The sequence below is a fragment of the Pogoniulus pusillus genome, chromosome 8 (genome assembly GCF_015220805.1).
Source record: "Pogoniulus pusillus isolate bPogPus1 chromosome 8, bPogPus1.pri, whole genome shotgun sequence".
Taxonomy (NCBI): domain Eukaryota; kingdom Metazoa; phylum Chordata; class Aves; order Piciformes; family Lybiidae; genus Pogoniulus; species Pogoniulus pusillus.
In genome coordinates, this window is record NC_087271.1 from 31,367,800 (window position 1) to 31,437,461 (window position 69,662).

The 69,662-nt window shown below is 42.6% G+C and overlaps 1 protein-coding gene across 1 annotated transcript; it reads left to right on the forward strand.

Annotated features, from left to right (window-relative positions):
* The first annotated feature begins 43,873 nt into the window (after positions 1-43,873).
* On the forward strand, positions 43,874-60,096 carry LMO4 (LIM domain only 4). Its single transcript, XM_064147953.1, has 6 exons — positions 43,874-43,977; positions 45,081-45,235; positions 47,518-47,756; positions 54,637-54,733; positions 55,089-55,244; positions 59,341-60,096. Exons 3-6 carry the CDS (start codon positions 47,521-47,523, stop codon positions 59,347-59,349), a joined length of 498 nt encoding a protein of 165 aa, XP_064004023.1. The 5' UTR covers positions 43,874-43,977; positions 45,081-45,235; positions 47,518-47,520; the 3' UTR covers positions 59,350-60,096.
* Positions 60,097-69,662: the final 9,566 nt, after the last annotated feature.

Sequence of the window (69,662 nt, forward strand, 5' to 3'; positions counted from 1 at the left end):
TTCTTGGTTGGGATCTTTTTTTTTCTTAATTACTATTTGTTTAGTTTATACTTTCCTTTCATTCTAAAGGTTTGGGTTTTGTGGCTGTTACTGTGTTTGTTCATCGGTGCTGCAGGTATCAACAACATGATTAAATTCCAGCTCTGACTATTTCAACATAAGCACTCTGCCTTCATTATCCACCGTGCCTAAAACTATTTGATCTCTAATAAGTTCACCTGCAAGTGTGCCTCATTTGCATGATGAGGCTAACTGGTGCAGCCTGGTTGCATATTGGTCTGTGATTTCAGCTTCTCTTCGATCAGATGAATCAAACAGAAGGAAATATTAGAATTCCTAGCAACTGTCTTTTTTTCCTGTTAATCATGCCAGAACACTAGGAGTTCCAAGCAGCCTTACCAGGCTGAAGAAATCCACCAATAAAAGGCATGGGAGAGCTTCTCATGTCAGGTCACATATAAACCAGCATTGAACTAGGGATAATTGGTCTGGTTTGGTGGCACAAGGTGTTAAGATCACATCCAGCTCCTGAGCTGGCTGTTCAAGAGCCTTCTTTGGTGAGCTGCACTTCCCATTGCCACCAGCCCTTAGCCTATTAGGGAGTTGTGCTATGGAGCAAGGACCTCTTCCCTGGCCCAGAGCTGGAAATATCTTTCAGCATTTCTGAGGGTCTTTGCTTGACTGCCTCTAGCTCACATCCATCCTCACTTAGACCCAGTTGACATTTATTTGGCACTAGTGCCTCCTTGGGCTTTACTGTCCAAAGTGGGCAGGGAGAGAAAGAGTGTTTTCTTGCTCCAAGCTTTTAGGAACCTGAACCTTTCTTTGTGTCTGGAAATGGAAGCAGCAGACTTCAAAGATAAATGTAAGCAGACAACAGTAGCTCAATAATTGCAAGATTCATAGCAATTAATACCCTAATCTAGGATAGGGTGTCCCTGCCCATGGCAGGGGGCTTGGAACTATCACAGTATCACAGTATCATCAGGGTTGGAAGAGACCTCACAGATCATCAAGTCCAACTCTTTACCACAGTGATCCTTGTGGTCCCTTCCAACCCTGACTCATTCTATGATTCAATGAATAGTGCTGAAAATGTGTCAAGCTGACTATTTTCTTGCTGGGTGAAACTCAGGATAGACCTGTGAGTTTTCCTGCATCCAGTCTAAGAAACATGATTTGCCCCATTGCAGAATTCCTTACATGCCTAATTATGGGCTGCCCAGGGAGGTGGTAGAGTCACTGTCCCTGGAGGTGTTCAAGAAAAGACTGGATGAGGCATTAAGTGCCATGGTCTAGTTGACTGGATAGGGCTGGGTGATAGGTTGCACTGGATGATTTTGGAGTTCTCTTCCAACCTGGTTGATTCTATGATTCTTACATTTGTAACATGTCCCAAACACCTGCATTATCATTGGAGGCTTTTGCAAACTCACCTGAATGACCTTTGAGAAGATAGAAATGCCTCTTGTTGATCCAAATAGGTCTTTGACTGAGTCCTTATTCCCCGCAGGAAACCAACTGTTTTCCTTGGTTCTGCGGCTCAGACAGAAACGGAGAAATGAAACCAAGCAGAACCAAACAAAAGAACTCTGAGGATCTCAGCAGCAGCGTTTTGCTTTTGCACATGAACAGTAATTTTCCCCTAGCACATACTTCCAAGAATTTTTTTAAATGTCATTCATACATCATCTGCCCTAGCAGACAATAGTTGTTCCAGAGAAGCTGTTGCTCCCTATTAGGTCAATGATCAGTGAACTAAACATTTTCTACTTAGGCCTTCCTATGATAAAAGCGTAAGAGCTTTGAAGGAGCCATTACAGACTATTGCCTAGAAGAAATATCCATTTGAAAATTCAGCAATTATGTACTTCTATAATAGCGTGTAAAAGGAGCTCTGGACCCATTATGGGTTATTGAGTAAATAATGTATTTTTAAAAGTGTCTAAGTAATTTATATGATAGCCTGTATTGGCAGCAGAGAGTGATTGTAGACTAAACATTCTGTCTTGCCTTCTTTTAAAAAAAATCTCATTTAAATCCCTACATAGCAATTAAAAAAAAAGAAATCCCTGATGCAGTTTCAGTGTTTCTATAGTAGTCAATAGCTAATGGCTCTGACTTTGCTCCACTGAGGCTGCCATTTTGTGCTGAGCCAGTTTCCTCTAGTCTGACTTGCCTTTTTTTTGTGTGCCTTGATTGGATAAGACAGGAGGCTTCATTATCAAATATAATATAGAAGTGTCCAGAGGCCTCCTGGAGGTCAGACTCACAGTCATCAGACCTACCCATACTCAGGAGCAGCCACTAGCCAAAAAAGACAAGAGTCTGGAGAGGGAAGACAGGAAGCTGTCAGTCACTATTTCAGGGAAAAACTGAGGCTTGGAGAGAGAAAATACATCGTCTGAGGTCATGCAGGGGGCAAAGAACCTCTGCCTCCCAAAAGCAATTTCCCTGCTTTGTGTTCAGACCTTCTATGGAAAGGCATAGTCTGAGATCTTGGTGCTGTGGCTCCTGGGTGCTAACGCAAACAGCTCCTTTATCAGATGCCCACAGTAGTCTTGCTTCAGACCACTGCAGTCAGCCATTTCAGATGCAGATCCTAGTCAGTGTAGGTGAGAAGATGCTGCAGTTCAAAACATTTATACTGCAACAACAATGCACTGTGGAATAGGTGTGCTGGAAATCAAGCTTAGTTTCTACTCTCAAGAGTGGAGTAAGCCTTCCTTGGTCCTCCTTTTTATTTACCATACTGATCCCTGCCATGGCAATAGTCACCTCTTTGATAATGTTATGCCAAAAAGTGAAAGGATAAATGGAAACACTAATGTTTGAGCTGCATGGAATTTTGGAGATGATCTTGATATCCCCAAATACCTGTTAAGCCAAGCAGCCTGTAGTGCCATGGGGACATTACTGTACTTATGTGTACATGGAAGTCACGCAATGGAAGTTCTTCAGCATGAGACTGGTGAGAGGCTGGAATGGGTTGCCCAGGCAGGTGGTTGAGGCCTCATGCCTGGAGGTGTTTAAGGCCAGGCTGGATGGGGCTCTGGCCAGCCTGATCTAGGGTAGGGTGTCCCTAGGCATGGCAGGGGGGTTGGAACTAGATGATCCTTGTGGTCCCTTCCAACCCTGACTGATTCTATGTTTCTATGACTTGACTTGAGGTGACAAAAATAAAACATCTCTCTGCCTATGGTGATGTTCCACCTTAACTCTTTTTGATGGTACTTTATCTGGCATAAATTAGAAACAAGCTCATTTAATCTGGTGTTCTTGAATCTGTGTTACAACACAGACCTGTTTTGTAAGTAATTTTGCACACGAAATGCCCTAACAGTCTGCAGGAAGCAGATATCTTTTAATATGACTGGTGTCAGGAGTTCTGATTTCCTCTTTTTTTTTTTGAGGCTGTGTAATGCCTACCCCTGCATATGCATGTCCAGAGCAGATTGTGTGCTTCCCATAGCTAACTTCAGTGTGTTTCAGTCACACCTCAAGAACGTTGCCTTTAGGTCAAAATTTTAATACATCTCTATCATTTCTCTTATTTTTAGAAAAGTGGTTTTGGTGCAGTGAATGAAAATGAGGCATTTTGGCTTCTCTCTGGGGAGATGATGAGAGACAAGTCTCTGTAGCAAGGCCACTGGCATGTGTGAATCTGTTTTTCTTGTCTTTGGAAAGACACAAGAAATACGGGGGTGCCAATGAGCACGTGGTTCAAAAGAGAAAAAAGAAAGGGAGTGACTTTAAAAAATAAATGGTAAAGTAGTAGGGGGAAAGATGAAGTAGGAAAAATAAGGTGAAGGTGAGGTAATAGAGGCACAAATAAATGTGGAAGCAACAAGTCATAGACACCTTTGTGTTTGAGCAAAACATATAATGACTAAAGAACATAATCAGTCTTCCTCACTGCTAGGCTGTATTTGGCGCTTAGGTAAAGACAGTTACTTGCTGAGATTGACTGGAGTGGTGATGAAATCTCCATCATTGGAGGAATCAATGTCAGAGTAGTAAAAATCTTAAGAATACTGTCAGGTATTGGACAATCTCTTCCAGCTCTATTTTCTACAATCTCAGCATCCCAAAGTGAGTGGAAGCAGTACCTCAGCTGCATGATTATGGGAAACCTGTCACCTCGCTGAAATTCTGTAAGATCTCCCAGAGTACACAAGATACTACATGGAGATGAAGACTTTGAGGAAGATGAACATACAGGGAGAAAAAAAAACCAACCAAATGAAACGGTTGACCTGCAGACAACATTTTCTTCTTGAGCTGTGGACCCTATGCCACAACTCCTACATTTCCCTCCTCATACCGAAGGGCCCCATTCTGCAACAAACATTTTGGCTTAGATACAAAACCAAAGCTCTTACAACTGGAGAGAAAATATTCTGGGGTCTTTCTTCTAAGAACAGATTTGTTAATTGCTCTACTCTTCAACTATAAATAATTGTATCCTCTCTTTCAAAGAAAATTCCCCCTAAGTTCAGCTAAAATAATTCTTCTCTTGCTATCCTGGCTTCTCTTGAATAGTGGGTGATGAGAGGACACATGTGTAAAGCAGTCTAGGATTATTCCAGACTGATGATTACTCCTATGCAAATGACCAGTAACCACTGCAGTACAAAACAATGTGTAAACCCAGCTTTGAAAAGAAATCCCTGTGTCATAATGTCAGTGGTCCTCCCCTGAAGGTAGGGGGCTTGGAATGCTCTAGTACTGCCATAGGAAAGGCACAGGCGTTTAAAGTGATCACTCCTTCCCGTGCAATTCTTCTGTGTCTTCTTTTTTCCACTCTGGGCCATCAAGTATGATGCTAGTAAATGGAGGAAGCTGCCTTTTTCCCCCTTCATTATTTTTTTTTACCTTGACATTACTTTAGAGACATTAGATTCATTATTTGAGGGTGTGTATGAGATTCTGGAAGTACAATTTATGTCTGCTATGCTGTGAGATCTTTGGTATGATATTGACTCATTCATTGGCACCTGAGAGAGGTTTGGGGAATTCAGCAAGCTTTCAGCAATCCAGTTTGAGAGATTAAACAGAATTATGTCTTACTCAGGTTTGTCCTAATTTTATTAGATTTTCACCATTTCTAATTGCATAAACATATGCAGCCAAGTATACAGATGGGGACTGGGAAGACGTACAAGGACACTCAGGCTCCACAGTCAGCTAATTGGTGGAATAAGTAATAGGGCACTTGGAAAGATTGATATTTTTTTCCAGAACATTTCAGGGTAAAATCATGTCCCCATTAAAACTGAAGCAATCAAGAGAGGATAGATTTTAGCCATAGATTTTGTTGGAATTGGAGAAAAAGATGAGAGAAACTATGTGATGCAGAAAATATCTAGGATGAAGTATGTTGTTTTGGGCAAGATTCACTACTCACTTGTCTTAGCCATTGGAAAAAGATAGAAGGTCTCAAAAACATAGAGCAACTGGATTGATCCATATGGTGACACCAGAAGACTTTGATCAGGACTAAGCACAAGATTAACAAAGGTTAACAATTTCAGATGCTGCCAGGGCAAATGAGAAGTCATTTTGGGTGGATGTTGTTATTGGTAGTGAATGCCAGGCTGTGATGTCTTCAGAAATACTTTGATATTTTTTTGAGGGGAAAATAAATGTACTTTTGCTATGACTAGGAAAGCTCTTGGGCCACAAGTCAAAATATGATACAGCTATTCCTGGTCAAGTGATACCAGCTGAGGTACTGGCATGGCTGTTTATGTGAGAGTACTTTCACATAAAATAATACTGCTGTGCATATTTTTGAAGGAAATGCTGGGGCTGACTTATTTGCTGCAATCAAGACAGAAGGGAGCAGGAGGGGAAAAGTCTATACTCTAGTTTTTGCTGTTGGACATAATTCATGCATCCCAGATATGGCCTCCGCACAATGCAATTCAGCCTGAATGAATGGGCATTCGAGTGTCTCCACCTCAAGGGGACAGGACAGGACAGAATTCTCAGGCTGAGTTAGCCCCAGATGAATGGTGTTTTCTAAAATCTGCATGGCTAACAGACCTGGAAGACTTTGCCTTACACTGGCCTGGGCTGTTGTGTAAGCAAAGATTTTGTTGTTGTTTCTTCCTTATTAAAAGTACAAAAAACAAGTTGAGCACGTATTTGGACCTGGTCTTCTCAGCAAAATTTTGCCATGTCCTTTAGAAAGTCACAATATTTACTAAAATACATTTTAAAAAAATTCTGTTGGAGGAAAAAAAAAAACAGATATTTAATAATATTGGGGGGCAGTTTTCTGTTAGTTACATTATTTTTTCTTGCTCTGGTTCAGGCTGTAACATGTGAACTCCGACCACATCACCAGTGTGAAATTGGTGATTAACCTTTTGACTCTGACAATCGGGACTTCTCTCAACACCAACTAGTAATGCAAAAGACCATTAGTAGTTAATATTGGGACATCCCAGCTCCAGATGTCAAAAGGTTAATGAAAAATCAAGTATCCTGCTTTTTTCTGAGCGACTTGGAGACCTTCTCCCCAAGCATTTCAATTTTTTGGTGATAAATAAGCCAGACTGCTTGAGCTGAGAAAGATGGGTGTTTTGCTAATCTGTACAGCTGTTAATTGAAAAAGATTTTGTTATGCTTATTCTTCTGGGAATAGATGAAAAAGAGACTTGTTGGCAAACTTTAGTTAGTTTTGAACACCCCTTTGTCCAAATGCACTACTTAATAATAGCGCTTTGTTCTTTCTATACAGCCATGGAGGGATTTTGAGTGGAATACTCATTTGCTTTAAGTCATATCTGCCAGTAATCATTCCTGGCTTAAGACCAGCTGCCATTTATGTGCTTTATGAAAACATAACACCAGTTTTACTTCCCAAACTCTTCTCTTTTAGGTAAAAGCTTCAGCATGAGCTAGTTCCCCATAGCTACCATAAAGGCTATTTATCACGGATTTTGGTCTTTAAAACAGAAAGATAATGTTAAAACATTTTGATTAGCCTTTCCTTACCACTATCATTCACAAACCATCTTTTCTAATTATGGTATTAGGACATTTACATAACCGGGAAAAGGGTCCTTTAACTACATTTCTATTATGTTTGGCACTTGTGTGAAAGGATATTATATTCATGTGCATTAGAGATTGCTTATAAAAGATCAAGACAATAATAGCAGATCAGACGATAAAGGTTCCCTTTTCTCCTCCCAGACAGGCTGTCTCTGACAGAAGAATACAGTTCATCAAAAGTGTCTGCAGGTTGTCAAACTCGGTGAGATTTGGGGACACTCGGAGGCTGTCATGGCCAACAAGAAGATTTTCTGTAGGGTTCTGCCATCATTCACCCTGAGGAAATAATCACTCACTACATTCTGCATGCTCTCATGATAGAGCTCTATTTGAGAGAAAAGAGCCATTTTATCAAAGGACAATATATCCCTTCTCTTGGTCCATGCAACTTCCATTATCAGACCATAATAAATCATATTTATGTTCTCAGTTAATAAGACTGATTACAATGCAGGTTACAGGCATGGGAAAAGCAAAGCAGGTGAAAAGATGTTTTAATGAAAATATGATAAGCAAACAGCTTCTTGTGAACATTTCAGGCTGTTATTTGTAATGATCACAGGCAATTTTTGATACATCTTCTTTAGCAATGGTTTAAGCTGCGTAAATTGGCTTGCCACTTTATGTGCTGAAATAGGAAGAATCCCAGTGTCCTTCTTATGTTGTCTAGAATCATTATATACATTATAAGCATAAAATGAGTTTAATGTATGTGCTTTGAAAATAAGGGGAAAACAGAAAATCAGGGAAGACTGATTTTAATGCTGCTCAAAATGATTTGGAAATTTTCTACTGATCTTTGGTACTAACGGTGCATTTTCCATGAAATTTAGGGATGACATGTACTGCTTTCATCTCCTTTAAATTAATATACTGCACTCTCTGTTTTTCTCAATTTCTTCAAAGTTCTTTTTAGAGCACTGTGCAAAGAGACAGAGAGAAATTCTCCACTCAATGTGTGAGCATATCTGCTATTAATGCTGAGGGGAGTTAAGTGTGTGCTTATATAGAGTGCATCCCAGCGCTCAGTACCGAGAGGTACCTTGTTGAGAAGGTGCGAGCATGTTTAGCTCCAGCATATGCATTCAAAGGCCACCTTCCTTAAGTGATTAAGACTTCTTTTTGGTAGAGTCCTGATATCATTTCAGCATATAACTGTATGAAGGGAAATGGCTGAGGGAGTTTCCTGCTCTCATCCTGTGAAAAGTCTTTTGATAATGTTCAGCATCAGGAATAATTTCCTCCTGCTGATACATAATTGTGACCATACCCCAAGTCCTGCAGCACCTGCAGAACACAGGTGACAAAGACTCCTTAGTGTTTGGGACCTGTAGGACCTATCCTAGTCACTGATAATTTCCCAAAAAATCACTCCTAAACAAATTTTTAAGCTTTATAATTGGACAATTACCATGAAACTTCCTTAACCCTTTTAGGGCATTTCAGCAAGAGACACAAAACCTGGCAAACTACTCTTCAAAGGCGATGTCCTGATGTGACAACAGACACAGACAGTGTACTTCATGATGAAACTGCTTGATCTAGAGAAAAACATGCTGTAACTGCCTCCACCATGAAAGGGGTTTAAAAATGCTGCCTGCCAACTCCACAAAAAACAGAGCTGCTATTTTAGTTAAAGGCCAGTGAATTGTATTTTTCACGTCAGTTTTCACTAACCTCAAACATCGCTGTTATGACAGACTGTCATCCAACCAAACCGGCACTCTGGTGCCATTCAAACAGGCAGGAGGGGGAAAAAAAGCAAACGCAAAGGAAACTTAAAAGTCCAATTAGTAACTGTGTGTGTGGGGGAGTGCACGTGAGCAAACTACTTTTGTGTAATGATACTGATTACTGAAAAGGAAACACTCAAAAGAAAACAAACAAAAAGCAGTGCTCTCTGAGCCAGTGGTGTTTTCTTGGCTGGCAGCTTCTCTTTGTTCTGTTTCATGACACCATCCTCAATGGTTGAAGGGGTGTTCTGGGCCAGATGTCAATCACAATGTCTGACATAAACAAAAATAGCTAAAAAGGCATGCCAGCATCTTCCTTTTGTTTTCCCATTAGCTCCATTTTTCTTTTCATAGGCTGACAAAAAATTACTGCCTCCAAGTGAATTCAGTAATGTCACTATATATCTAATATCTAGGAGACCTTTTGTTTTAGCTTTACTGGGCTTAACCACAAAAGACACTTGACATTGACAAAGAATCTATCAAATATACAATGATCAGTGCAGCGAAATCTCTCATGACAGGGGGGCACTATTCTGCCTCCCTCCTGCCTCCAGCAGCAGCCTGTCTGAGCAAAATACACTGGAGCACATGTAGCAGCTGAACCATTACAGAAGAGGCCAGAAGCTGATATGTGTCTTGTTTAAATTGTCATAGCATATTAGTATAATTAAAACCGCCAAAAGAGTAGAGAAGATAGATGGAAATGTTACATTACTTGTTTCTAGAGATTAACCTCGAGCCAGAATTGAAACAGAGAGACACATTTCCGATTTCTTAGAGCTCCAGTGTGGAAGAAAACAAGGCTAAGAGTGTGTCTCTTCAAGTGTAAGACACAAAGTCATAGTTTCTCTATTTACAAAACAGAGTAGAAATAATGTTCCATGCAGACACTGTTTTCTCTGTGAGTACAGCTCCTGTCGTTGTTGTGCTCTGTGAAGCAGTTGCTTCATCTCTCAGCTACCTTCTTTTTCACTATCCTTTGCCTTCATGCCTGCAAGGTCTTGACAACCCCTGGGCCTGCTAATGAGAGCATGTCACCAGTTTCTGCTCCTTCTCCATCGGTGAGTTTGGCTGCTGCTTCAGGCGCCCCGCCCCAAAGTGGTGCATGATGTCCTCGCTGGTGGCTGCAGAGGCCATAGCTGTGGCTCCTGAGCTCAGCAATGCCTATATGGTCAGGAAGTCCTACTGCACAAGCTTCATCCTCTAAGCATGCCCATGCCTGGGGAAGAGAAACAAGCATCTACTGAAGGTAGGCACTTGCAGATCAGCCCTGAAACTGCTCTTGAATTGCGCAGGGAGGCCAGACAGGGAGCTGAGAGTCAGACTAAGATTGTCTTTGCCTGAGCTATTTCTGTTTGTTATTGGAAAGGAAGATGTTTGACCAATGGCTTCAATTTAAAATCTGACCTTTCAAATGCCAAGCTCCACATTTGCTTCTGTTGAATGTACAGTTAGAAACATATGGCATTCTTAAACTTGACTCTGAAAATTATGTTCTTTTCATCAGATGAGATGGGTTCCTTCCCATGCATGATTACCTCTCATAACTGTTCAGAACTAACTAGTAATGATCCCAGTCTCTAATTGTGTTCTGGGCTATATGTAGTGCTGGGAAACCCATGGAGAACCTTCTCTTCAGTTGTAGAGGTTTGAACCTGATGCTTTGGGTACTGTGTCCAGTTCTGGGCTCCTCAATTCAAGAGAGATGGTGAGATGCTGGAACATGTCCAGAGAAGGGCAACAAAGCTGGTGAGCCTGGAACACAGCCCTATGAGGAGAGGCTGAGGGAGCTGGGGTTTAGCCTGGAGAAGAGGAGGCTCAGGGGTGACCTCATTGCTGTCTACAACTACCTGAAGGGAGGGTGTAGCCAGGTGGGGGTTTGTCTCTTCTGCCAGGCAACCAGCAACAGAACAAGGGGACACAGTCTCAAGTTGTGCTGGGGGAGGTCTAGGCTGGATGTTAGGAGGAAGTTCTTGCCAGAGAGAGTGATTGGCATTGGAATGGGCTGCCCAGGGAGGTGTTCAAGAAAAGACTGGATGAGGCACTTAGTGCCATGGTCTAGTTGATTGGCTAGGGCTGTGTGTTAGGTTGGCCTGGCTGATCTTGGAGGTCTCTTCCAACCTGTTTGATTCTGTGATTCTTTGATTCTATGACCTGACCCAGCTCCAGCAGTTCTGAAAGACAGCAAAAGTGGTACGGCTTTCCTCTGACAGAACTAGAACATTCAAGAAGAAAATGTAGGAATCAGGTAGGTTTCATATTATTTCTTCCAGTATAAATGGACTTCACAGGCATGCCCTATTTCCTGATTTGCTTGAAGTAGAACAATGTTAAATATGGGCCTTAAATTTTAGGTTTACCCACATTTCCTGTATTCCCCAAATTTAAATCTCAGTTAATGATTTCTCCATATCATGCATCTCTTAAAGTTCTGTCAGGGCCTGTAAATGTGCATAACTAGTCAAAAATATGTTATCTGCATTTACTGTTGGCTTTTTGGAACCCTCACCATCAAGTCACCTCACTGCTGTGTCTAACCTCGCATGCGTTTCTGTGTAGTGCCAGGAGGAGAATGGAAAATAGCTATGAAGTAAAAGCAGATTCTGCTCCCATTAAAGGTAATGAAAACTATGCTTTTACTTCTACTCACTCATAATAGCAGAGAAAATGAAGTGGAAACAAGCACAACAAAACACCTCTGCCAGCTATCTACGAGCTAACCAAGGCTTCCACTAATGAGGTGCTCTGGCATTTTGAGAAAGACAGGTTCTTCCAGAAATGGAAAACAAATACACAGAGCTTTTCCCTCAGCTCTGAAAGGCTAGCGAGAGAATAACAAATTGTATTGCAAAAATTGGATACAGTCAAATGCTGTCTGTGCTATTAAGTACCTACAGATGCCAGCAACAGGGTTTGTGGAAAAGATAATAGCCCAGATCACCAGATAGCACCAGATTTTGCATTGTGATCTTCAGCTCAGATGTCTTTGAGAACTTCATATATCCAGCACTAGTTAAAATCTAAACTGCATGGTAGAAATGCAAGTTGCTCCAACTTTCTCTTCTCTGGGGCTGTGTGGAGAAGCTCCCCAAGGGTTGCAAAGGACAGGCTGAGGTGATTTGCCCATGCTTTGGTAAGAATATTCACCATATTGCACCCAGTAGTATCCCATACAGAAAACATCTCATCTTTGCTTACTGGTACAGCACGGTGCCCAGGTTTTTCTGTTACGTGACCATGAGAGCTGGCTTTATAATTTGGCCATGCAGGCAACTATTTAGGCCCAGCAAAGTGATTTGTGGTCTCACTGCCAGCTTCATCTCTGCTTCCAGAGTGCTGAAAAGGCAGGCAGGCATTGTGCTGCTGCGTTGGAGAGAAGAGTTTGCCTAAGGGACACGGGAAAGTCCCAACTAACAGTGCCCACGCTCCCATCTGGCTGTAGAAAGCTGGTGAGTCTGCCTCTGACTGTCAGCTTTCCATCTCAGCCCCCCTTCCCTGCACACTTGCCTCGACATGGATGGAACAAGTTACCTTGTCCTGTCCCCATCCCCAGCCATTAGAAAGGCCGACATTCCCTTTTGCTTACAATGTCAAAAAGCCCTGAATTATAGCAGCCTGTCACAACTGTCAAGCTTCTTTGATTGCCTTGTATTATTCTAAGCTATGTCTGTTGATTCATTAGAGAAAGAGCAGACTTTGTCAAACTGAGGCATCATTTACTTGCTCAGAAGCTCCTGAAGTGAGTGTGAGGGAAATGGGAAGGCAGCTCCTCTGCTGTTTTCAGGGTGCAACTTTGGAGTTCAGTGTGTTGCCCTGAGTGTTTACTATAAAACAATGTATTGCATGTGACATGACCCAACAGTGTGCATTTGCAGCCCAGAAAGTCATGGCATTCTGGGCTGAATCAAAAGCGTGGCCAGCAGATCTGCCACTATTCTCTGGTGAGACCTCACCTGGAGTACTGTGTCCACCCAGCTCTGGAACCCCCAGCACAAGAAAGACACTAACCTGTTGGAGTGGGTCCAGAGGAGGGCTACAAAAATAATGCAAAAGCTGGAGCACCTCTTCTGTGAGGGCAAGCTGAGGGAGTTAGGGGTTGTTCAGCCTCGAGATGAGAAGGCTGGAGAGGGGACTGCAGCCTTTTCCCTACATAAAGGGAGCCCATAAGAAAGATGGGGACAAACTTTTCAGCAGAGACTGTTGCAACAGACAAGGGACAATGGCTTTAAACTAAAAGGAGGGTAGGCTTAGACTAGATAAAAGGAAGACTTTTTCTACAATAAAGGTGGTGAAATGTTGGAACAGGTTGCCTAGAGAGATGACAGAAGCCCCACGCCTGGAAACATTCGATATCAGCTTGGACAGGACTCTGAGCAATCTGATCTAGTTAAAGATGTCCCTGATTACTATGGGGATGTTGGACTAGATAATCTTTAAAGGTCCTTTCCAACCTAAAACATTCTATGATTCTATAAGTTCCCTGAACTAGGGACTCAGTGTAAGTCCATATCACAGTGGTGTTGAGTGATAGATGAAATTCACCCTCCTGGCAGCCCAGGGCATTTACAGAGCTTTGCAGGGCAGCCCAGTATCCTGCAGTGCCCACAGACACATGTCCAGGAGTTTCTGATGGGCTGCATAAACACGATACTATGTTTGCTGCACTGCATTCCTGGTGAAGAGCATTTTGTACTGGTGCAGGTAGAGGGTGGTCAATAACAATGCAAGGATCTGCCAGTGCATTGGCTTTTCAATTTCAGGACCATAGACCTGGGAAGTAAAAACGAGTCCCCCAGACCAAACAAGTGTCTGATATAACACTACAATGCAAAATGAAAAGCTCATGGCTACTTTTCCTCCACGGAATTTTCCTCCACGGTATTAAAACTGTCCATTTGGGACTTTGTGAGTTAAGAAATTGGTGTGAGTGCACAAAAGAGTGTGAGGAGGGAGTATTTTGGCTTCTTTAAACCTGTGCACAAAACCTTCCAGGGTTTCAGGGAGGATTTTAGCATTTCTTCCAGTCTTCGAATGCTGTGCTGTGCAAAGATGTGCTCATACATAATTTTGTAATTGAAATGGCATGTTTACTGTTCTATTTCATGCTTGATTGTGTTTTTTAAACACCTTTACTCACGCTGTTAGAAGTGGAATTGTAATTAAAATGTCCTGTTGAACACCTTGTTCAGTTCAATGAAGGCATAATAGAAGTATAAATACTTGTTGACTCTCTGATGTCAGCACAACAAATGCAGAAAATGTCATAACCCAAATGTCTCTTTTGCCAAAGCATCTGGCAGAAGGGAAGAGGAAATAGAATCTGTGGCTGGGCAAAGGACACCTCTTTATTTTTTGGTAGAAGAAACCGTTTTGAGATTATAGTCTCTGTGATACAGATGTGTTAAGTAAGGCATGGAATGACTGACTGATTTAGCCAGTTATGAGAAAAAAAACAGAGTGGAACTTGTCTCTCTGCTCACAGTCCCTTGGCCTAAGGACTAGGCAGTGCTTTCTCCTTCTACAGTCACCATTAGGAAATGCCAAGTCTGGTTGTAAAATGTGAGGGAGTAACATATATTTCTTACTATTCCTATTCCTGAAAGTGTGTACAGATAAGCAGACTTCATCTCTCTATGGTGAGGTTGAACTACAACACAGAGTCCAAATGTTTCTAAATCAACATCCAGTGGTCACAGCATTTTTGCATAGCAATAGTGGTTTCATTTTCTTGATGTTTTCTCTTGTACTCTAAGTTATCTGCAACGATAAAATGCCTACCCATCCTGGTAGGTAATTATTCAGTCTTAAGGAGCTTTAAATTACTTCACAGCTTGAAATTCAGGTAAATAGGGATGCTCAAAAATTTAGCATAATGTTTGATGCTTACTTGGGCAATTTACTTGGATACCTTGGCTCACTTTCCTCTGGAAGAACAGTGGCTGTGTTCTTTGTGCTTTTTGACTGATGTAATGGTATTTTTAATATACTAAGTACTAGGCTCTACACTTAAATCACAAGGTTTTAGGTTTGTGCCCTTGCACTGGCTGAAAGAGGTCCCTCAAAACTAATCCCAGGATGTGTACTATTTCTGTGCCAGAGCAGGCAGGACTTGCCAGTCATTTGCTGCCTTGTAGGGTAAGCCCATATGACCTTTATGAAGCAGGCAAGCAAGCAGACCAAAAGGGATGTGCAAGTTGCCTTCTATGCTCAATTTCAGTTCCAGTAACTTTAAGCTCAGCAGAAGTCATGCAGGCAGACGGTTCACAGAATTTGATCCTTAGAATGAAAGCACTGAGGAAGTGACAAAATCAATGCTGGGTTTGCTTTTAGTTGGTTTGTTGTTGTTGTGTTTGTTTGTTTTGGTGGGGGGGTTGTTTGTATTTTGGTGGTGGTGGTTTGTTGAGGTTTTTTGGTTTTTTTATGGAAGTGACAAAATCAATGCTGGGTTTGCTTTTAGTTGGTTTGTTGTTGTTGTGTTTGTTTGTTTTGGTGGGGGGGTTGTTTGTATTTTGGTGGTGGTGGTGGTGGTTTGTTGAGGTTTTTTGGTTTTTTTTTATGGGATGACAGAGGAATATGGTACATAGGGCAGTCCATCCCAGCCCACAGAAAGATTCAGCAGCAGGCATAAGACTCCTGAGCATGCAGGATAAAATGTACAAGAGTGTTGTTAAGTGGGGTTGCAAGAAAACTTAGTGGATTTCTTTGAATGTCTCATTATAAGTACAGGTGCAGCTCTACCCACCCACACACACTGTGTTTATTTCAGTGTGTGATCATATAAATACCTGCAGGTGTGAAACTGAAGAGATACTCGTGCTGAGACATGAATATGGAGTTCCACATCTGTATTTACTGCCTGGTTCACACAATGAACTAGTGCAGTCAATGGGTTCTCTTTCCACCTCCCACATGCACTTTGAAAGTAACACTGAAGAAAATTTCATCCTGGTAACTACATTTAACAGGATATCAAGGCACAGAAATGCAGGGATGGGAAAGGAGTATGGAACAGCCACCATTACTTCATGTTGTGGAAGGCCTATTAGATGTCTTGGCTTGCCCCACCCTTCTGCTAATGGGGGAAGCAAGAGCAGGAGGAAAACAAAGGCTTGGACCATTATGTCCCTTCCCCAAAAGACAAACAGGTACTCACAGGTGTTTAGGTATTTGTTAGTGTCTTGCCCAAATAAGGGTAAGCAAGCCCTGGTTTCACCTAATATGGTCATGTTGTAAATGCCATTTTGATTGGTGAATTTCTGTGTCCAAAAGGAGCCTTTGCACTCAGGCAAATAATATAAACTGAGCTCAGCTGCAAGCAGATGAGCTGCTTCTGCCTCACTGCTCTTGGCTTGGACAATGTGTTCTACTCTGCCTTGTGCATCAGACTAGCTTAGCCCTGATGTTTTGGGCTTGAACTACCTAGAAACTTAAGTGCCTCAAGTTTCCCAGGAGAAGGCATTAAGTACCTCACGACATGGCAACAAGTGCCACCGACATCCTGCTCTCTGCACATCTGCAAGAGATCCTGCCTGCACCTCTTCAAACCTCCATGCCAAGAGGAACCAGGATCAGGTCAGAGATCATCTGCCTCTTTCCCAGCACCCTGCTAGAGCCTGGGAAGATCTAGAAGCCTCTCAACAGCTATCAAGATGCCAAACAGTTCCAACACTGCTGCAAAGGAGCCAGGGACTACCTTGAAATTCCTACTCTACCACTGTGAGTAGAACAGACTTTCCTAGGGCTCCAGGATGCCTTTCATTTGTAAGTGGGGCAGGAGTGGGGCACTTAGGAGTGATTCTCTTAAATTAATGAATTGTCCATAAGCATCCTTGTGAAGATCTTCCCAACCCAATTAGAACCCAAATTTAACTAGCTCACATATAGTTGGTGAGCAGGGCTTTTTGGAAATAAAATAACTACTACTAATTGCCCCAACTAAATTACTTCACTATACTATGTATTCAAAATTTGGAAGAAACTAATTTCAGATAAAGATGGCCACAATAGTTTAGTATATGATAATAAATCCATGAAGGTGGGATTTACTGTGCCTTTTGAAGCACTAATCTCTAATTGGCCTCCAGTACAGTGACTGGTTTCTCTCTTCCACCACACATGGAGATGGCTTTTTGTCTATAATACTGTCAGACAGACCATAACACATGGGGTGCAAATCATGGCTGCTGCAGAAACCATGGGTTTCAATTCACTGAGCTGCATGCATGTGAAAATCTTCGTTACAACACTGCACTCATGCAACTGGTTGTATTAAATAATAATAATAATAATCCAGTGCTAACTGCCTGGCTAGAAATGCCTTCCTCCTGGTATAAAAAATGTAGAACAACTAAAGGCTTTACACTGGGCTTCACATTTTGCATGTAATTGCTGCCTGTAAATACTCTAGGTTGTGGAACTTTCTTACTCTTTATAAGACCTTTAGAGGTGACTTTTGTTTTCCAAAGAGAAAAATAAACCTACCAAAGTTCCTCTGAACATTTCAGCAGCCTATGGTAGTGAGAGCTGTGAAAGTAATGGTGTCACATTCCTAATAAGGATGCACAGGAACTGTGTTAGGAGTCCCTGCTGTGCTTTCTTTGTGGAAGCTATCTCAGATGCTTTGGGATTATTTTGCAGTAACTTCTTTTTTGCACCATGTTTTCACAGGGATCTTCTCTATTATCTTCTGTTCAGCATATTCCTTTGAAGATCTAGGAAGAACGTGTGGAACATAAGAGCATTCAGTGAAACCTTGTTTGCACTTCCCTCAGACAATGAGTAAGTTCTCCTGTGACAGAAAATGTGGAGGAACCATAGTGTCCAAAATTCAGCAACAGTTTTAGGTAGTGCCTTGCTTTGTCCAGGAAAAAGAATAATGAGAATATGATCAGTGGAGATTTCATAAAAAGTAAAGGAGTAAGAAAGCACAAATGTTTGCTTCCTATCTGAATGTCACTGCTTCGTCCAGAGGGACCGCAGCTGTCATCCGTGGCTCATGGTAGCGGATGCACTCAGTGCAGTGCCAAAAAGAGACCAGAAGTGGCTGGAGCAGTGAAAGAAGTAACAGTGTGTTAATGAAGAGTTTCATCTAGACAAATATACCTCCCTCAGAATTAGCCAGGGTATCTCTCTGTGACACATTTGGTTTAGAATCACAGCATGTTGCAATTATTAGTCTCTGGCAGGCTTCTGAGTAGGAACCGTGTCCAAGAGTCTTTATTTCATCTGCTCCAATTGAGAAGAGTGTCTCAGTGTCTTTTGGTTAAGATTTTGTTATAACGATCTGAGCTTTAGTCACTGTGAGGCTGGCCCACTGCAAAGCATTCAGTTGGTGTTACAACCAGAGACAACTGAGCTCCAAAAGTGAGTGTAGATTGTGTCCACTTATTAAGTAAATGGGCATGTGGAGAGCCTATTACTCAGTAATTGGTGCAAGCTGCCAGTTAGCATTCAGCAGGACTTGCAGCATTTGCATAGACCTTAGAGTCCAGAATGGCCTGGGATTGTTCTTGCCTTATTTGCTGCTGCTATAATCAGACAGTGGCTCTCTGCTTTGCAGACCTACCAAATGCAGCTTTATCAGGCTGAAAAGCAAATGGAAGTACATGATGTCCCCAAGGAATTCAGCCACAGGGATGCACAGATCCAAGAGACTCTGTGGATAAGGTTGTGTTTCAGTCACTGCTACAAGCCTTGGATGTTTCTCCCTACACCACAGGAGAAGAAAATAATGCCTGGAATTTGTGGTTGGTGATAAAAACGACACCCTAAACTGGTCTTTAAAGAGGAGTCCCTCAAATGTTGTGTGACTCTATGGATTGCACAAAGAGTGCTTATAGGTAGGGGCTGGCTGGAGAGACAGTGTGGCAAGACTGCACAGACATTTAAACAAAAATATAGCTATGTGTGGTATGTGCTACTTGCAGCTTTGATCTGAGGAAACCTTCTGTTCGCTTGGTACCAGCTGCTGCTGTTATTCACAAGGATGCACAATCACAAAAAGGCAGCTCTGTGGAGTTTTAGACCTTCAGAGCTGTGGAGCTGGTGGACCCAAGCAGCGGTGGCAGCCCACTCTTAAGGGTCCACTCCCTAGCCCAGGGAGCCGGTCAGACTTGATGTTTATAGGGTAGACAGTAGGTCTCTCACAGGATTCCTCCCTGCGATATTATTTTAACATATTGACAGCATAGAGAAGCCTGACAAGGCAGTTAAATGTATGCAGAGAAGGTGCTCTCTCCAAGCAAGCGAGCACCGTTAGCACTTGTACAGCTGAAAACCTGTCTTTACGCTGTATTTGCGAACGCAAGTGACACAGGATAAGGCGGCGAAACTAACACCGCAGTCTTCCAGCCTGCATTGTCAGTGGGACCGTGACAGGCACGCCACGGCCCTCGGGCTCGGGCAAGGACCTCAGCCCCCGGGCTCGGGCAGAACCCGCAGCCAAGAAGCGGCCGGCAGCAGCCACGCCAGCCAGCAGCTCTGCGCCAAGCGCGGCAGGCGCGGTGCATAGCGGCGGCCGGCAGGTGGCGCCCTAGATCGCCGAGTGGCTGGCGGCGCGGACGGGCGCGAGAAACACAGCGTGTCCCCCCTGCCCTTTAATTGGGGAAGCATTACAACCCAAGTGTTTTCAACTTCTTATCATGCAGGAGTCAAAATTCCATGAATGTGTAGCTTTTTCGCCTGTATTTCTCTCTTTTATAACATCGTTCCTCATTAATAATTTAGGAGCGTTCTGGATTTTAATCACTTTTCTCATCACGACGCTGTCTACCCGCGGGAGAGCTCTCCGCCCTTACCTGAAGGTAAGGACACGCCAGACGAAGGGCAGAGGAAAGGGTGGGTGCTGCCCTGCCGCAGGGTATTTCCTTCATTAATTCAATAGTCCAAGTTTTGAGCAGGTCACTGGTAATAAAAATGTTACTTTTTTTCCCCCTTTCTTTTTCTTTTTTTTTTTTTTTTCTTTTTTTATACATGTGAATTTAATTACGGTGGTATTTGTTTGATAGCTTGTTACTGTAAATAAAAGAGATAAAAGCAGCCCTTCACTCGAGTAGCTCTAGAGCTGTGAAATATGTACCTAATTAAAACTATTGGTGTAAGAGGCTAATAAAGTACATGTGCCTACTAGATGTCTTATTCTAATGAATCTCGGCTAATTTGCTTTGAGTGATGAATTTCGGTGTTGGTAGTAAGGGCTGAATAATTATGAAATCTATCACGAAGTGCAGGGACTGGTGATGGACCACGGGGGCTTGGCGGGGCAGACGGGCGGGAAGTGGGCCTCAGGCGTACGGCCGGGCCCGGGCCCTGTCCCGGGCGGGGCGGGAGCAGCGCAAGGCAGGCGCCGCCCAGAGCACCAGGATCTGGCCAAGGAGCCCCCGTGCCAGGCCCAGCTGGCAGGTGTGCGGGTCTGAAGCAGCCTGGAGGACGCGGTGTGAGATGTTTGCAAGCAGGTGTGGGCATAAAGGTGAGCGTACTCCTCCTGAGAGCGTGCTCCTCCTCGCCCAGCTCCCCACCGCCTGCTTTCCCCCTTGATTTCCCTGGCACCGGTGAGCATCGGGCCACGGCGTGCACTCCTCAGACTCCCAAATTGAGCGCAGATGGGTTGTCTAAGGCATTTCAGATGGAGTTTTGGTCTAGCGCCAGCAGCTAATCAAAGTCTTAATTCTGGAGAATAAAAAGGCTGGGCTTTCCAAGCTCCCTCCAGCTGGTTTCTGCTGGGGACACGGACAGCCAGCACTCTTGAACACCTTTTTGCTCCAGCACTACGGCTGGACGGAGAGCTAGCTGACAGGGTGGGGTAGCTCCCACAGTGTGCTGCCGGTCTGTGCAGGAGAGTTACCGGGCCCAGCTAAAGGGGTCAGCTTTTACAGGCCTGTGGGTGGACGCCCTCAAATTCACCCTGAACCCTACTCACAGTATCACAGTATCATCAGGGTTGGAAGAGACCTCACAGATCATCAAGTCCAACCCTTTACCACAGAGCTCAAGGCCAGACCATGGCACCAAGTGCCACGTCCAATCCTGCCTTGAACAGCTCCAGGGACGGCGACTCCACCACCTCCCCGGGCAGCCCATTCCAGTGTCCAATGACTCTCTCAGTGAAGAACTTTCTCCTCACCTCAAGCCTAAATCTCCCCTGGTGCAGCCTGAGGCTGTGTCCCCTTGTTCTGGTGCTGGCCACCTGAGAGAAGAGAGCAACCTCCCCCTGGCCACAACCACCCCTCAGGTAGTTGTAGACAGCAATAAGGTCTCCCCTGAGCCTCCTCTTCTCCAGGCTAAACAATCCCAGCTCCCTCAGCCTCTCCTCATAGGGCTGTGCTCAAGGCCTCTCCCCAGCCTCGTCACCCTTCTCTGGACACGCTCAAGCATCTCAATGTCCCTCCTAAACATGGGGGCCCAGAAATGAACACAATACTCAAGGTGTGGTCTAACCAGTGCAGAGTACAGGGGCAGAATGACCTCCCTGCTCCTGCTGACCACACCATTCCTGATGCAGGCCAGGATGCCACTGGCTCTCTTGGCCACTTGGGCACACTGCTGGCTCATGTTCAGGTGGGTATTGATCAGTACCCCCAGATCCTTTTATGTTTGGCTGCTCTCCAGCCACTCTGACCCCAGCCTGTATCTCTGCATGGGGTTGTTGTGGCCAAAGTGCAGCACCCTGCACTTGGAGCTATTGAACCCCATCCCATTGGACTCTGCCCATCTGTCCAGGCGGTCAAGGTCCCGCTGCAGAGCCCTTCTGCCTTCCAACTCAGTCACATCTGCCCCCAGCTTGGTGTCATCTGCAAATTTGCTGATGACTGACTCGATGCCCTCATCCAGATCATCTATGAAGATGTTAAAGAGGATGGGGCCCAGCACAGATCCCTGAGGGACACCACTAGTGACTCTTTGCCTTTTGGGGCAGTACAGGCTTGTTGGGAGAAAGGAAAGAGAGAAGCTGCATCATGATAAAGCAGCTGGTTAGGCAGAGGAAGAGCCCTTGGAGTAGTACATATTTTTATTCTTTTGTGTGTGTGTGTGCTAGTTTGAAGCTAGCTGGAATGTTTTGGTGAGAAGAATTAGATTATAGGCTGTGCAGAGGAAACAGTGGTGATGTCTACTTCACTCATAGGCTTGCTGAGATGGGTAAAAACAAGAACACAAACACAGGTAACACAGTGACTTTGTGTCTCTGGCTGCCTGCCCTTCTCTCCCTCACGTGCTGTCTGTGTAACTAATCTGTCTGCTTTCTAACCTCCCCTGGCCAATTCTCCAAACTCACCTTGAATGTAAGGCAAAGTCTGGGATAAGGTAGAGGGGTGGAAAGGAGCTAGAAGGGTGGTTGGGAGCTCCGCCTGGGGACTCTGGTTTCTGGGAGGGCTGTTGTGTTTCTGTATTACTTGTTTATTTCTGTCTATAGCTGTATATATTGTAAATACCTGCTTGTATATTGTGCTAAGCTGTAAATATAGCTTCATTCCTTAATTTCCAGCTTGGCTGAGTCTAGTCTGGGTGACTTCATAAGGGGGGGGGGGGCGGGGGGTGGGCAGGTAATACCCAAACCATCACATTTTGCAGTAAACATCCTAAAGTGAAATGTCTATTGAAGGCTTTCCTGTAGTCAACAGCAACTATTTAAATGCATGGCTTTATGTCACAGTATCACAGTATCACCAAGGTTGGAAGAGACCTCACGGATCATCAAGTCCAACTCTTTACCACAGAGCTCAAGGCTAGACCATGGCACCAAGTGCCACGTCCAACCTTGCCTTGAACTGCGCCAGGGACGGCAACTCCCCGTCAGTGTCCTCCATTTGCCGGCACTCTGGGAGTGCTGATGGGACTGCACACTGGTCTGCCCCATTTTAACTGGAGGCCTGTGAAAATTTGCAGAGCCCCAACCTCATGTCACCTCACCCCATATGAAGGCTGAGGCATTTATGTGCATCCAAGCCATCTGGGCTTTGCTGTCTATCCCAGAGTCAGACTTGATGAGTTCAAATGAGTCCCTGAAAGCGTGCGGTAGCTGCAGCTGTTGAAAGCGCGCCGGCAATTTCTGATCTGCACATGAATTTGGAGTTGAGTTGTACAAGTGCTGTGTCGGCAGTTTCTCTGCAGAATGAAATTTTCACTACTGCTAATATCAGCTAGAGAGACAGGTGGAACTTGGTATTTTCCTTGCACAACCTAACTTTTCACAGGGAAGAGTTTTTATTTATATACATGTGTGTATATATATATATGTCAAATTGATTGGATAGGGCTGGATGCTAGGTTGGACTGGATGATCTTGGAGGTCTCTTCCAACCTGGTTGATTCTGTAATTCTATGAGTCTATAATATATATCTAAATATATATATCTGTACAATCTGTTGGTGGGCTAGATCAGGGAGATCTAGACTGTTTCTGTCTTTCTTAGCCTCTGACTTACTGTTTAACCTTAGGAAACTCTCTAAGTCATTCTGGAAATCTGATTTCTCTATCTGTTAAAAAAAGAATAAAAAAGCTATAATAGCTATATATAAAAAAAGACAGCAATCAATACCAAGAGTTAGCTTCAAAACTTCAGGTGGAAATGTTAAGCATTTTCACAAAATTGGGGTCTGTTGTGCTGTGAAAATATGGGTATTTTTCCATGCAAAGAATTCTTTCCATGTTGCCCAATCAATGGACTTTTTAATGTGTTTTTCTGCCTCTCAGTTACATCTCAAATATTTGTGTCTGTGTAATTTTCATGGTCTCATATCATGTTTCTTTCTGTGTAAAATATATGTTGGCAGCTTGAGGGTTCATATCTTTAAAAAGTACTTCCAGCTTCTTTGTAATTACCAAAAGTAGTTTTAACCTGTTAAAACACTTCTTTGTTGTCAACATGACACTGTAGTGTTAAAGTCTTCCTGAGTATTGTGTTTACCTTCTGATGACAATTCAAATAAGAAGCCAAACACCAACAGAATGAAGGAGATACTTGCACTGTTTGGTCCAGCATGACTTTACATAATGAAAATTGGCAAAAATAAATGGCACTCCGTAGCTAAGAGAGGGAGAAAGAAACACAATCAGATTAGGAGGAAGTTCTTCACAGAGAGAGTGATTTGCCATTGGAATGGGCTGCTCAGGGAGGTGGTGGAGTTGCTGTCCCTGGAGGTGTTCAAGGAAAGACAGAATGAGGCACTTAGTGCCATGGTCTGGTTGATTTGACAGGGCTGGGTGCTAGGTTGGACTGGATAATCTTGGAGGTCTCTTCCAACCTGGTTGATTCTATGATTCTATATTCCTGCTAGCTTTTCTTCAAGGAAGAAAACCTCCGTGTGTGCTTTCTGGACAAGGTGCTTATATTGTGATCTAGGACCTGACAGCAGAGATCCTCTGCCTATACAAAGTTGTTTTGACTTCATTGTGACTGCACCAAGAGACCCAAGCGCAGAGGGCTACCTATTTCAGAGGGCCCTCAGCAAAGCCTTGATCTGAGGTGCTCTGGAGTTACAGAGAGTTTAAGAGCTAAACCCAGTTGTTGTTATAATGAAGGCTGCACACAAATTTTCCACCCAAAGTATGTTTCCTAAATGTTGATGGCACATATCCCTTCCATCCTACAAGCTGGGAATGTGCTGATTTTCACTGTTCAGTGTACCTTGTTCTCAACATCACAGGACTTCTGATTTTTGTGCTTTCTTTTGGGGTTTTGTTTGTTTGGGTTTTTTTTGTGGGTTTTTTTTTTTTTAATAAGTTTGATCTGATAAGCTGAGCTAAACTTACTTTTAAAGTAAAATTCAAAGGTAAAGCTCATCACAATTCACAAAGATGGTTAATATAACTGCGTTTTTCCTTTGACACTTAAGCCAAGTCTGGCCTAGATTTAAATCTTCTGGTAGTAGATAGGGAGAAGTTTAACCAGAGGTGACCAGTGCTATCTGACCCTGTCTCACAGTCTCTGCTTTTGTAGTGAATGATGGATTTATGTTTCAGCATCATTTTGGTTTTCTCTACCTTACTCCTGTTCTTTAGCTTTATTCTGCTTTTTTCCCAGCTTCACCTCTACCTCCTCTGTGATGCCAAAGACAGCTGGCATTGGTGGTCATGTTTTTGAGTTTGCCTGCTCAGGAACATTGCTGAAGTCTGTTTTCACTGTTTCACATGACTGAAAAACTTGGGATTTGATGTGCTGTTGGCTGGACAAGTGTATGAAAATGGTTGGGTTTTGACTGCTTCAGTGGAAGGGAGCTGTTTATGCATGAACTCAGATGCATGGAGGTTTGAGAACAAGAAGTTTCATCCCTCTGGGTCGTGGTCTTTGGGACAAGGCAAAGAGGAAACAAAAATTGAGGAGACAGTGAGTTTTTTGAGTCTGTGTTTCAGGTCACAGTCTTGTCAGGTCAACAAAAGTCACATAATGTGAATGGTGCCAAAGCACACTTGATGGTCATGCAGGAGTATTTACCATCTGTCTTTTTCAATATCAACTTCATTTTGCATTCTGACAGACTTGTCATGACACACCTTCTTTGAGGCCTACTACACAAAACCCCTGAACGTGCTTTCTTTTGTACTGCACTAGGCAATGAGCCAAAACACAGCCCTGTGGAAGCTTTTGTGTCACCCTCTTCCTAGTGCTTTTTTTCCAGATCATCAATGCTGTAGTGGATTCCCTCCCAACTACAGGAAGCAGTGGAAAAGCCCTTTCCAGGTAGGCAGTGGTGACTGCAGATGTTTGCCCTGAGACATGCCTGTGGCTGCTCTCTGGGCTATGGTTCTTCTTGCAGCAGCACATACATTTCTTCAACTGATCCATCGGTTGTAGGGTATGGATGGTGCTTGATCCCTGACCGGTTGTGCTAGTTTGAAGCTAGCTGGAATATTATGGTGAGAAGAATTATAGTCTGTGAAAAGGAAACAAGGGTGATGTCTACTTCATTCATAGGCTTGCTGAGATGGATAAAAACAAGAACACAAATATATATAACAGACTTGCTCTCTCTAGCTCCATCTGCTTCCCTTCTCTCCCTAACCTGTTGTCTGTGTAACTAATCTGCCTGCTTCCTAAGCCCCCTGGCTGATTCTTCAGACTCACCTTGAACGTAAGGCAAAGTCTGGGATAAGGTAGAAGGGTGGAAAGGAGGTGGAAGAGTGGTTGGGAGCTCCTCCTGGGGACTGGTTTCTGGGAGGGCTGTTGTGTTTCTGTATTACTTCTTTAACCTGTCTATAGCTGTATAGATTGTAAATACCAGCTTGTATATTGTGCTGAGCTGTAAATACAAAGCTTCATTCACATTTTCAGCTTGGCCAAGTCTAGTCTGGGTGATTTCATAAGAGTAGGGGGGCAGGTAACACCCAAACCATCACACTTGTGGCTCACACCCTTGCTTTAGACCCTGGTGCTAACTGGTGGGCCAAACTGCTTTTCCCTCCTGCTTTTAGTTTATAGATAGTTCTTTGGCATGCATCCAAACCTAATGCAGTATAGAGGGGAAAGTCTTCAGGTTCCCAGGATATATCTATACATGTGGTCAAATCCTCAGCTCATTAAACTAGAATGTGCAGTGGAGACCAGCTACTGATTTATGTTTTCATCTATGCAAGGTAAATTGGATTGAAACTTCACGCTGTTTGAAAAGGAGAGCTGAGATTCTTCCTTACATTTGAGTTCTAAATTAGCAGGCATGTGACTAAGCTTCATGGACCTGAAAAGGCTAGGTGTGAGTTAATATGATACCTATTCCATTGGCTTCACTGGAGTCTTTTGTATCAAACCCCACACGTACACAGCCTCACATTGTGAAGCAAGATTAATTTAGCTGTTGGCAAATTATGTTCTATATAAGAATGTTCTACGAATGACTTGGCTTGCAAATTCTGCCTCTTAATATTTTCAATGCAAAGTACTAGTAATGTGAACAGGGCACTACTGGTTTCAGTTGAACTCTTGAGAAATATGAATGACAGGCACCAAAAATAAGGACAAAAATGGTGAAGAAGTAAACAACACAAGGCCTACTGAGTCAAATACTAAAAAGCCTCAATCTAAATTATAACATAGAAGATAGGTGTAAAAGTAATTGCAAAGGTTTTAGAGCTGCAGTCCTAAAAATGCAGAAGGGGTGACCTCTGTCTTACAAGATGTTGATATTTGATTATTCTCAGCTACAGTGACAATAAGCACTACAGAGGAGGCAACCAGTAGTATTTCCATGTTTAAGTTTAAAACATTATTTTCATGTTTCTAAAATGTATCCACCCTAAGAACCAAAATTCTTGTTCCTTCTCTTAGAATTGTTAGGCCAATAGCTGAAGCAAAAACAATCTTCCCATGATCTACCTACCTTGGAGAACAGAACCACTCTGGATAATAGAAGTAAATTAATGGTATACAAACTCAGTTTTTATGTGCTTCCTAACTGTACCAATTCACTTGATGCAAGTCCTTAAAGGAACATGGGTATTAAGCTATTACCCTGAAGTGAAAGCCACTGTATATTGTCCCAGTGATCCCTTATGTGCAGTTTTCCTTTAACTTTGCTCACTTTTACATTGGTAAAAATTTGGATTACTTGGCATTTGCAAATGCTGAGTATATGAAACTTAGCACAGATTACAGTTTGCTATTGGATGAGACACAGTAAAATCATTAATTACTTCTGCTATGGTTCCTGTTAGTTACTAACCAACCCAGTAACTTGTTTCTCCCAAGCACATAGATACACCTCTGCAGAGATTATCCTTGCACCAGTAACAAAAATATTTACATCAGTGAGAGGTAGAGAGGTAAAACTTTGTTGACAACGATAACTTTTCCTTTGAGTCTTATTCAGCCTTAAGAAATGTGCATCCTTCCACATGCCTGAATTGGTTTCGGTCTTACATGTATATGTGTTCTCTAGGCCAAACAAATTTCCTTCCCAGTTCTTAGCCACCATTTACTGTCTGGAAACTACACCATATTTTGCTGCTTGCCTCTGGTGACTCCCCATAGGTCTGCCACCAGAAGAAGCCAAGCAAGCATTCCTTAATGCATTACCAGTAAAGCCAGCCTGGTTAGCTCATCACCAGGTGAAATGACTCTAGCTGAATTAGTTTAAACAGATTAGGGGGTAATTTGTGGTCCTTTTTGCTAATGGAACAATATGTTGGGTACTTGGAAGGCAGCAAAGAAAACTAAGGACAGTGCTGTCATCTATTAAAAGATCTCTGCAGTTTCAAGTTTTCTCAGCACTCATGCTTAAACCCAGTCTTGCATCTCTCAACTTTAATGCTTTTCTACATACTTTGCCCTTATTTTTACCTTAGTGTCCAAAACGAAAGATTTATTTTAACACTTTAAATTAAATTTCTCTGTTCAGTTTGCCCTGCTTTTTTAAAAAATTATTTGTATTAAATAAACTTGTGTCTTTGTATTATGTTCCTTCAGCTAATTTCTTCCATTTTCAGTGCTTACTTTCCATTTGCCCTCATTATACTTTGCCATCCTTGGACTGCACTCTTTTCCTCATTTCACTTCTTCCAGCAGAATATTCAGATCTACTCTTTCTCTACCTAATTTTTCCGTGGCTGCTGTGAAAATCTTCTTTCTCACAGAACCAGCAGTGAGGTTTGCCAGTCTTACATAAAATTTCTTCTAAAAAAGCAGTGTATTCTCTTCTGTGATCATAACTTCATGTCCTTCTTTTTCCCACTACTCTTCCCTTTGGAATACATGTTAATATGAAAACTGCATGGAAACTGCACTGTTTATGTTTGCAGATTTTCAGTGTGCTTGAAGGGGGAGTTTCCAGATGAACGGTGTATTAAGATTTAATCTGAACCGAGTCAGATAATATTGACCTGTGATGAAAAAGCTGTATGAATGAGATAGCAGCAGACAGCTTCAAGTGCTGAGTGGCAACTGCTCACTGAAAAATGATACTCCAGAACTTTGGTGGTGGAGAGCAGATGGGATATTTATAAATGGAAAAACTTTCTCATCTTTCTCATGAAGCTACCACATCTTGATACCAACTTTAAGGCCTCTCTGTTGCCACAGTGACTTCTCCAACATTAAGACAAGTAAGAACCAACCCTAAGACAGATTCCTGATGGTCTGTCCATTTCAGCTCTGCTTGTCACTGTTCAGTGTTAGCAGGCATCAGGAACCATGTATTTTGTTTCCAAAATCAGGGTGTCCTGAAACAACTCCCTAGGCATTACAGCATTGCCACAGCATGCAACCTGTGTTAGGGCCACAAAGAGTCTGCCCTTGCCCAAAGCAGCTTTTAATCCAGGTCATGTATATGGAAGATATGCAAGGAAAGCTGTTTCTGCACATATCTGAGTTGTCTGGGCTAAACGTGGTGAATTATTTCAGCAAATATATTTCAAACCTTCTCTTTCAGTTTTTCACAAGTTCCAAATTTGGATGCTGCTCTAAATGAAAATAAACAATTAAAATGCCTGTCTGAATGCATTTGAAATTAAGTAAGTTTCTGTAATTTCCCTGGGCATGGCAGCTCTTCGGAGGGGGCAAAAGTTGCAAATGGAAACACAAACAAATAAACGAGTGACTAACTGTGGGAGGTGCTGCCAGAGAATCAGAAACAAGCCTGGATAGAAGTGGGAGGGAAGGGCTCTTGTCTGCCCTGGGACAATTTGTTGAAAACAAAATGTGGGAGAGAGTTGAACAGCAGGGAAAAAAAATCCACGTTTTGTTTGGGTTTTTTTCCTTCTTCTTATCCCTTTTTTTCCTTTTTTTAATCCAGATAATCAAGCTACCAGGATCCATGATTGGGTCTGACTGCAAAGGTTTTGAGAAAGAAAACAAACTTCCACCTTCATTGTTCAGGCTCTTCCTTTAAAGAGGTTCCTACAGCTACACGACTAGGAGGTGAGTCTCAACTATAAAGCAGGATGAATAAGGTTGCCAAATGCACTGACTTTAACAGTCGATGAGCTGAGAAAAGCATGACTAACAGCTACTTCCAAGGCCTGGTCCAGTGAAGTATCCAAACACAGTTTAGGTCATCCTACACGTATAGAATATGCTTCACCCACCTTGAGCTGGGGATAGGAAGCAAAGGAAAGGGTGCTGCAGAGCTGCTGATTGCTCTGCAAAGACTTCCTGTTAAAGGGAATCCTCAGTTGTCCATTTAGGGTAGTATTATAGCTGCACTGAGCTGCTAAGGCATGCAAAGAAGCTGCAGATGGGGCTGAGTACAGCTTGATACTTCTACTTCTCTGTTGAGCTGCCCAGTTACAGCATTATCAAATGCCTGCTAGAGGTGGGTAGTAAGACTGCTGATACTGGCTAAAGGCAAACCAGGGGGTCTGGTTTTAATAAAAAGGTAGTTTACAAACAGTATTTTTCTTGTTATAATGATAAAATGGTATGAAGCAGTTACACTCCAGACCCTTATTTTTCAGTGCTATTTTATTTTCTTCAGAACACTGAGAATGAAATAAGCAAAGGGGGGGGGGGGGTGGGGGGGTGGGGGGTGTAGAAGGGAGCAGGGAGTGGGGAGAGATTGAGGAAAAGAAAACTCCCTTCAGACAACAATCACCTTTTGAGTTAAATTCCCATGCTTGGTCTTAGCCCAGAGGGATTTGTCTTGAGTGAAGTTTGAAGAAAATCCTTTCAGCAGTTTCTGAGTTGTTTAAATGTAACCATGGAGGTTTGGATTCAGATGCTTTTTTGCACTTGTATAACTCAAAAATAGCTTTGCTTTTAAACTTCTAAATTAACCCTCCTTAACTTTTCAACTTGTCACGTATCCTACTGTATGGCTTATAAAATTTTAAAGCTAATAGTATAACAAACTCAAATAATGATACTGCAGATGTTCAAATGAATCTTGGGAGGAATAAATTACAGGAGTCACAGTAGGTTGTTACTGAAGAAAGAGTGGCTGTATGCCTTAAACCATGTGTTCTTACTGGTTTGAAACAGGCCCAATCTTTTCTACTATTAAATAGCATAAATGTGCCTGAGTGTAGATTTTAATACACAGTAACAGACATGGAGTCAAGTCCTGTTCCTTTTTTCCCTCCTAATAGCAGTGTTTCAGACCTGTCAGAACATTATCTTAAACTTTCCTGCTTTCTTTTTAATGCAGTTCCAATCAGCAGGACATTTAAATGTCTCCTAAATATTTATGGATCTCAAAGTCATCGAAATGCTCAGTGGTCCTCTTACTGTTATTATTTTATTGCCAGAAGCCTGAGACAATGAAAGGTGAAGTGTCTTGGTCACCTTTCTTTTTGCTTTGTCCAATATTCCTGTTGCTCTCTTACGTTTCTTCCTCTTTGTCTTCTTTCCAACACTTCTGCCTCACCTACTAGTCTTGTTCTCACCATCTCCAATCTGTCTTTCGACCATCTTTCTCCATTTATTCTTCCCTAACAACTGCACTGAAGAGGACTCATGATAGAAAGAAATGATTTTTACTTTGGCAGCAGCTTTTTACTTTTATCTTTTCTCTAAATGTCTGGGATGGGTCCAGGCAGGTCTTCCCACTTTCATCACCTCTCTTCACATCTCTTGTGACCCTGAACTCTAGCCAGCAATCTGATGTCTGTCATGAGAGCACCTCCCATGATCCAGAGCCACAATCAGGCCAAGGTGTTGTAACACTGTGTTAATTACTTACCATGCTTGCTCTGCTGCTTTCTAGGAACTGGACACCTGCACCAGGTGTTTCTCACAGAATAATGACAGATAGCTCTGCCACTCTGTGCACATCTCTCCTCCTGTGCCTTTCTTCCTCTCCTGGGCCTTTATGGTTCAGTCTCCTGGCTGGTGCAATTTAGCCAAGACAGGGAAGATGTATTCAGCCTCTGCCTGAGGCAATTTAAACTTGAAGCTCTTGTCCCTTGAATTATCACCCATCCCAAAAGATTACCAATTGTTCTGCAAGGAGTACAACCTAAGTCCTCTCTTCAAGTGGGAAAGTTTGCACTTGACTTGTCAGCATTATAGTGGAGACACTCACCTGGGTGGGAAGCCACATCTGGTAGGGCCTGCCCCAATAAATACACAATGTGAAGTATGGAAGTATTCCTTGGAAGATGTTACAGAACCCAGGTTTCTTGTTCTCAGAAGTGCTTTGAGAGCAAGCACACATGGCAATCCAGTTAATATTTAATTGTTCTCTACAAACTGGGACAACTCCAATGAGGTGGAGAGACTTACTGTTCCTCAAGGTCCCTTCAGACTGTGCTACTCTCACTTGTATTCTGTGAATCATCTCCAGTCATATGCCAGAGCATCAATGGCAGCTGCCTTAAGACCACTAACATATTATGGGACTAGTCAGTTAGGACATGTGTGGAGCCTGGTGGGAAGTGAAGGAGAAGGGATGAGATGAGAGACAGTGTTTTTAAACTAAAGGAGAGTAAACTTACACTAGATATAAAGAAGATACTTTTTAGAATGAGGGTGGCAAAAAACTGCCACAGGTTGCCCAGGGAAGTGGCAAAAGCCACATCCTTGGAAACATTCAAGGTCAGTTTAGGTGGGACTCTGAGCAACCTGACCTAGCTGAAAATGTCTCTGCTTACTAGAGTGTATAGGGTTAACACTCCTGGGGGAGTGACCCTGAACCTGACCCTAGGGGTCTTGGCCCCTCCTCAGGGGTGGGCCACGCTCCAGGTGATGGTTAGCCCACTCCCCCCACTTCCTGCGGTATAAAAGAGGAGCACTTCCTGCTCCTCACTCTCTTTCTCCTTTTTCTCCTTTACCTGCGTTCATGATCACACACACACTGATACTGCATACCAGCCACGAGGCAGAGACACCATCACACTACTCGGGTTGTATCCATCCCTGTTTTGTATTTTGCTGTTTTCCCTTCCTTATCCTTTGTAAACTCCCCCACCTCCAATCCCTTTTTCTAAGTTATTGTTAAACTTTTCCTTTTTTACTTCCAAATCGAGTGAGATTGATTTATTGGGGTGTCCCTACCTTTATCTCTCTCCCTGTCTTTTGGGGAAAGGAGGGGGAGGAGGGGAGGGCACTCTATAAACTCTATAAATTCTATAAATTGTCATTGGGTCTACCAAATTTATAAGAGTCTCTGGGAACCTGCATTTGAACCCAAGACATAGAGCAAGTTGGACTAGATGACCTCTAAAAGTCCCTGCTAACCCAAAGCAGCCTACAATTCTATCATGTTGTGATTCTACAGTTCCACAAAAAGGTGTTCCAGAACACACGCTGTCATCTGCGACAGGTCTGTATCTGTAGCTGAAACAAGCACCTGCCACTACTGCTTCACTTACCATCCTGGACAGGAGTGACAATGCAAGTGCAGTGGAAGGGAAAGAAGTCTGTTAAAAGACAGGGCATCAGCCTGGAGTACTAGAAGGGAAATTGCTTTTTAGAGTGGAAATACAGCAAAAATAGACTAAAGAATCTTGAAATCAGTGCCAAAGCAGAGGAATCCAGAATGACTTCCAGAGCTCAGCTATAGGCAGTTGTCCCCCCACATAAGCCAGACACTGTCAGTATGTAGGAGACATCCAGGAATTTTCTCTTCTCCAAAAAGTATGAGGGATGTTTTATGTTTTAACTGTAATGGAAAAAATAAGAGTTCTACTGTTTGGTTCCAAAGGAGAATGGTAACCATTGGATGCAATGGCTGTGTGTGCTTCTCTGTGTGTGTGTGTGCATGTGTGGCTGCTCCTTTTTCTCCTAGGGACTGTGCAGCTTCCTTCATTCTTCGCTTCTCTCATATTACAAAAAGAAGGTAATTTTTCCTGGCCATTTACTAAAGCTCATTAAAGCCGAAGAGAACAAACAATGCTACTCCTCAGAGACTACCATTCAAAGTCATTCTACAATTCTCTGTTCTAATACTTGAGACAAATTAATTATTCCTTAGTGAAAAGTGTATAATTCCAATTCTTCATTTTTGGGGTGGGGAGTGGGGAATAATAATAGGAAGTTTATATCTGAGTCGAAGGCTGTCTGTGCTGAAAGGAAATGAGAAAAAATGTGTGTTCCAAGAAGAGTAAAAGCAATTATTCTAATAATAATTCTAGGGATATTAATGTCTTTTTAAAGTAGATTGCCTTCAAATAAACACCAAAGTTGAAGGGATAGGAAAGGCTGGTTTATTTATTAATCATTCCAAAAGTGCATTTTTCTAAATGAACAAGTGCATGAGCAACTTCGCTGGCACATATTAAATTCAGTTAAACGGCAACTTGTAAATGTCTAAAAACTTCTGTAACCAGAGACTAATTTGTTTAACGTGTTGAAAATGTTATGTGGATGTGAGGAACTACATATTAAACTTCAAAGCAAAATGCTCCAGAGATTACACCATCTTAAAGACTGCATATTGGAAGGTCTTTATACATTAAACATAAAGGATTTTTAATTCTCTTCTGTTTTGAATACTTGTCAATCTGTGTGACTCATGCTTAGGATTGTAAACTGTCATTTAAGGTGTGATGTCCAAGCTGAGGCCTGGACCACAATTTGCAATGGGCTGGCTTTTCTCTTTCATCTCTATTAATTAATCCTGTCTCAGTTTGCCCAGCGTACACTTCTGTTGACATCACCTTTTCCATATACTTTAAAGAGTCCCCAGGGAGATCTACTGCAGAACAAAAACTGGACAGAGAATACATTTGGAAACCATTTTATTTCTCAATTACCAACCAAAACGTATGGAAAAGATTTACACTCTATCTGATTTACACAATAATTATACTTTGAAAGCTTAGAAACAAATGGCTTGATCCTTGAAATCATTAGTTACTATACCAAATGTAATTGGTGTAAACTAATGAGTTTACTGGATGGCTGACCCTTAATTACTGATTATAGTTAAACTCTAGCCAATCAAAAAGGAGTTTGCTTATAAAAGTACAGTATTGTATTAACAAGCATTACATTTCCAAGTAAGGAGCTTTACAATTAGTTGTAGCATACAACTCAGGCCTGTTTAGGGCTATCAAAAGCAGTTTTTTAATAATAGTACACTGAACAACCATCACTCTCTTACCTCAGCGTCTTACAGATGAACAGAAAGAAACCACATAATTAATCATCTCATGCAATAGAAATAAAGCATCTGGGCTGAATCCAGGCAGGATATACACAGCTGCCATAGTCGAAATTGCTGCAAGAGGCTGGGGATTCACTTTAAGACAGGATAATGGACATGAGGCATTCTGGCCCCATGTAGCTATGTGGTAGCTATAGACAGTAAGAAAGTCAAATATTGATTGTGTGCAGCACTGTGCGATATAGAGAAGAGTATTGACAAAATCAGTTTAATATTTCCTTGAATTGAGGAGGATTCCTTGAGCAGATCTAGTAGGTGCTGACAGGATATTTCACTACCATACTGGCAATCCCCAAAACTCAGAAGTCATGACTCCTGACTATTTATTGGATCAAATGAAAAATCATTTAAAAAATAGAATGCTAAATAGCAAGAAATTATTTTTATTTGTTTCTGGCTGATCTTTAATATTTTTACCTATGCATAGGACAACTCAGTATTCCTATTAAAAGAGTTGAAAGCAGGTTTGTAGCAAGACCATGATTATAGAGTTGGGGCTTTAAACAGATACACCAAATATTTTGATAAAATCACAGGACTTTACAATACTCAAGCTGCATCCTTAAGGGTACTTAGGTAGTGACTCTAATGTTTTAAAGATGAGAAGATTCTCTATCTCCTAGAACTTTCCTCTGAATCTCGAACTTAAGACCGGAGACTGATGTTGGAAGGCACAATAATTTAGTCTGAAGCTTTGCTGCTACAGAGATCTAGTTGGACGAGTATATATTTGCTGGAGCTCTGTAGACTATGCTCTTCAGGTGACCTGATGCACCCCACAGCTGCCAAGATTCATTCTATCAGGATTACAAGTCTCTCCCATTTCTGTTTTTCTCCATGACATTCCCTGTGTCACCTGCCTTTCATAAAGAGCTAGACTCTATCTTATCTGATGGGTCTTTGGCACAAGTACTGTAACACTTGTCCACTTTCAAGAATTTTGTTAAAACTCATAAAATGAGGAGTAATTCTTCAAATGTCTGCTCATGGGTTAAAGTGAAATTCATGTATTTGCTGAACTTCTCTTTGTGAGATGTGTCTGGGGTCAAGAAAAGGTTAAAGTTGTTTACTGCCCTCAAGCTCTGGTCTTAAAAATTAATTCAGAGTTGTGCTGTGAGCAGCTACAGAGGTAAGTATTTGGAGCAGTGAACTGCTGGTTTGATATCAAGGTCCTTTGGCCTTAATAATAAAATTAGTTTGCTTCTTAAGGAAATCTTAGCAGAGACTTTAAGGTCATATAAAGTCATCGTGCCATTTTACAACAAAACTTCAAAGATGTTTGAAATTATCAGTTTGTCAAAGTGATTGTATTTTTTACTATTTGTGGGATATCTTTAAGCTGCCATACCTACAACACTGCTACTTGTAATAGTTGCTTTACAGTTCAGAAGACAAGACAAAAGATCTGTTGAGGCCTCAGACACACACTTGAGACATATCTGTCTGGAGAAAGCTTGTTGAAGTGAATGGATCCCATGCCCTTCCTGACAGATGCAATTTTGTAGGAGCTGAATACTTGGGGTAATCAAGGTGTTTTTCTGCCATTCTTCCACCAGAGCAGGTAGGGAATCAAGGAAGCTTATTGAGCTCTGTTTTCCACGGTTCTCTGTTGAAGGGTTCAAGGGTGACCGATTTCAGAAGTAATGGAAAAGGAAGAAGGTATATTTTCCAATATTTCAACATTTTGTGAACTCAAGGACAGAGAAGACACTAAACTTGTCAAAAATACTCTTCTCCACCCTCTGCAGATGAGTAGTGGTAAGAACAATGCTGCCATTTCTGTTTTGCTGATGGTGAGGCAACTCTCTCTCATGCAGAAGAACAGAGAGAAGGAACCATTGATTTGGGTGGAGGGGAATATGTTACAGACAGATACGCCCTCCCCACCACGCCGTCCCTGTGGCACAGAGGAGAGGGAGTGCTTCAGGATGGACTGGTGGCACAAACGCTGTAGGGCCTTGCTTTCCTCTTCTGTGAGCTGTGCCTAACTGCTTCTGTGAAAGAAAGCATTCAAGCCCTATCTTGTTCATAGAAATACAACATATTTTAAAGCTGTAGTTAATGGATAAACTGTTTTCTGATTGGATGAGCCACACAATAAATCTCTTCGTGAGCCAAGTGCAATGCAGCTTACTCAGTAACAGTGAAATGAGCCACTGTCACTTTGCTGCACTTGCATACATCAGGCAAAATGCCTCCATCTTCATCAGTCTTTTAGTGAAATAGAAATAAAACAATTGTAACAGAATGGTGTCACTGGATCCATGGCACCTGCTTTAAAAATAAATCTCTTTGCTTTGTCTTCACTATTACTTTCAATAAATGTCCCTGCATTGCCACAGCATTTATCTAGCAGCAGGAAACCATTATCCCATGACAACAATCTATTCCATTAACATTAGCTCTTAATTGTAAGATTGTTTATAAGACAGCAAAAGCTACTGAATCATAGTAGAATGATAAAAAGAGTTATGGTCATGGAGTAGAGTAGTTGCTCCAGTTCTGAAAAACAACTTAAGAAAAGTAGAGGGCTATATTTTTATATGAAAAATAATGTAATATTCTTACACAAGAAAATGCTTTTAAATAATGGATTACATCAGCAAAGCAACTATTAAAGAGTTAATGCTAAAAACTGTTACTAAGAAATTCTTGCTTTGATAAATGGCATGACTGAATAACTGAATAGAAAGCTTAGAAACTCCTCCTGAAAGCAAGGCTGTGCCGAGTCAAACAGAGAAATCATAATAACAGAAGCGCATTTGTCTGGCGGAGTGAACAGAAGGAATGTTGCAAATTGAGATACGAAGAACCTCACTGCAGAAGAGAAGAACTGTCATTCTGATTGTTTGTCATTATTGTTTCATGTCCAGTTAAGTGAACTTAGAGTGACAGTCATGTCATAACTACTGGCATCTATGTAAATTTCAAATCAAATACGAGAGGCATTTCTGCCAGACACAAGTCACCAGGATGCTCTTCTTTATTTTTGTAACCCTCCATTTTCTCATACTGTGCTGCTGGCCCTTAAATTAAAAAGACAACTTCAACAGGACATGTCTGTAATGTGTATGTTTCAATTCTTAGTCCTTACCTTGCTTTCTTGCAGCTTTTTGAAACAATGGCTAATGTCAAACTTCTCTCAGAAACAGTCACCATAAACATCTAGATAGATGAGCTAAAACTATGCCTTTTCATCAATGATGTAACAGACAACAAAATCCTCTGAAACTCTAGGTTGTGGACTTCCCATAATGACCTACAGAGAAAACTGCTTGAGCAAATGCTACTCCATTGGTTTCCTATAACCCAAGCCAGATATCATAAGGGTCTTCATGTGGACAGGTGCAAAATAGGTGGAAGAGATTGGTCATGGGATTTTCTGTAAATCACAGCATTGTTTAACGGTTATGGGAACTTCACAAGGATATCAGACATGACATACTGCTCCATGGCAAAGAGTTACAGCAAATAACTCATTTGCTGGATACCCTCATAATAGGCAGACACTCTAACGACATGGGATTTGCTACTGGACATAGTCTCAAGTTGTGTTGGAGAGGTGTAGGCTGTCTCTTCATAGAGAGGGTAATTGGCATTGGAATGGGCTGCCCAGGGAGGTGGTGGAGTCACCATCTCTAGAGGTGTTCAAGAAAAGCCTGGATGAGGCACTTAGTGCCATGGTCTAGTTGACTGGATAGGGCTGGGTGCTAGGTTGGACTGGAAGATCTTGGAGGTCTCTTCCAACCTGGTTGATTCTATGATTCTATGACACACATTCTTTGAAAATAATTTCAGTACAATTATAAAAGTATTATGTGTGGACAAGACCATAAAAAAATATTAAGCATGCTGTTTATTCATTCGAGCATATTACTAATTTCTTCTGCATATTTAAACATACTTGGCTAATTAATTAAATAATACAGGCTAGAATTAAGTTTTCATTTTTCACTGTAACGTATGATGCCAGAACACTGTTTTCAGTAAATTCTGCACAGGACTGTTTTCAGAAGTCATACCAAAGTGCAGCCACGTTCTTCATAACAAAAACCATTCCTTTGACAAAGGAAATTTTAAAAATGGCTCCAACAAAAGAAATAGTCAGCTCTCAGCAGAAAATATTTAACATTTCAAAGATTTCTTATCGCAGAGGGAAAAGGGGACTAGTTTACTTTCTGTGCTGAAAGTTTTTGCAGTGAATTCTGACTAAAAAGAAGTGGCAGTGCTTTAACAAAAACATACTCTTGTATGTTCAGAAGCAAAAAATGGCAGTGTTATGAACATGTACCTCTGCATTTTGGTCAGTTGAATTAGTCAGATTTTACTTCTTTTTAAATACCTTTCAAGTTATGTGTTTTTTCTTTCTTTTTTTTTTTTTCTTGTAAATTTAAGGTAGATCACTGACTACTTTCATCTATAATTTGGGCCTGCAAACAATACCAAATTGTGCTGTTTCATCCTCTGTTCTAACCATTTGTTCTAGTGGCAAGTGAATAGAAGCAGAATACTACAGATGAACAGAATTAACCAGGTTGGAAGAGACCTCCAACATCATCCAGTCCAACCTAGCACCCAGCCCTCTCCAGTCAACTAGATCATGGCACCAAGTGCCTCATCCAGGATTTTCTCCAACACCTCCAGGAACAGCAACCACCACCTTCCTGGGCAGCCCATTCCAATGTCAATCACTCTCTCTGAAGAACTTCCTCCTAACATCCAGCCTAGACCTCCCCCAGCACAGCTTGAAACTGTGTCCCCTTGTTCTGTTGCTGGTTGCCTGGGAAAGAGACCAACCCCCACCTGGCTACAGCCTCCCTTCAGGTAGTTGTAGACAGCAGTGAGGTCAGCCCTGAGCCTCCTCTTCTCCAGGCTAAACACTCCCAGCTCCCTCAGCCTCTCCTCGCAGGGCTGTGTTCCAGGCCCCTCACCAGCTTCTTTGCCCTTCTCTGGACACGTTCCAGTATCTCAATATCTCTCGTGAATTGAGGAGCCCAGAAATGGAAACAGGACTCAAGATGTGGCCTGACCAGTGATGAGTATTGGGGAAGAATAACCTCCCTTGTGCTACTGGCCACACTGTTCCTGATCCAGGCCAGGATGCCATTGGCTCTCTTGCCCACCTGGGCACACTGCTGGCTCATGTTCAGCTACTATCTACCAGTAACCCCAGGTCTCTTTCTTCCTAGCTGCTCTCCAGCCACTCTGTCCCCAGCCTGTAGTGCTGCTTGATGTTGTTGTGGCCAAAGTGTAGAACCCTGCACTTGGCCTTGTTAAATCTCATCATTTGCATCTTATTAATGCAAACTGAAGAACACATTTGGGGTTTTTTTTGCTTGTAATGGTAAGTTCTATACAAGTCTATATTTTAAAGTATTTGTCAAAGGAGGGTTTTTTTTGTTGTTCAAGATGGTGACATCTGAGTTATAAAAATACTCTGAGTTTATATTTGTGACAAAATATTACTCTACAAATACAACATCACAAAAATCAGAGAATAATATGTTTAAACATTATTTTGGTTTATTAGGCAGTGGAACATGAAGCTCTCTTTCACAATTTATATAGTATTTGAAATTGTAGGATTGTTTTATGTAATGAACTTATTATTACATATACATATCCTAGTGGCCTCTAGAGACCTGTAATTTAAAACATAAATTACATATAATCTCCAACTCTGATGTCTTTGACTTTCGTCACAGAACTCGCTTCCAGGACTTTCTGCTACTGATGGTTTGTGGTAATATATCAACTCTTCCAACAGGAATGTGCACAGGACAAATTAGTGAATGTAGTTTTAGCCACATGAGGTCATTACAAATATAACCTTAGCTCTTCCTGAAGTAAACTTCATTGTTAATATAAATATATATTTATAATTACTGACATTTATATTATTTGGTTCTTGTCCCAGGTTATGGATACAGAGATGATAAACGGACTTGCAAGACCCTAAGTGAACCATGCTTACTAATTACCTTCCGTGGTTCTAAGTTCCTGGAATCATAGAATCAGCCAGGTTGGAAGAGACCTCGAAGATCATCCAGTGCAACCTATCACCCAGCCCTATCCGATCAACTAGACCATGGCACTAAGTGCCTCATGCAGTCTTTTCTTGAAGACCTCCAGGGACGGTGACTCCACCACCTCCCTGGGCAGCCCATTCCAATGGAAACAGTTACTCGCGCACTTACAAACAATTCAAAATCCATACACTCATTTCCAGAAGAGCTCATATTTCTATCTTGCTCTTTGGGTCAAACAGTAGTCTACTGCTTGGAAAAGAACACTGAAAGTAAAGCCATCCAGGATTCTTTCCAGCTTCTGCCAGGACATGTACTCTCCCATATAATTGGATATCTGACTTAAATATTTAATTCAGTCACATTTTCAAACTGTTTGAGGCCTTAAAACAGAAGGTCCTATGTGAGCAAAAGGATGCATTACTTTGAAACAACAAATGGCTCTTCATTTTTCATCAATGTTTCCAAAGAGACTGCAATTAGAAGGTTTGTTTCAAAAGTCTGATTGTTCAAAAGGTGTAGCTTGCAAGACAGAAGGACAACCAAACTTCAGCATGGAAGATTTCAAGACAAGACAGCAGCCTCAATGTTTCTCAATGAGGAGAAAGGAGATAGTCAAGGTCTCATAGGATGGCAGTATTTAAAAACAAAGCAAGACTCTTTTCATGAATGGAGAGATAACCCTGATGAATTCTGGACTACCTGCTATCTTAGGAGCACAACTAGGTTTTATAACGATTTGCATCACAAGCTGTAACATTTTCCAGACATTCAGATTGCAGCCACTAAGCTAGCAATTTTATGCTTTCTTTTCCCTCACTCCAGTAGTACTGCAATGTAAGCAGCCAGATTTTCTTCTGCATTGTGTTTTTTATCCATTCAGCCAAAATTAACAGTCTTCGAGGATAACGTATGCCAAGCAAATTTAAATCTTGCGGACTCAAATCGACCTAAAGTTGATGGATACATTCATGCCTACTGCTGCAATCTACCAATTACACAGAACTATGTTAACTTACCATAGAAACATCTCATCTAATAGCACAGATGATGTTGAACTAACTAATTACATTATGGCACATAGACAATGAAAAGCATAACAAAGATGACAGCACAGCAACAACAGATGCTGCACAAAAGAAAAATTAGAAAAATATTGCTCTGCAAAATGCTCTTGGTTAAGGTTTCCTCTGTTAAAATTAATCACAAAAAATAGTGAAGATCAGATTTCAGAAGAAGATACAAACATTGTAATGGTATTTGGAAGACGTCATTAAGCCTTATAAAACTCTGTCTCTTGAGAAGGTAATTCACATTTTTTTTCGTATCACTATCACTTTTAAGACTAGTAAACATTTTAATGCCTATGGCAAAGTTTGTTGGTAGAATATCTTTTCCAATCAAGAGAGGACCTGATGGGTCTTCCAGAGTCTGAATTTGGTAGCTTCCAGCCATTGCAGGCTGAGATAATTAGACAACTTAGATTTTTATTTTAGCTTGGCATTTGCTCTATTCTTGTGCTCTTAGCTGTAAGAGAGCTAGCATAACAGTGACTGTTGATTATCTGTGGCATGCCTTGTTACTTTATATATTTTAAATTGTACCAGATCCTAAATAACAAATATAAAACTGCTGAGTGTGCTTAAATGTAATATGTACATGGGGATTACATCCAGATGATGTATTTCATAGACCTATGCTAAAAAAATGATATTATTTTTAACCACAACACTGGTGCTCTCCCCAGTTTCCCAAAGTAAGCTCTCCATGAGCTCCCAAGTCCACTTTGTATTCAGACTCTGAACATATCACGGTCTATGGGGAAAGACAGAAACAGACTTTTCTCCTGCCTCTCTCCTACGATTTAAAAATCATAGCCTGCGGTGCCATTAGCATTTCAGCATTTTATTTGCTGTATAATTAGAAAAAAAACCAACATATCTCGATATCCTATGTTTTCCCAAGTATATTTTTTTTCTAGCTAGGCATTCCTTTTATTTGAGATGTCTACTAAGCACACGTCCCCGTGGCCCAGCTGTGGCCAGAGATGCAGACATGAAGAAGGCCCACAGGTGGCGATGTGGTTAAAGTACACCTGGGCTGTGACTTCCGAGACCAGATTTGCCAGCCGGCCTGTCAGAAGGAAGTCCGTCTGCGTTTTCGCAGCGATGCACTTCCTCGTAAATTAGTACTCCTGGCTAAAGTTTCGTATGCCTGTGCGGTTACGTCCCTTCTGCGTGAGTCGCCAGCCAAACAGGCTTAAAATACCACGTTGCCTTGGACAACAGAGATGCACACGAACTCGTAATTCAGTCACGCTGCCATCAGTAAATATTTATCTGACAACAGCAATTACCCGTCCCTCCTGCGCAGTGCGGTCCTGTCGGGCCCTCTCCTGTGGCATGGGTGGGCACCAGCCTGGATGCACACGGGGCCGCTGCTCTGCCCTGCTGCAGCGGCCCTCAACTAGCAGGTCCCACCGTCCTCACTGCATTGGCTGCTATTTACGTCACCAGTCTGGAATCGAGAAACTCCTGTTATTAAGTTTTTTTCTGTTCTTCCGCACCTCCTGGAAATGCGTGATTTATCTGACTCTAACTGTGGTTCGCTGTATGACAGAGGTGTGCGTGCTCCCTGTATGCACCAGGCAAGAGCCAGTTCCAGCAGCTGGGCAAATCCCCCGACACTTGCAGGAGTAACTGTCACGGAGATAACACCCACTGACTACGGACTACATACAGATGCTTTTTATTATTTCGAGGGTCTTTCTTAGCTGTTTGTGGTGCTGTGTATTGGCACATCCTGTGCGCTGCACTTGGGCCTCAGAAAAGCGCTATTATTACACGGGTTTTTTCCTTCTAATTTTAAGCGTCTCTAGTGAATATTACTTCTTCTGATTTGCTACCATCCTCGGGCTACTTCCTCCGAAATGCAGTTGTCTTCTCAAATGACAAGCTGTGCTGCTATCTGCCAGCCAACCGCGGCACTTTAACCCTTTCAAACCTTCATAGGGTGCTGGTAACAGCGGGCCGTATCCGGACGTGGAGTCCCAAGCACAGCTCCCGACGGTGTCACCGGGAGGATTTTTGGAAGTCGGCCCCTCCACGCCACGGGTGAGCCGGGTACGTCCTTCAGGGCCTCCTGCCCGCCCAAGCACGGTAGCCTAGGACCAGTCTGCCCCAAGGACGAGGACTGCTCGGCCCCTGGGAAGGACACGGCCACTGGGTGGGGGGCGCCAGGAGGGCGGCGAGGCGGCATCTCACCTCACCGCCTCCGCCCCGGCGGCACCGCGGCGGCGGGGGCAGCGCCCAGACCCCGGCAAGGGTTCTGCAGGACGGGCCCTGCCCTCAGCGCGGCCGTCGGGACTCAGCTGGGACGTCCCCTCCCCACCAAGTTTCTCAACTGGTGGCCGAGAGCGAAGTGGGGCGGGCGGCGCCCTAACGGCTCCGTGCGCCTCCCCTCGGCTGCCGGACAGGCGGCGCGGCCAGTGCTGCCCACCTGACTCCCTCCTTCCTCTCCATTCCCCTCCTCCTCCTCCTCGCCCCCTCCCTATCTCTCTCGCTGGTTTTTTTTTCCTCCTTTTTTTTTTTTTTTTTTCCCTTCCCTCCCCTTTCAGTCATTCCTTTGTCTTCTCGGGGATTGGCAGGTTTTATTATTCCGCCTGAACAAGCCGGGGGCGGATTGGCTGCGGCGGGCTGACGGCGGAGCCGAGCCGGAGTGTAGTTGGGATTCTGCTCTGTCAGTAACACATGTGTGAGGGGCAGCGGGGAGTACACGCACACGGACGCGCACACGCAGGGGCACTCGCACTCATTCACACGCTCACACAGCAGAGGGGCCTCCTCCCGCGTCCTGCCATCGCAGCCACCGCCGCAGGATCCCCGGCAGCAGCTCCGCGCTCGGCCCCTCTCAAACTCACCGGCTCTCGCCCTCTCCTCTGAGGCGCTTCGGCGGGCCGCGGCCGGCCAGCTCCGCTCCGCGGGAGGCTTGGGAGCCGCCACAGCCCAGAGAAGGGGGCGGAGGTGGGGGGGGCGGGGGGAGAAGCGGTACAAAGTGAAGCCACATTGCCAAACTTACCCGGCGATTGCAGCAGCGAGCGGCGGCGGCGCCCTGCGTGTGCAGCTCAGCGGCAGGGACTGAGCTCTGCAGCTCCCCTCCCGGGAAGCGGGAGCTGGAGGAAGGACCCGGGCAGACGCCTCTCATAGAAATATCTGTATTTTTCCAGCCTGGGCTGCCCCTTACCTGGGCGGGGGGCTCCCTCCAGCGCTCCCAAAAGCCAGAGAGAGGGCAAGCGCTGTGTTTGTTTCTTCGAAAGGAGACCTCCTCAAGCACCCCGACCGACGTTGCTCTCCGGCCTTTTGCAATATAGAGGGCAAGCAGGTAAGTACTGCCAGTAATTACCCCTTATATTCCAGCGTACGTGTGTGCGGTTGCATGCCCGCGCCCTCTACCCTACTGCCGTCCCGCGCTGTCCGCTGCGGCGGAGGGGCGCGGAGCGGGGCGTTCGGGTGCGGGGGGAGCCGCGGGCCCGGGCATTGTGGCGGCCCCCGCGTACAAAGCCTGACGGCGGCCGCTGCTCAAGCGGCTTTCCTCTCCCCCCTTCCAGCTGCCGCCGGGAAGGGGCTCTGCCTGTTTCGGCTGTGAATGGAGGGGACGAGGGTGGGGGACGGGGGCTGGGGCACCCGCTTCCTTCGTAGTAAACAGTGTTCTGAAACAGTGGCAGAAAGGATCAAAGTGAGCTCGCTATTTCTCTCCTCTCCAATTCCCTTCCTGCCCCCCGCACAGTCTTTTGTTTCAATCCAGGAGAAATCCGGTGAATCACCTAATTAAAACCAAGACATGAATTAAGCATCCATTTTTGTACTACAAATTGCCAGCTCTCCGCTTGTCCCTCCCTTGGTCTCCATTAAAAAAACACCAGAGACGGGAGGTGGGGGGTGTGTGTGTGTTATTTTACCTCTAGCTTACAGCTCTGCTTTCTATTTCACTGACTCCTATCCCAGGACCTAAATTGCTTGGCTATGTAATTACTAGAGTAAGCCTATTTAAGTTAAAAGCTTTTTTCCCCCCCAACTCTAAATGAAACTTGATGAGGGCCCGTCCTTAGTTATCAAGGGAGTCACTTTCTGGTCAGTCCTCTTGATTCATCTTTTTAGATTTAATCAGCATTAAGGTATTGCTTGTCCTTAAGAGCTTTAGCTTAATGGGGTTACTGGATGGTTTTCTCAGTGTAACGTTTCCCATTTTGAATTTATATATATTTGCTTTCGACAAAGACAGGCTAAGGTGGTGGCATGGAGTCTTTTTCTGTCTTTTAAGAAATCTGAAGTGATTTAAAGCATAGGAAAACAGTTTAAAGACACGGAGCAGGAAATGCAGATTCATTTAGGCTGTAGCTGGAAACTGTAACAAAAGGCAATTCCTTGAACAAATGCATCAGAAATCAATTTACATAAAGGTATATGATGCGTTCGGATAAATGCAATGCTAATGGCTTTTAGAGTGGTTTTCTTTCCAAAGTCTCGGGGTTTTTGTTACAGCTTAATTGGTGCAGTTCTTCTGGTTTATTGTGCGGTCACTGGACATACCTCCAGGTACTCTTTCTGAGGAAATGTGTGTTTAAAAATCGGCCTCGATTCTCCTGCAGCTGAGTTGGGCCAGTGGCAGGAAAAGTTCGTCCTCGCTGCTCTGGAGGTATCAGTCTGAAGGTCCTTAGCTGATAGCCAGATGCCTCGGCATGAGCACATACGGCTTACAAAGGACAAAGACAAAACATGCTGCTTAATTGGCAGTAAATAACTTGATCTTTTTATAGTATAAGTGACTAGAGGAACACCGGGAGTTTATTGGGCTCTGGATTGGAAGGCAACAAATTAATCGGTTTAGAGTAAGCTTTATGAATTGATTCCTATATTATCTCTCGGTTGTCCTGCTTGCAGAAAGCATTTATTAGAAAGTGAAAAATGCCCTTAGTAGCGGTTTTGGGGGCAGCCAGAGTAACTCCAGCCAGAGCGGTTAGCTTCATTATTCTGCTGCTTTCCTATGGTCAGTAAACTTTTTTTTTTCCCCGAGTAACAAAAGCTTTAGCATTTAAACTGCTAATCAAGGGCAGATTAGCGAGCCAAAAGTTGAGTATATTTGTGTAGGAAGTTAACAGGCGTCCTAAAGTTCAATGATCTATTATTCGGGCCGATGTCCTCAGTCTGGAGTGTTTTCTCTGGGTGTTTTTACGTCTCCAAAATAAAGCAAAAAAAAAAAAAACCCAAGGCAGAGGTCTGGAACGGCGGGTCCCGAGCCCCCCGTACCGCCTGCAGCCCGAGCAGCCTCTCCTAGACCGAAAAACCAGTTTCACAACTTTTTTTTTTTTTTCCACTCTTCAGACACTTTTTTTTTTTTTTTTTCATAAGCAAAACAACCCCCGGGACTGTTGCTGACTTGTGAGCTGCAGCTGCAGCAGCCTGGGGCCGGGGGGCGGCGGGGCGCGCTCGCTCCGAGTCTCCCCCGCCAGCTGCGCGACCGCGGGCCCGCCCGCTGCCCCTTCCCCCCACCCCCACGCTGCACCGGCCCGGCGGGGCCCGGGAGCGGCTCCGGCCCCGAGGCGGGAGGCGGGCACGGCGCTGCCGGGCCGCCACTAACCCGTCCCTGGCCCTCTCTCTGCGCAGGCCATGGTGAACCCCGGCGGCAGCTCGCAGCCGCCCCCGGTGACGGCGGGCTCCCTCTCGTGGAAGAGGTGCGCCGGCTGCGGGGGGAAGATCGCCGACCGCTTCCTGCTCTACGCCATGGACAGCTACTGGCACAGCCGCTGCCTCAAGTGCTCCTGCTGCCAGGCCCAGCTGGGGGACATCGGCACCTCCTGCTACACCAAGAGCGGCATGATCCTCTGCAGGAACGACTACATCAGGTGAGGCGTGGCGGCACGCAGATGCCGGCCTCGACGGCCATGGTCGGGCTGGCGGGGACCGCTTTCACTTTTCCTGCATTTCTCGCCCCTCCATCCTGCTTTGCCCATTATTTTCCGCGATGGGGTGGGTTGCCCGCGGGGCGGAGGGGTGGGTTGGCTTGGAATAACTCCTTCCTCAGACGCGGAGAGACGTGCGGGTGCGGATGTTAGCGCCTAGCCCTGGGCGCAGTTGCTGCTGCCAAGTGGAGGGAAGAGTTGGGGGGGCGGAACGACGACTGTAACTTTAAAGTGGTTTGTCAGCACAAAACAAGTCCTAACTAAAAATAAACAGCAATCAGAGAGGCTAAATTAATCTGCTTTGTTGTAGTGTTGAAGAAGAAGTGTGCATATCTGAACGGTAAATGTTAAAATCGTAGGGCTTAAATAAGGCTGTGGCAGAGGTACTAAATAATGAAATGCCTGCCTTTAGTATCTGATTAATTATGATATTTACATAAGCACCTTTAAACTTCTCTGAGTGGAAACAGAATGACTCATTCTCTGTTCTCCTTGTGAAAGAGCTGATGAACCGTCAGTTGGAGGGCCACCGATTCTGCTTACAGCCCAAACCAGTGGTATGGTGTTTGTCTTTGCATTGTTGCAAAGAAGCTTTGAACCGACATTTTCCTTAACTCTCAATATAGAAAATGCAGGGGGATATGTTCCTGCCAGTTATTTCTTACCTCTTGCTTTTTTGAAGCTGTTGTCTTTAAATGCCACAGATTTGGGTAGGGGAAACTAAGCCTTATTAATCTTGCATCTGTTGGGGTACACTAAGATTGTGCGGAGTATCCCTTCCAACGAGTTCCAATATAATTAATAGAAAGAATTCATGAGGTCAGGTACCCATACGATCTTTTCAGGTGAACTCAAGCTACTTAAACTCATTAATTTAAAAGGAGGCATTTTGAAGGATTACACATTTAATTTGAGTAAATGGTTTGATAGACTGATGCACATGAATGCATTAAGGAGGTGTTCTATTTCAACATCCAGTAATTAAAAAAAACAACAAAAAAGCACCATACTTTCATAATGGAAATGCTTGCTTAAACTGTCTTTTGTTTAAATGCTTCTGGCATCTCATTGATAGTAAATGTCAGAAGTTAACCCAGGCTTTTCTTTCTCTCCTATGACCAAAAAGTTCTACTTTCTTCCTTTCTTAAAAAAAAAACAACAACGAAAACAAAAGTTAAAAAAGAAGAGCCACCCAATGTTACAAGCTTGCTTATGTTATAAACCTTGACTTCTGTTTGAGCAGGTTAATACTGTGCTGAATGTGTACGTGTGTATGGAGACCTCTTTAGTGGAAAAGGATGGAGTTACTTGGTTACTCTGGGAGTGCAGCCTCTGCATCTTTGGTCACTTCAGTGGTTAAAAATAGCTCTTGGGTATCTGGGGGGAGTTGGAGCCTTAACTGATAGTTTGGGGGGAGTATTTTTTAGAGAGCAACACTGGGAAATCAGCACGTGGTGCTTTTCGGTCATCATCCTAAGCAGCAAGCCTAAGCCTGGCAGAATTGTAATTAAATAGAGCAGAACGGTGTTAGGAAAAGAGTCTTGTTTGAAGTGGAAAAACTGACACTACGGTTAAGATGCACTGAATAGTACAGATTCATCACTCGACCAACACCATCAAACAAACCCTCATGTCTGATTACTACTAATTAAAAAGAGAAGATTCGTCCACTGTACCCCAGAGGCAAGTTCAGGCAAGCTTATCGCAGTCCTCTGGTTTTGTGTTGCCAAAAATTAATACTTGTTTATTTTAATGTAGGCGATTACGGATAGGATGCTTTATCAGATGAGGATTTTGAATTGATCTCCTTGTTCTGTCTCCTGACTTGTCTTTAGATCTGTGTAATTTGACTTGCAAAAATAACTCTTGAGGGATGCTTGCTGAAACTTGAACTGGACACTGTACACTTACGGTGGGGCAGGACAGCCCAGTCTTGCTAGGGCTGAGTTAACTTGGAGCTTTCCTGCTGGAAGTGGATTTTACAGGCTTCCATGTGGGTCCTATGGGCATGAGCAAGGCCCTCACCCTCTTCTTGTTTGCAATGGCCTCGTTTGGTTGTGGAGACAATGCCACTCATTTAGCAGCGGGTCCCTCCGGTTCCTCTCTGCCATCCTCACCTCTCTTTAATTTGTGTAGGGTGTTTGTGGTGGCGCATTCCCTTCCCCAGGCAAGAGCCACAGGGCACGCTAGGCATGACCGAAAAGAAAACGAGAAAGGGGATTGATCGGCCCAGAAGGCGCCAGGTGAAAGGGACTTGACTTCTCTGGGCCAAGACCACGGGGCCATTTATTAATGAGCTTTTTAACCGTCTGAGGTTTTAAGTGGGTTTTTTTGTTGTTGTTTAAACAACACAGCACTCCCTTTTCCCTCCCTCCCCTCCCCAAACCCGGCAACAAATTAGCCATAGAGCTACAGCGGCAGCTTTCATTGAAAGCCAAGGTTCCTGAGAAGAGAGAGGGAGGTGAAAATCCCAGTCCCTGCCCCTCCCTCCCCACCGCGAGCAGCGTGCTTGCAGGGAGGGGAGAGGAGCGCAGCCCTCCCAACCTTAAGATGCCAGATAAAGCAGCAGCGTGGCAGCGAATCCGCACAATTAAAAGCTTTAATTAGTGTCTCCTCCATTTTCTCTTAGTTCTGATAGGTTTTATCTAATGAGATCTGGTCCCTGGCTTAGATCTGCTCGGAATGACGTGTCCGAAATGAATGAGAGCCGCGTCGCAAACAAAACATTTAATTAACGAAATTGGCCGCTAAGAGCGAGCAGGGAGTGGTGGGGAAGGGGAAGGGGGGGGCTGCCCGGGCGCGGCTTAAAGGGGCAGCGCCCGCGGCCCCTCCCCTCCCGGGCGGCACGGTGCGGGCACAGCCCCACCGGCTCCTCCGGCGGGGGGTGCGCGGGGCTAGCCGGGCCCCGCCGGGCCCGGAGCCCTCGGCCGGCCGCCGCAGCCGCAATGTGCGCCGTGGAGGGGAGGGGGCCGGCAGACAGCGAGTTCATTTCCCTGGTAATCAGCGGCAAGCTGCTATATTCAGGGAATGCTGTCCCTTTAATTGAACAGGCTAGGTAATTAAATGGCACTTTTCCAATAGGACGTGCTAGGTAAATCTAATAGTTGGTTATTTAATATCACTTTGAAGTCTGCCCACTCAAGCACAATGACAGCGCAGGAGCATGTGAACTATTAGCTAGGAAAAAAAAAAAAGCCCAGGATCTCAAAAATTAATTAAATCGCATGCAATTTAGGGGGAACGTTTATCTTGATTTGTCATAACAGAATTAATTCAAGGCCTCCAATTCACTTGGGGGCAGATCTGTTACTCTGAATTAACCAAGCGTAATTTGGCTGGTTTTTTTTTTTTCCTCCTTCCCTTTTTTTTTTTTCCCTTCCCCTTCTCTAATGCAGCACTTGCCATTATGCACAGCCCACCCCCTCCCCCTTTTAAGTATCAATAGCTTCTGGTGCTTTTAAGGTGCATGGTCTCTAGTTATTCTGAAGTACCTTTAATGGACTTGGCTCCAGGCATAATTTCTGTGTTGCCTTTCTTTGTTACATTTAATATAGCTGGTGCAGAATTTAGATTAAATACAAGGAACGCAGAGAAGCACCAATCGCTTCTGGATCAGTAGGTCTGGATGTGCATTTCACTTTTCTAGGACTTGGATATGTATTTGTGGGTACAAAAGTGCACTGTGTTATGCAAGAATTGGAGCACTTGAGTCTGTCTCCACAATTTTGTAAAAAAAAAAAAAGAAACCATTAGTGTAAGTTGCTAGAGATCAGTTTCTACTGGTAGAGAATTTTGAGCAGCAAGAAAGGAAACTGGGCTGAAAAGATTTCTTGCTCCCTTCATTCACACTCCTGTGAAAGTTCTGAGGGAAAAAGAAAACCGTACAGAGCAACAACCAGAAAAAACAACCCCGGGAGTGTTTGTGTGTTTGGGGGTGTGGGGAGTGCTGTGCTGGAACCATACAGTAGTTAAATTAAGGTGGCTCAGTAAAATGCTGCTAAGTGTAGAAGAGCTGCCTTGTCTGCATAGGGAACCTCTTGATGTTTGTGATTGATTGCATTGCCCAAATGTTGAAATATTAATGACCTTCTTGGACTGAGGACCCAAAGAGGAAACTGAAACCAATTCTGTCATCACAATTAAAGAGTCCCCTGGCTTTAATTAGCCTGACCTGGGGTATCTCTACCCATTGCTGCAGTTAAAGAGAAAAGAGCCCATTAAAGTCCAGTCTGAGACCGATAGCTACTTAATTGAGCACCTAAAGCCTCAAGCCTTTTAAATCAAATACTGTCCTGGACAGTCCCCCTGGTTAGATAATTAGCTCTCCAGCCTCAGAAACCATGTGAAACAACTTTTTCAGTAAAAATAGTTACTGTGGAAGACTTCCTTTACTAGTAAGGAGGAATAACTTTTTTTTTCTTTCCTTTTTAAAGATAAACCCATTTTTCCTGTTAATGATATTACAGAACAAAACCATTCACAACAGCAGAGAAGGAAAAACAAGCTGGTAAATAATACAAAGCAACAGAAAGGTGTTCTGACTTTGCAAGTAATTTTAAGGAATTTTTAGCAGAAGGTTCAGCTGAAATGACTTTCCAAACCAGAAATGTTCTGGGAGTATGCCTAGGGGAAACCTAAGATGTGTGGAAAGCCTCTGGATTAGTGTGACTCCGTTTATTAGAATTCACAGGTATTCAAGGTGTGCAACCACTTCTAGTCAGAGAGAACTGTGTAACCAATGAATGCTTAACGAAGACCAGTGCAGTGGGATCAGCATTCCAAAAGCTGTGTTTTGAGTTGAGTGGTGCAGTTTTGCTGGGGATTGTGAGAGACCGTTCACCAGGATCAGATTCTCCCAGACAAGTAACCGTGTCAGTACATGTTTGCCTTTCTTCCTCTGCCCTACCTGGCAATGCCCTCGTTGCCGCCCCCTTACCCTGGATTTTCGGAACTTTGCTCTACAAGTGTACCAGTGCCTTTCGCAGTGCTTCCTGGGCACCTTTTCTACACGCAGTCTTCATGACTAGTAACAATGGAGGAAGAAAAATGCCTATCGTAACGCTTTGGAAGCAGCCCCAATTCATCATCTACTCGGAACTGGCCCTGATTTGGAAAATGCCCTAATAATAGACCCTTAGTTTCCAGACAGTTTAGTCCCTTTGGCTGGAGGTCCTGACAATGTATTAGTTCAGCTTTCCCTTTGTAACCACTGTGATTCTGCAAGAACGTGTCAATGTGTCGTGGATCTCAGACTAATTAGTTTTGAAATGGAGTTTTGATTGAACTCTTCAAATCGATGCTGCTGCAAAATTTGTTTCTCAGCTTCCTATTAAAAGCCATCTTAAGGGGCAGTTTTACTACTCTCTCTGTCGTTCAGTCGATACATTTAATAACAACTTACAGGCTATTTTCAATAAAGTGGCGACAGCAAATTAGTAGTTTGAACATGACAAGCCTCCTCTGCAAGCCCAGATTCTGAAAATTCAAAGCAATTATTTTTATACAGAGGCACACTGCAATCATTCAGATTACGGGTATTCTGTTGTAATGCGTCTCCTAGGTTGACACAAACAGAATTTTATGACTTTATTTGGACAGGAAGGAGATGCAAATATTAATATTTATTATGACACCAATACGCTAATTTGTAAATCCTATTACTATGTTTTACATCGTGCAGGAAAGTGGGTCTGCGACCCTGCCAGCTAGTTCAGTTTCCCTTTTTTTTTTTGGTTACTGGGAAATGATTGTGGTAGTTCTTATAAATATTTGTGTATGTTAGAGGCCCGTGCAAAAGCAAATAAAGGCTTTCTAATTCTAGCTAACGCAGCCTGTGGAAGTAGAACTCAATAATCATTATTGTATTATGCTTTGAATCGATGCATTGTGCCTTTAAACGGATTTGAAGAATTATGTATATATTTTTCTTCACCACTCTTCTGCCTATTTCCCCCCCCTCCCCCCACTGCATGTGCCCCCCCCTCCCGCCCCCCCCCCCAATGGCAGATGTTGTGGTCTCATTTGATTGCATAGGAAAACTGCAGTGATACAGCAAACACCCAGAGAGATATGATGACAAATGGGTCCAGATCCCGGTAAATTACTTTCTGCTCAAATCGAAATTTCATTCAGTTTGTTGCTAGCAGAGATGAAGTAATCTAAATTGTGGACTCAGGAGCAGATAGAGGGAAGTTGGAGCAAGCATTTCATTATCAAGAGAGAGAGAAGGTTAGGATGAAAGAGATGAGCAGAGGCAAATCTAAAGTGTTGACACCATGATTGAAAAGGTTAACCCATACACATTATATATCAACCTGGATAGCAGAGAGTTTCTAATGGAAACTCTGCACTGATGGAGGTTTACTGGAGTTTCAATACACTGAGCATGATGTCTTCTTAGATATACAATCAAATCCTCTTAACCCTTTTGATGACTCATATCTCAAGATATGATTAAAGTACAAAAGAGTTCTTCATATAATTTCAAGGACACAATGCATTTAAACTCCAGTCATGAATTGTATCTTTTTTTTTTATGATGAACCCAGTAATCTGATAAAATGTGTGTAGTACAGAATTGTTTGTGTTTCTGGAGGTGTAAGTCAATATTTCTGATTAAATGCTGTGTAACCACATCCAGGGTAGGGTGAAGCTACCAGTTGTTACACAAACAGACACTTTTTCATATTATGACACGTAAGCAAGTCAGAAGGCGGGGGTCAGAAGTCTAAAACAGTTGTGTAATAAACCATTGCAGCGATGCGCAAAAATGCTTAGAGCCTCTTGTGTATTAAATTATTCATGATCATCACCTCTGTTTCAGGTTATTTGGAAACAGTGGTGCTTGCAGTGCCTGTGGACAGTCCATTCCTGCTAGTGAGCTGGTCATGAGGGCACAGGGCAATGTCTATCATCTTAAGGTAAGGAGGTTTTCTCCTATTTTATTTTAAGCAGCTAATTAGTACTGCCATATTTCTTTAATATAAAAATCTGCATCTCCTATGAATGAAATGCAAAGCAATAACTAGAAATGTGAGTATGCATTATAAAGCTTCCCGTAGTGTGCAGCTTTGTTCCCTCGTAATCGGTGTAACTAAACTTGAGTTATGTACTGCGTAGTCCCAACAGGTAAGACTAATGCCATATTTGGAGAAACTAGGAACCAAGCAGCTCCATATCTCAGCTGTACTTGCAGTCTCTGAAGTGTAATTTTCAAACCTGCAGCATACTTAATTTGTGCTGTAGTTTCACTTGCTGTCTCTTTTCCTTTGGCAGTGTTTTACATGCTCTACCTGCCGGAATCGCCTGGTCCCTGGAGATCGGTTTCACTACATCAATGGCAGTTTATTTTGTGAACATGATAGACCTACAGCTCTCATCAATGGCCATTTGAATTCACTTCAGAGTAATCCACTACTGCCAGACCAGAAGGTGAATACTCAACAATTACTAATAAGCTTTATTAGAGCTAAATGAAGATCAATTTATTTTCATTCTAATAGTGGACAATCCCCACCCCTGCAAGGAGACCTTTATGTAACTGAACTTATCTTAAATAACTTAGGCATGGGGTACGGGGAGAAAACACTAATCTTTTAAATATGACATATAGGATAAGTCAGTTTAATTTGGTTTGGGCATGTTCATCTATACAGCTGTTGAATTCCTTGTGTACAAAGCAAAATGGAGAGCTTACATTAATATAAGCTCCTAACAGAGAGAAGTATTTTATTTTGTAATCTGGAAATTAAGGGCTACAAGAGAGGAAGTTTCTGTGGGAGGAAAATTAGATCCTTTATAATGTTCTGTGAAGAGAAGGTTCCTGTGCTGAACCAGTGTATTTCACTTTAATGCTAAGGTTTTAGCTGAGGAAGCATGCTTGGGGTACTGTTTCAGAAGTATTTTCTTGTCTGTTTTGTATGTCATAACTCAGATTTTAAAAAAACAAAGTGCTATTTTCTTATCACTCCATAACACTAATAGCTCAAGTACAGATTGTTTATCTCTGTGGTGGATAGTTCTTGGTTTCTAGCTAAATGAGTAAATAATGGCTGTACAAATCATATAGAGAAGAAGAAGAAAAAAAATATCTGATCAACAGTTGTCCTGTAACTCTGAAAGTAGATAGTTTTAGATCTATTTTAATCTCCTTAATAAGTCCTAAAGCTATGCAAGTGAGTGCATTTTGATAACTGCTGTGGCTAATTTGTAACAATTACTGTCAACCTTGAGTTAAAAGACTGTTCATTCCACCCTGGTCCAGAAAAGAGTGAATGTATGACTCTTGCACATAATTTTATTCACATCATATTTCATACTGATTATGTATTGATGACATTGATTCATTTACTCTTTACAGCGCCACTTGCATGGATATTAAATCTTATTGACCACAGATGAATTTTAATTTCAGATTGGTGATAGATTTTTCCATCAGCTCTGATAGTATATTTGACTTTTTCATCATTAACCCAGGCAATCACACAGCACTGAGTTATTGCAATGAAACAAAAAGTGCACACTTCAGTTGGTAATTCTTTATAGATTTACAATAGGAACTTCATTAATGTCTCTAAGGATCACAAAAAATAACATTTATCTGCAAATAGGAATTTGGAAGATGAAAAAAAGCCTGGGAGAAATGCTAGGCTGATCTATACTGTAATGTGCAGAATATTTTTAGTTCTTTTAGTTAGCTGAGGCCATGTCCAAGAAAGCAAAAACTGGTCTTTAATTTCACGATATTTTTGCCGTGTTACTACATTTCAGTATCTGTGTTTATTTTTTCTTTGCATAAATTTACTGATTAATTTTAAGTATTTTTTTCAAGTCTTGCACAGTAAATGTAATTACATCAAAATAAAACATGAATATTTTTTTTTATTTACTTGTCAGTTGAGGTGAAGAGAGAGTTGAGTGCAGAAGTCTTTATAGTTAGGCAGAACAAAGATAATTAAGATTGGAGGAGAATGTGCACCCTCTTCTCAAGGAAGTACAAATACAGTTAAAGATTCATAGATTTATACTGTTGTGAATTTTAATGAAACAAATCTGTAAAACAGCCTTATCTAGCAGTGACTCTGTTAAGTGAATATTTGTAGGTATCCCATTTCAAAATACAGGTAAAACCATTTGTCTTTATACTATGTAGTAAAAGGTTTGCCATTCTGAGAGAGTGGCTTATCCACTTGTCTTCTATGAATGTAAAGTTTAATATAACTTCAAGTAGGTGTCTAAATTGTCATTTACTTTTATCAGTTTCTTACTATGCCTTAGCAAAACATAAAAGTAATTTAGTTGCAATAAAAGCAGTAGGACGTGGTGAAGAACATAGAACATGGAAAAGAGAAATAAAATTGGTCTGAGCTTGCAGAGCTGACTCTAAGCACTTGGTAGATGCTAAATGCAGAGAAAATAGTGACAACAGGTTTTTATTAGTTCCTGTCACTCACTATTAACTGCGTTGCAACAGTCAATGGTGAGGCAGATTGGGGAGACTATTGGGGGACAGATTATTGTTTTGTGGGGGATTTTTTTCCTTTATGGTATAATCCCGTTAGAAAATGGTGTAAGTTCCCCTACCAGTTTTCAAAGGGGAATTGCAAAGCACCCAAACCCAACAAAACTGAAATACAGATGAGGAGACAAGTTGCTAATTCATTGATTTGTCAGATTTCTGGAGTTTTGGAAGCTGCGAGGGCAAGTGCCAACAGAAGTTGTGTTTTCTGTGCTGTAAAGGTCTGAAGAATTTTACATCAGAGATATTTTCCAGGAAGCTGTGTGGCTTAGGGCCACTAACTGAACACGTTCTGCTGCTGTGACACAGTTGGTTTTAGCAGATAGCTTTTACTAAATGTTAAAGCTCAATCAAGTTTCCAGTTTATTCTACCACAAGAAATTATCGATACAGCAGAATATTTACAGCGGTTTCACCTAAACTGAAGAGTCTGAGGCATGTGCGCAGCACTAAGCCACCTTTTTGTTCCCTATGTGAACTCACTGTTGTCTTAATGTAGTTTGCAGGTTAATACCTATTGGTGATTGGTGCAGGCAGGAAGAGCTGCATGGGCTATGTTTAAGAGCTTGGGTTTTGTTTTGAGGAGGCAAATGAAGCGGTGTTGGCTGTCCTGGCCTTTTGCCTCCCCGAGGCGATTTGCACGTGTGAATTGTAACTTCCATGGCTTGCTGTCTAGTTCGAAAGCAACTAGTTCGTTTTCTCTGAACTCACTGCTGCTTGCCTGCAGAACGCAGCCTCTGAGCTTGTGATGGCCTCTGTGCCGTTTCATTTGGAGGGACTCTGTTGTCAAGAATACACAGTGCTTTTTTGGGTAGTGGTAGTATTCCTGTAGTGCTTTTTGTTTGCAACAGTATTACCACTTAAAAGTGTGTGTTTCCCACCAGTTGGCAGTTTGTAGCAGCTGCTTGTCTCAGCTTCTCTACTTTTAAATAAAGTATGAGTGAGATTACGTCTCTTGGAGAAGATCTTAGAAATCTTCTAGTTTACATATCACTCAACAATTCCCTTGTAGTTACATAATTGGTGTTGTCTGTGTCCATAGCAGAAGATATTTGATGCTCATTTATTAAATATGCTTGCTGGCTGCTCCCTAATCTTTGTTCTGGACAGACAAATTACCTTTCTCATACTGAGCTTCAGCTCTGGGGAATTAAACCTCCAAGCCTCTACTACTTTAATTAGCTTGAAAGTGGGGGGTTGCAGTTACTAATAGACCTCAGGCTTTTAGTAACTTAGAGAAAGGGTGAAAAAAGAACTTCCTGGGAAGTGCAAAATGTCATTTAAAACCCATAAAAATCTAATATATATTATTTCATTTTGGTAATTGCAAACAGATTGTATTTGAAGAGTATGGATGATAATTTCTATTTTATCCACAAAAGTTTAGATTTTTATTGAGTTAGACACTTTTAATTATCACAATTCATTAACACCAGTGTGAAAGCACATGTTTGACTTCATACACTAAAATGTTTATGTAACATTAACTAACACACCAGATGAGGAATTTTAAACGGGGGGAGGAAATCCTGAAATATCTATATTTAGCTTTTGTGCAGTGCAGCACATTAACTGAAGTTGCCTTGGGAAGATATTGGCTGTACTTCTTATTTGCATTACACACTGTTTCTTCCAATTATAAGATCATATTGCTAGCTTCTTCAAAGGCATGGCATAATGTTTCTCCCCTTGTAAAAGGGGCCCAGAAAAGCCACCTGATTGTCTGTACAATGTGTTTCCAGAAAGTACACTTATTTGTTGTCTTTTTTCCCCCTCCCTCTCTGCTCCTTTCAGTAGTGAAACTGCAGAAACTGTTTGCTTTTTCCTAGCTGAAGTTGAAACATTAGCAGCGTGAATGGATAGCGTAGAAAGCCTTAATCAAGTCACAGTTGGAAAGTAATGTAATAAAAAAGAGATTAGTGAATAAGGAAAAGACAAAAGCAGTCATGTTATAGTTTCCTATCTCAAATTTAGTACTCTAGCTAAGATACCCATTTTTATTTCTTGCAGGTCTGCTAAAAGGTCAGAGTAATGCAGAATGCGTGCCTTCATCTCAAATTTTGTTCATCACAGATGGATCCCATGTCTCCAAGTAGACAAGTCACCTTTGTAGCTAGCATCAATGCCAGCTCCATACCATTGCACCTTCTTTATTCTTGATCGCCCTTCCCACATTTATTGGTGTATTAAAATGACTGAATATGAACATTAAGGACTCCATGAACCTGGGCTAATGGGAGACTGTAGAGAAAATGAAAAAAGATCCACCGGAGGACATCTTGGGGGGGGGAGGGGGGGGCGGGTGGGGAAGATGACTAATGAAGCTAATTAAAAGAAGCATTGAAATCTGCTTTCTACCCTCATTAACAATTAGCAGGGCACTGGCCAGTTTGTACCCTGTGTTTTACCTTAACAACATTCTATTTGCTCTTTGTATATTTAAGTGTTGTAAGGAAATGTGTTTCAATCAAAACGAACATGAGATAAAAGATGTGGCTTTTGTGATATTCTATCACAAACACTTTTATTGTATCTCTGTAAAATACAATGTATGTATGCATGTAAGTGTTTTTGTCCTGATGTTGCTACTTCCCATGGCAAAAAAAAAAAAAAAAGAAAGAGAAAAGTCAGGCTCATAGCAGCTACTGTGTAGAAATTTTCACCTACTTCTAATTTGCTGAATGAAGAAAAATCTTTTATTTGTGATATTTTCAGAGACATTTGCTCTAGTATGGTGTATTTAAATAATAAAAAAGTAAAACAAAACTGATTTGAGTATGGGTTTTAGAAGCTTTGTTTTCTTTTTAACACTTCACTCAATATTCTGAAACTGTATCTTAGGTAGTCATTACCTTACTGGTCAGTTATCTTTATAAGTAGCTTTTTTGGTTTGAATGTTTTTGGGTTCTTTTCCTTATGCCAGTGATGAGTTTGTTAAACTACTTAACCATCTTCTGGCAATGGTACAGAGCACTACTTCCAAATGGTCTTTATTTTTATTGAGATTCTTAATTCTGGTAATAGCAAGGATGTTACAATTCATATTGCAGTGAATTACGGTACACACATAGGTATTGTGGTCTCTTTCTAGGCAGTTCCTTTCTGCAGAATCATCTGTATTAAGGATGTGCATGTGTCTCTGGAGCGTGCAAGCATGGGAGTGTATGTATATACCATCAGAGGTCAAAGAATAATAAAATAAAACACCCACAAAAGGTCTGTACCTCATGCTGAGCACTAGAATTGAGTATTCATAAAAAGGAATACAATAGCTATTCTGATCTGAGCTACATAAAGTTGCATTTGCTGTGGTAAAAGACTTAACTTTCCAACACCCATAATCTTGAGGAAAGAGAAATATGTTTCCTGGGCAATTTCTGAGCGCTGACTGATCTCAACTATGATCTGTCCTCTGAAAGCAAACAAACAAATACCCCCCTTCTCCCCCACCCCTTCCCCTAAAGCAACAAAGCCTCCCCATAGCTTAGAAAAGCAGCAACTTCATTTAGTGTTTTTTTCCTGTCAACTGCTGGTGGTAGAGCTGTGCAGAATAATTTGGTGAAAATTCTTACTTTTCATCTTTGTAGCAGTAAGGCTGTGCATTGTATGCCTTCAGTCAGGAAACTGCAGGCACCTAGAATGCACCTCTGTTGCAATTAATAACAAATCAGTACTGCCAACTGCCTGGCTTTTATAGGACACCAGCACATTTGAAATACATCAGGATTATGTTTTCTTTTTCTGTTCTGTTTTTGAGAAGGTGTGCGCTGCTCAGCATGCTTGGTTATGGTGTGAGCTTGTTTCCTTCTTGTGATGCTGATACACAAAAAGCTGATTTATAGATTTGTCTGTCTAAACAACCAACAGCAAATTATTTATTTTTTTTTTTATACTACTTCTTGACCTCTGGTGTATTGGAAGTCTGCTGGATTTCGTTTTTCAACAGTTCAGTGCTTGAGGAAAAAAAATAGGTCTGTCTCGGAGAAAAGGAAATGTCAGCATCAGACAGTAAAGACAAAAGAATACTTGCATAACATACCAAGCAATAAAATGACAGAAGCTATGTATGACATACAGCTACGTGTGCATTTAATTAAATGCACTTTATAGTTTTTTACATGACTTTCTAAGCTTTTTTGATCTGGCATTAACGTCTTTAGGTAGAGTCCTGTGAATTGTGCTGCTTCGATATCTTTGAAAAGACACTTGAAGCTGTATGAATATAGAATTCAAGTGTTAGTCAGACTGTAGGCATCTTTTCATACTCTCTCAGTAGAAGCACTCGAGGTAGGTACAGCATCTAAATCTAACACGTACAGATTTTTGGTTGTCCAATATAACCTAGAAGTGCTAAGAAGATAGTTAATAACTTCTAGCAAGTAATGTAGTGTAGCATTTAGTGATGTAGAGGTTGAAGTTCATTAAAGGCTTTAAATAAACTATTATACGACTCGTTTGTAAAGCACAGCTACCTTTTTAATAGCTTACTTTAAAAGCATTTCTTAAGTTGCAGACCTATAAGATTACAAATGTCACTCATGTTAGCATAATCCACATGCAAGTGATGAAGCCTTTGCTTTGATGTGCTAAATTGGAGGAGGACTAATGGAGCTATGAATATACAATAGAACATATTTAAGTAGTATTCTTGCTTTAGGTAAAACACTTTCTTGAAACCAGAGGCATTTCAGACAATAAAACAGGCTCTAATGGGAATGCTGGGTGTGGATAGAGGGCTACTGGAGACACTTAGCTTTGTCATTATGTGAAACATCACTTTTTTAGGAGATCTGTAAGGAAAAACACGTACTTGTTCACCTTCCATCACGCGCATTTGCTACGCTGAGGCTGAAATACACCCTCCGCATTCAGCGCTGCTGGAAAGTCATACAAATAATCATTCCCTCAGAGCTTCCCTGACTTTCAAAAATGAATGCTGTTGGAAACAAAAAAGAAAAAAAGGAAATATTACTAATCTGAAATCATCCTCGTGAACCTGGGTAAAACGCTCTGTCTATGCTGCATCTAAACGTCTCAATCATATAAATTGTCACTCTTATTAATGAAACAATTTTGTAGAAAGATTGCCCTCTAAATGGGTTTAATGTTTTTACCTATCCAGCTGTCTAGTTATGAGATTTACGCAGCCTGGCAGGCAGTGGGACATGAAGCCTTTCCAAACCAAATTCTCTTTGCAACAAGATACTGTCTTTTCAGTCCTACGTGATTTATCTTTAAATATTTTAACAGGTTATGCAGTGGCTTATGAAATATAAAATGAGAATGTCTTACCAAAATGAAGCCTACGAAGTTAAGGTGCCTCTTTAGAATATTCACCTTACCCAGCTTGTCTCCCTTTCTCCCTGTTACTTAACGCTGGTAAAATTTGCAGCATCTAATTTTAGGGTAAATACTATTTAAAATAAAATTAGGAGGACGTATTGGCATAGTGTGAGTTGCTATCAAGTACTGTCAGGCACTTCAGAAGCTCCATGTTTTAATCATTTTTTTTTTTTTTTTGTGGGTAGTTGTATGTCAAGTGTGAGGCTTTTTGCAAGGATCTACATTCTGAACAGCTCTATTAAAATAAATACAATTGAGATTGGAACATTTAATGTGTGTACATCTCTCTCTCTCTCTCTCTCTCTATATATATATATATATATATATAAAAATTTTTTTTTTTAGGTATTCTACATACTGCTTTGTTTTGAAATTAGGTTCCAGGTCCAATTCCATTGCCTGAGCCTCCTGAACGTGAAGTACCAGATAACCATTGTTGCTGCTTCTTAATTTGAGTGCCAGGTGTATGCCTATTGTCAGTCCAGCTAAGCCACAGAGAGCTTATTGCAATTAAATAGCAATTTGTTTCTATGAAACTGCAATTAAAGTATTACTGATCAGCCATTTTAGATTGGCAGTGCTTTGGCTGCATGTTAAACAGTGAGGAGCTCTCAGTTTATTTCTACAGTTGGAGCTGTGAGTAACAGTGAAGTGTAGCATGCTCACCTATGTCCCTTGTCAAGTTGAAAGTATGAGTCCTCTGTGAAGCACTCTGATCTCATCACGAACATGCTGAGAGCAATGACAAGTCAGGGCTGATCTCTGTGAGTTGAACTTGCAACTTACAGGACCCGGAGTTATTACTGCTTTCTGTTCCTGTATAAGCAGGGATGTGTATGCTTCCTACAGGGGATGTTTTCAACTTCAGATTGATTCTGTTGAGAATGGACTGCAAGTTGTGGGCCGCAAGCCAATAACGTACTGCAGGTCCTGACTTGTTAGAGCTGTGTAAACAGGGCTACTATATCTCCTTAATCACAACTAATAAAAGGCTAGGAGAAAGCAATCAATTACTTTCTAAGTTGTGAGCTGTTTTTTTTAATAAAGAGCAGTTGATCTGACACCACTATTATTTTCACACTTGTACAACAGATCAGGCAGCTTCAAGCGCTCCCATCAGCTTACCTGTGCGCATCTGGGCTTTGCCGGCGACTGGCAGCTTGCGACGCTCCTGCGAAGCCGCAGCCTTCCTGCCCCCGAGCCTGGCAGAACCTGCCAGCCACTGCCTTGAGTGCCCCGCCAAGTTCACAGCCATTCGTGGGTGACTGGAAAGCTGAAATGTGAATTTTTGGTGCAAATTAAAAACTTGTTTGTAAGGACTCCAAGAGGAATTAGCTTTGTAGTGGTAATTATATTTCTTAATTATCACTATATTTTAACAAAGTCTGAGACGTGTTAACTTCAGTTCCTGCATCTTTGCGCCGTGAAGGCTGTAGACATCCTTGTTCCTTTGCCAGGGGCGATGACATCACACCTGTGGCATGCATGAGATAAGATACTTCATTTAGAAGCAGGTTCGTGTTTCTCAGAGATGGTCCTTGGGGGGGGGTGAAACAGCATGGGTCCTCGTCCTGAAGTGTGACCCATGGGTGCAGATGAGTGCCGCCGAGCAAACCGCATCCTCAGGTGGTAAATGGGCAACACCAGCACCTGCATGCCGGCTGAGCTGAGCAGCAGGACACTCCCAGCTGTGCAGGCTCTTAGCCTCTGGCAAATGGCAGGTAAAATGCCTGTGCTTAAACCTCAGTGCAAATGACCCAGCCGACGGTCAGTAATCCATTCACCTCTAGGAGACTGGTCGTGTGTCTGAGCCCAAGGCCTGAACAAAAAACATCAAATCTTGTTTACTGGAGACAGATGTGGCTGTATTGAGGCTCCCTCCCCCCTTCTCTGTGGGTTATCTTTTAACGAGTAAGGGTTGTTTCTAAAGTAGTGCTAGCATTTAGTTCATACAAACGTTTGTGGCATGCAGGAGGCTGCACGGTTCAAGCAGGAGGCAAGAGGCTCTAAGATGGTAGCTGGAGATGTAAGCCTTAGTCCCGCCTGGTGGCTTACATTGCTTTTTTGTGCCTGCCCACCTTTAGCTTGTCTGTTAAAGGAAAAGCAAGGGCTTGGCACCACACGGCCTGGCTGGAGATTCTGTTGTGGGTTTTTTTTTTTCTCTAATGAGCTCTCTGTGCCTCTGTATTAAAAGCAACAAATTGGAGAATTATGGTGACTGGAAAGGCATGGGCAGAGGATACCACAGGGAGTTTAGTCAGGAAAAAAAAAAGAGGAAAACCAAGTCCACTGGCTTAAGAGATGTCCCTGTTATGGGGTGATGCTTGGGGAATATTATGTAGACCTCGAGCCCCTGATGGCCTGGCCCTGAAAAGACTCAAACAGCAAAGCACACACCCTCAGAAAGGCTGGGAAGCTTAATAGGTGCTAAGCAAGTTTTGAAAATGTTGAGCTTAAACTTCCATCATATTCACTGCTTTAAAGGCCATTGTGCCATTTTGCTCCCACGTGGAGTATCACTCTTATTCCTGTAGTCGTATTAGCTGTTTAAATCTGTTGCCAGCTGCATCATCTCAGCATGCAAATGCTGAGCTTGAAAAAAATGATTTATTTTTTTTTTAATGACTAAAAATGTTTCTTTTTAAAAAAAATTGGTTTGCTTTTCAGGATTTTTTTACTCACTACTACTTTAACTAAAACAAAGCAATCTCAACAGTTTTGTTGAAAATGTCCTTTAAACTGTAGCATTAAACCCAAAATTAAGCTTGGAATCATAGAATCAGCCAGGTTGGAAGAGACGTCCAACATCATCCAGTCCAACCTAGCACCCAGCCATAAACAATAAACTAGACCATGGCACTAAGTGTCTCATCCAGGCTTTTCTTCGACACCTCCAGGGACAGAGACTCCACCACCTCCCTGGGCAGCCCATTCCAATGCCAATCACTCTCTCTGGCAAGAACTTCCTCCTAACATCCAGCCTATACTTCCCCCGGTACAGCTTGAGACTGCTTGAGATATTGTTGCTCCAAAGGGAAATTTTTTTTTGAGAGAGAATGAGAGAGTGCTGTGATGGAGAGAAAACAGTTGGGTGAACATTGCCATGAGGGAGAGAGCCTTGCTACCGGGCACAGTGAGCTCGATGGCATGAGAGCCTTTGCTGGCCCTTCCTTGGCAGTGGTGAGCAGTGATTAGCCCCCTTTGGCGTTCATCATGTCCTTCACCCTTAAGGGAGTGGTAGCTGTCGGGCAAACTGAAGTTCTCCCTGTGCAGCCAGGTTCCTCTGCAGCTAAAGCAGCTGATGTTTCTTTCTCACACTGTTGGAATACTCGGTTAATTACATTGTGAAATATCCATATACTTTTCCTCTTAGGGGATCTCAGAAGCAAGCTTTTCGCTAACAACGCCTGTGGTTCGCCGTAACCTCTCAGAATAATCATCGGTTCCATTGAACTTATGCCAGTTGTTTTGTTAAACTAAATGGAGAGAACAGGGCCTATATTAATCCTCGAAAGGCAAGCGATTGCCCTGTGTTTTGGGGAGTCTTGATTGCTTACAGAGAATAAATAAACAAGGTGGATATTAACTTTATACCTGACTTCAATTTCGTTGAGCGGTGGAGGAATGTCCAGTAGGAGGAAAAAAAAATTCCAGCTAAAACTCATAAGCCAGCCATTAATAGCCTAATTTTATCGTGCTGTAAAATCATCAGCTGCTTACAGAAAACAAAGGGGCAATGAATGAATGAATGCAGTATTTGTCTTTTTGTTCTTAGAAAAGACCTTTACGATCAAACAGTCCCGAAAAGACTAAGCTGATATGCATCCCACTTACGCATTTTTGGGTATCCTCTGATACTCGTGATGTACTTGATAGATTATTATATCTCTACTCCGCTCTGCTGAGAGCCCACCTGGAGTACTGCAGCCAGTTCTTGGAGCCCCCATTACAAGAAGGATGTGGTCGAGCTGGAGTGTGTCCAGAGAAGGGCCACGAGGCTGATCAGAGGGCTGGAGCAGCTCTGCTATGAGGACAGACTGAAAGAGTTGAGGCTGTTAAATCTGGAGAAGAGGAAGCTCCCAGGTGACCTTATTGTGGCCTTCCAGTATCTGAAGGCGGCCTACAAAAAAGCTGGGGAGGGACTTTTTAGGCTATCAAGGAGTGACAGGACTAGGGGGAATGGAGCAAAGCTGGAGATGGGTAGGTTCAGGCTGGATGTGAGGAGGAAGTTATTCAGCAGGAGAGTGGTGAGAGGCTGGAATGGGTTGCCCAGGGAGGCAGTTTAGGCCCCATCCCTGAAGGTGTTTAAGGCCAGGCTGGATGAGGCTGTGGCCAATCTGATCTAGGGTAGGGTGTCCCTGCCCATGGCAGGGGGCTTGGAACTAGATGATCCCTGTGGTCCCTTCCAACCCTGACATTCTATGAGTCTATGACATTCATCACATCCACCAAGCAGTACAAGATTGCAGTGTTTTGCCATGAAGCTTTGACCCCATGTTACTGAACTCTCACCAGACTTGGGATCTGCAGCAATCATTTGAAAGCTGTAGTTGGCATTTTTGTGCTTGTGCCACACTTAAAAATTATTATTCTTGCTTCATCAGTTAGTCTTTTTAGCTGGCTTGAAAAAAAAACCCCACATTGCAAATGAGCTACTATTCTTACTCGTTGTTTTAAGAAGGGTAAGCACTGAAGTATTCAAATGGAACAGATTATACCTTTAATTACATCCAAACAGGATGCTGAGCTGATTTTTCTATTTTCCGTTTAATTGCTATAGTTCAAAAAGATATTGCAAATTTGTAGATGAATTATTTAAGCATAGCCTTCTGGCCTCTGTGTTTATGAGACAGACCAAAAGGGGAAAATGAAAAGAAAAAGTAATTTAAATGGGAAATTTGTCACTTTCTTCTCTAAGAGAGAAGTTTGAATAAAACATCTTCAGGGAAATGTTTTAGCTGGATGGATATTTTATGCTTTCTGGGAGCATCTTGGGACACCATGGGATTTGTTTGTATCCCACCAACCACACTGAGTCCCTCACTCCTGAGAGAAGCCCCATCCATCTCCTGCTGTGGGTAGTCAAAGTGCTGTTTCTTCTCTAACCTGCCCATCGGTGAGCGTGTTGCTTCACAGCGGCGATCCCAACTAGCTGCCTTTCTCGTGGCTATGTTTGATCTCCCTTCTCCTCCATGCAAAATGAGAATAATGAAAGCAAACACAATTCATCACTTCTTAAGCTAAATAAATTTCCATTTTGTTTGCATGTGCATGTGTCTATATCATTCGCTGTGTATGTTTAGAATATGTGCTGTGACGTTACGGCCAGTGATAAATCCTGCTCCCTTAGTATATGTGTTATTTGCTGCAACATTAAGCTCAGTAAGAATTTTATATGTAACTGGTACCAAAACTAAATATATTGTGGAATTGATGCACAGTTGTAAACAAGAGCATAACTTCCTGCTTCACTACAGTTGAAGGTGGCAGCTTGTGTGGCAAGTCTTTCGTAAACAGTTGCAGGCTTTCCAAAGCATAAGCCAGTTAATTACATTTTTAATGATGTTTTTAGAAAATAGGATTCTTGAGGGGGGGGGAAAAAAACTGCTATAACAGCAGCAACAACAAAAAAAATAAACCTAAAGCTTGTACAGTATAAAGAAATGCCATATTGTGCTGGGCCCAGGGCTTTTGCTCCCATCTCCTTTTTTTTCCTTCTACTGAAGTTGCCTATGTAGAGTACTATTTTTTTTCATGACTCTCCTGTGAATACATAGACAGATGACACTGGCACAATCTATTTAATTTTTCTTTTCTGTGGATTACCTTACTTAATTTTTTCAATAGTGCTAAGTATGTGCTACCCACTTAGAGAGTTGATGCAGTGCGTAGCAAAGCTCAAGATGTCCTCTTAAAACACAAAGCTTATGCAAGGCCGCGACACAAGTAGGCTTTAAATGCTGGCAGTGTTGGCAGCTTTGAAGGGCTGATATGATATAGCCTTGCTGACACATCACAGGTTACAAGGAGAGATTCAGGGAGAAACTGAACTAGCTGGAGTAAGTGTAGTACACAACTTTTATTGATGAAGTTCAGGGGAAAGAGGCACCGGGGGCAGCTGTATTAATCCCATAATAACTTGAAATATAATCAGTACATTGCTGCGGGGATGGCTAGGAAGGGAGGGAGATGGAGGTCTCAGGGTTTAAGTTCACAGGCTTTCCCAGTTCATTAAAAAGTGAATCAATCAGAGGAGCAGGCTGGCTTTTCAAAGGGCTGGCAGTTGTGAGCGGGCTTCGGACGTTGGGAGGCACGCAGATGGTGTGCTCGTCCCCACGCAGAGGCTGCCCGAGCTCAGCAGCCATCCATTTAAGGAGACGGCTCTGCTCTACCCTGCTGAAGCTAGTAAAATGGGTTACAATGTGCTAGGGGAGGTTCTGGCTGGATTTTGAGAACTTAAAAGCTACTCAGTGTTGGTGCTATGGGCCACATAAAGGTGATGCTGATAGATGTTTATAATGGCGGGGGGAGGAGGGGGAAGTTTTGTTTCATAATTTCTACAGTGGTGGTTTAACCAGCAGGCAAATGGGCAGAAGGAGTCTGCCTACAGGACCCCTCTTTGTAGGCAGCTGGTATAATAATTAGCTCATTACTATTAATTTTTTGCCATCCCTGGACTGATCAGTGATGTATCAAAAAACTCCCAAACAAACAAAGCCCAAAATACCCAAGCAAGTGAAATTTGTATCTCTGGATCTGGCATTTCCTTTTGATGAAGCTGGTGCACAGGCACAGATCAGGCAACATCCTCAGAGAGGGAGCTTACTCACAGCCACAGGCACTCAGAGGTTTAGGACAGAATGCCCTATATTGAAATAGGACTCATGACTTTTTAATTACTGCACAGTGCAACGGAACTCAGGGAGAACACAATAGTTACCCAAACAGGTGCACTGTGGTTGCTCACCAGCAGTATGGGAGTGCATACA

Bases quoted from the DNA above. Each gene is read 5' to 3' on its own strand.
- LMO4 (XM_064147953.1), top strand. From the start codon at position 47,521: ATGGTGAACCCCGGCGGCAGCTCGCAGCCGCCCCCGGTGACGGCGGGC. The intron at 47,757-54,636 runs GTGAGGCGTGGC...CCTCTGTTTCAG, and splicing joins TGCAGGAACGACTACATCAG to GTTATTTGGAAACAGTGGTG. The intron at 54,734-55,088 runs GTAAGGAGGTTT...TTCCTTTGGCAG, and splicing joins GCAATGTCTATCATCTTAAG to TGTTTTACATGCTCTACCTG.